This window comes from Wyeomyia smithii, chromosome 1, assembly GCF_029784165.1.
Source record: "Wyeomyia smithii strain HCP4-BCI-WySm-NY-G18 chromosome 1, ASM2978416v1, whole genome shotgun sequence".
Classification (NCBI taxonomy): Eukaryota; Metazoa; Arthropoda; class Insecta; order Diptera; family Culicidae; genus Wyeomyia; species Wyeomyia smithii.
In genome coordinates, this window is record NC_073694.1 from 123,649,244 (window position 1) to 123,721,332 (window position 72,089).

Here is a 72,089-nt window from a genome sequence, read left to right on the forward strand (position 1 = left end):
ACAGCTCTTTTTAAGGCGAAGTAGAGCTATACATTTCAACAGATTTCGTCTTGCCGAATCGCATCGCGCCGTTATTTGGCGTTCTGCATGACCGTAGCCAAACACTAAGCGACGCAAACACGTAATAATAGTCAGAGTATGCATGAAGAAGAAGATAATTAACTTTGGATTATAGCGCAAAACGAGAAAATATTAACTCTTCAAATATTAATTTGTGTTCTTCAAATTTCAGTTGTTCAATTTAATATCCGATGAAATGTCTGTTTATTATCTGATGAAACTCTTATATAGGCCAAATGATGCATTCCCAATTTACTAGGTCCATAACTCTGCCGACCGTGCTTGGGAATGCGACCAATCAGAGGTCGAATTTTGTGTTTTGACAAGGCTCAAGAATTTTCAATAGTACAATAGTTCGAATGATAAAATTGCAATTTCATGCATTTGGTTGGAATCTTAGAAGATTTTCTAATCGATTACTGCAAAAACGAAGGAAATCCATCGAAAACTAACCGATTTATTAGCATTTGAAATTTTTCTCACTTTTTTCAGTTTTAGATTTTCATTTCACATCCCTATGTAGCCGAACTTCCTGAGAGAAGTATTCTACTTCAAAATTAAATCTTCATTAATTCATTTGTTGTCCTTATAAAGGACAATTGTTCAATTTATCATAGGATGTAGTGCTTGCTGATATTCAGAGGAATGCATGAAGAAGAAAAAGTATCTCGAAAGCGTGTGTGCAAAAGACTTGAAAAGCGTATTATATGTCTCGTCCTCAAGCAGAAAGGAGGAGAATGGTTTTGCGCTTCGCTCGCTTTGCAATGCTGCTTGATACCAGTTGAAACTGTTTAGTTGTAGTAGTTGTAGTTTCGCACCATCCAACTTTTGCGTGCATATTTGGTTGTTTTTGGGTCATTTTCGGCAGTTTTCCAGTCACCAAAAGTTGCCATTTTACAACTCAAAATGTTGTCTGAGGTCGATTAGTGGTTTCAATGCATCATCACGATTTCGGAAATACCCATATTGGGTGGTATTTGGTCATATCTCGCTGTTTTTCAGAAACCGGAAATCACCATCCTGGATTTCAAAATGGTATTCAGAGACAATTTCTGGCCTCTGAGCGTCATTCTGGTTAAAGAAACACCCATATTAGGTGGTATTCGGTCATTTTCGTCTTATCCAGTCACCGGAAGTCGCCATCTCACAATTTAAAATGTTGTCTGAGGTCGTGGGTGTTTAGAAAGTTTACTTCCCTCTTTTAGGGGGAGTAATCAATCTACATTAAAACTCAAAAATGAAATGTAATATTCAATAATATTTTTAATCAATTAATATTTTAAGCAAGCTCTCCGATAATGAAGATAACGTGAGCAAAATATCATACCTTCAAGCTTAATCCCACACGAAAATGTTTTTTACTACGTAGGGGTGTTTAAAAGCTGATTTCTCACTTTTAGGGGTATAAATCACACAACGAATACTATCAGAATATAGGGATTGATATTCTAAGCATTTTCTCCGAAGATACTATGAGCAAAAAATCACGCTTTCAAGCTTAATTCTACGCGAAACTGTTTCTCATCACGTTGTTGAGTTTGCAACAGCAGCATGCTGCAGCAGTGTTGCTGGAAAAATTCAATGTTGAGCCGTTCGTCAGACATTCGATCAGTCTAAGGTGAATAACTTTTTCTACAAATTTTGTAGCGCCTTACAGTCTTCAGAAGAATTATTCCCAGGAAAATTTCCTACAAATATCATGTATTGGTATATTTTAAGGAGCCAACTGGAAATTTCTAGAGGATTAGTTTTGAAAAAGTGGATTTTCCCATATAAAATCGTATGGAAACTTTAAAAATCGGGCGCAAATCAGGGGTTCCACCGATCGATCTGAAAAGTTACACAGTTGTTACAGGACCCATAAGGAACACGAAAAGTGCATTGGAGCTAGTACTTATTTTTTGTCCCACCCTAATGCACATGTGCCGGTAATATAATGATCATGATCTAAGCAGTACTAAGCCTCTGATTACTCGGGTAGTAATATCAAGTATCTAGGTCGTCAGCCTTAGTTCATCAAGCGACACCTCAAACGACTTGGAACTAAAACTACTTCACTGGTGAAAATATCTATGAAAAAAGTCATGAGAACCGTTGATTTTTTGCATAGTTCAATCTTGGCAACTAGAAAATTTGTCTGAAAATTTGGTCTGTGTTTTGATTATATATTTGCAGCACTCTATTTTAGAAGAAAAAATATTCTCTTCATAATTGATGAATACCTTTCATTCTAATACAGTCAATTTTCTTCAATACGCGTAAACGCAAGCTTCTATACAGACCTAAACTGAGTACGATTTAGTAGAAATCAAACAACATTTATTTGTCTTGTGAACGATGGCTCACTCTCCGATCACCAAGCGGCAAATATGTCACATGATAAAATTTTCTTGCAGTTACAAGTTCGTGAAAAAAAGTTAAAGGGTACGTGCTCGAGTGCACAAACGTAAGCTTGCCATGGGACTATGGTGGGTGTCAAGATTTATTTTTGCCATAGCCATAGTATATACATAACACACACCAAACGAACAAATACCATACACAGTAATCCATGAACATTTTACAAAAAACCACAGACTCTTGTCATAAACCACAGCATACAAATACCAATACCCACATGAACTGTCCATAAATGCATAACAGTCCCATGTATTTTTTTTCTTCGTCTATGCACAGTCCCATGTAATTTCTCATCACTTTTTGCTTAAACCTTTAAAACTTCTTCACATAACCAGTGCTCTCAAAAAATCGCGAGAAACAGCTTTTTGTTGCTAAATTGATTACAAAAACATGAATTTTGGTCAGTCTCATGTTACAAATAAACGCAAAACAAGCTCAGTGCTGAAAATAACTAGCATAAAATTATGGTCACTATCATAGAAATACCAACTGAAGTACTAATAGGAAAAATAATTAACTTGTTGCCTGTACAAATATTCTGTCATAAATATATTTACCTCGTATAAATGCATTTTTGCATTTATACGTATGTGTGTATGCACAATGCATACACACATACACGTAATAAACACACACGCGCTATACACACTCACGCACACACACTACTCACACACACACACTACTCACACACATACTACTCACACACACACACTACTCACACGCACCACTATTAACACACACACGCTACTCAAACTCACACACACACACAAACACACACTACTCACACACACACACTATCCACACACACACTACCCACACACACATTACTCACACACACACTACTCACACATACACTACTCTAACACACACACACACACACACACACACACACTACTCTAACACACACACTACTCACACGCACCACTATTCACACGCACACGCTACTCAAACACACACACACACACAAACACACACTACTCACACACACTACTCACACACACACACTACCCACACACACACTACTCACACACACACACATACACTACTCTAACACACACACACACACTACTCTAGCACACACACACTACTCTAACACACACACACACACACTACTCTAACACACACACTACTCACACGCACACACTACTCACACGCACACACTGCTCACACGCACACGCTACTCAAACAGATCCACGCTACTTACACACACACATACAAACACACACACACATACAAACACACACACAGACACACACATAAACACACACACACACACAAACACACACAGATATACACACAAACACACACAGACACACACACGCAAACACACACACACAAACACACACACACAAACATAAACCAACACACACACAAACAAACACACACATACACAGACAGACACACAAACACAGACACACACACAAACAAAGACACACACACAAACACAGACACAAACACAAACACAGACACACACACATACACACCCACACACTACTCAGACACACACGCTTGATATACGACACACTATACCCACACTATCGGCAGCACCCAAACGGCTTCCAAGCCGTCCAATGGTCCCCAGTGATGTTCACGTCCAATTTCGGGCTGTATTCCAACAACGATATCTGAATTAGATTACCACTGGTGGAGTCCAACTCAGATCGAAGGGAAGCCGAACTGTTCGCCTTGACGGTCAACCAGGGAATGATCTTCTCTCAACACGGAATTTCCTTTTATAACATCACTCAGTGTGGGGAACTTGGGTGATTGGGGGAAGAACCAATCACGTGGAAGCAGCTCTGCTTTCTTTCTTCATCGCTTACGTTGGGTGATGAATGTGATGCCAGTTGGCTGGAATTGCTAGCCAACGACTGAATGCGTGAAATCATTTCGTCTATGTTTTTGAAGTCTGCGTTAGGGAAATATATGAATCGTATGAAAAATGTATGTGGATATTCGACCTTCAAACTTTTCCGCAATTTTTACGGAGTAATAAGAAAATGGTAACTAAAATTATCATGTTATACAAATCTTGTACATTTTAGCTTTCCAACGGTATATTAACTATTGAAATCGGAACAGTTGTTTGAGCGCTACTAGCATCTAAAATCTTCCATTCCGCCAACCAAAAACGTTACATGTTTAATCCAGTTTCCACAGATGGTACCTTAGTATAGTGAAGAAAGACGTAGTCCCACGTCAAAATAACTACAAAGAATTATAGTTTTTGAACAAAAATGTATATTCACAGAAAATTTAAAATGGACATTAAAAAAATGTAGAGTTCAAAAATAAACAACGCATTTTATCTGTACAATGAACCTAATTTATATACCCTGCTATCTGCCTCGACCGACACGTAAAGAATTTTGTTGTCCCCGGTGGCGCAGTGTATTTTGCGGCACCCGAATAATCATATTGAATTCTGATATTTGCTACTATACGAAACAAGAAGAAGAAGAAGACAATTCAAACGGCAATTCGATTGAAATCCAGATCGCAAAACGATACCTACGCGTTAACCCAACACGCCCCACTGTGCGTCGACAGCGGCAATGTAGTCTTTACTTGGCTTCGCTGCACACAAATGAGTATCGAGTTCTCCTGCACTGATAGACGACGAGTATCGAGTTCTCCTGCACTGATAGACGACGAGTATTCATACATTGCTCGGTGCAGTACTGTTGCCAGCATATTTTCCTTCAAGACATCAGTTTTAATAACATTCTAACCGCAGAACGTAAAACTGTCTGATATTGGAGGTGGTTACGAACATTCAGAAAAAGCTTCACCTTCAAGACATCAAAATAGTCTAGGCTCATGGAAGCGAACATTAGTTGACCTCGAGGGGTAAGACAGGTTTTCCGAGTTTTTCTGAGAAAACCTGAAAAATAAAGAGCAAATCTGAGTAACTCTCGTGTCTCTGAATATCCATCCTTAATTTTTTTTCCTACCGCAAATATACACATGAATGTTGCTCGGTCCCACCGCTCATATATATTTCTTGCTCTCAAGGTAATCAAAGATGTGAATCATCTGAGAATTTCGGAGTAATATTGAGTAAATTAGAGTAACTCCCGTGTAAGAGAGTAATTCAGATAAAAGTGAGAAACTTTGAGTTTTTCTGAGAAAACGTGAAAAATAAAGAGCAAATCTGAGTAACTCTCGTGTCTCTGAAAACCCATCTTTTCCCCACCGCAAATATAAATATGAATGTTACTCGGTCTCACCGCTCATATATTTTTCTTGTTCTCAAGGATTTCGGAGTAATATTGAGTAAAATAGAGTTACTCCCAAGCATAAGAGTAACTCAGATAAAAGCTGTCTCGCCCCTCGGTTGACCTATTGGGACGGGGAGACTCTGTCAATTTTTTTTTGCCACTGCTGCACAGGATATCAAAGCAGGCAGTTGGTGTCTACTCATGAAGTCTGTGCTAGGCGTGCTCGCATGTGATTGGTTCATTGTTCGTGAAAATTCGACCTTGAAACTATTGTGAAATTTTCACTGTTTAACAATGAAATGATAATGATAACTGAGGAATCTCAAAATTGTCCATCATTTTATCAATCCAACGACATATTGATTATTGTATTACCGTTTGAAATCTTTCATTCCAACGTTACACCTTGGTTTTAGTTTCCGCAGAATGTATCTCGATATAGTGCGATTAGACGTAGTCCTACGTCAAAAATGACAAAGTTGCCAAAAAGTTGGAGTGAATAATATTTTGCAGTGCTGCAAGAACGTAAATTTCCAAACTCAACATTTATGCAAGGTGAAAGAAATATTCAACATTCATGCATTTTCAACTTTTCAAAAAATAATAATAAATTTAATACTCATAGAAAAATATTGATTATAGCGCTATTAATCTTTGAATGTAAAGTACTTCGAGGAAAAAGTATAAAAATAGGGGGTAAGGTCCGACGGGAAACGTCTATTGAGAATGCTCCAAAGTTGCTTCATCATAGTGATTTTAACTGGTGATTCACAAACTCTTTGTATGGTCTACAAAATAATGATGAAAGTATTGCCCCTTGCATGACTAATTAGACTTCTGTGATAATCATTCATTGCCCAATTTCTTATTACGCTCTACCAAATTGACACCTCAGTAGCGCAGTGGCAGTTTTTTTGGGTTCATTGTTTGTTTTGTTTTTCATTTGCAACATTAAGTATATATTTTTGAGCAGCTTTAGTTAAAAATTAGGTTGAATATCAAAACAAAACTAAGTGTTACATGATTGATTGGGTGATACTGAGTATCGATACTTTCTCAATTGTCATTGTATCGATACCAGACTTCATGGTTTCAAGTATACTTTATTAATATATTATGCATTAGGTTGAAAATTGGAGTTGTCGACTAGCGACATTCGATTTTACTCTCATACCGTACATCATACTTAACTTCGGAAGTAGTGCGCTGTATAGCGCATCTGATTTGCTATACAGCGCATTACTTCCGACGTTAGGTATAATGTACGGTATGAGAGAAAAATCGAATGTCGCTAGTCGACAACTCCAATTTTCAACTTAATGCATAATATATAGGTATCAAGCACTGACCATTGCTGTAGTGGTTTCTTATTGACCTACCAAGGTAGCAGTCATGATAGAGTGTCTTTGTCTATATAATAAAATATTTCTGTCAAGCGTTTCGATATCGCTAGTATCGATACCCATCACCCATAACTGCGAAATCGTATGCGAGATTCGACTGTGATAATCGTGTATTTCGGGGTAGTCCAATTTGGCGTAAAAGTCGCAATATATAAAATTAAACATTGACATAAAACTCAAAACCTTCACGGTTTTTGTGATGCACTTTATTATTCCCCAGGACTTCCACTGTCACCATTTGTTATACGAGTCGAATAAAAAAGATAGTCAACATTGCGCTTGGAGAAGAGATCTGACACCTCTGATGTGCCCGAAAAAAATTCACGATGTATTTTGCGGTGAGAACAGTAAACGGACAATGTTTTTTATTGTAACCATAAAAAACACGGTATTTTTACTGTAAGCTTGTAAACGATTGCTGTCATTACCATGTTTTAACAACGTTTTTTGTTGTTGAATCTACCACTGACAATAATTTTACCATGAAAAACATTGTCAGTGACTTCTAAATGTATGGGAAAAATGCCTGACAAAATGCTGTTGAGATACATAACGACCCCCTTGTTCATGGTAAAAATGGTAAAAACGATGTTTTTTATTGTTCTGAACAATGATATTCAATGTGAAATTGATGTATTTACAATGTGCTAAGAGCTATAACATCGAGCCACAACATAGAAACGTCAAATTCAATGTTTTTGCTTTTTTCTGTTATCTTGTTCGTGTTTACTGTAGATACGAAAATCTCGCCGTTCCTTTTATTATCGAACGGACAGTTAATATATGAATTATAAAGAGTTTTTCACTTAAATTTCATCATTTTATTGGATTATAACCAGATCCACTGTGTCTACCGCGGCAACCTAAGAAACGCAAGGGCTGAGCCCCAACCGAAACAGCAAAACAATGAAATCAACTCTACCGACATTGACGTTTTCGTATCAGGTTTGACGTTTTTGTATCAACGATGTTATACTCTGTCAAATGTACAGCGAGGGATAGGAAAATTCCTCGGAAAAACATAGTTAAATTATGGTATAACCACAGAGAACAGACTAACAGGCGACGAACAAACGGTCTGAAAAAAGTGTGTAAAATTTTGCATGTGTGCCACGAATTATCCTCCGAATAAAACCCCTCGTTATGCTGAATGGCAAAGTAAAGTGTGATGTCGCTGCCGTCGCTAAACAGCCTGTATTTTCATCAGTGTATGTACTTTTCACCAGGGATACCAAATGTGCAGATTTGTCTGCAAAACGCAGATTTTTTGAGTCCGTGTGCAGATATTTATTGATTTGCAGAACTTTGCCTGCACGAGCGAAATTTTTTTCGGATCATGGGTAACTTTTTTCAGATTTCGGGCACATTTTTCCGCTTTTCGAGTAGTTACAGACATTTTTCAAAAACATCTGGCATCTCTGCTTTTCACTCCCGTTGGTATTGACATTAAAATATATTGGCTATGCCGTTCGCTCCACGCCGACGATAGCGTCATCACACCTTAAGCCTGTAGTACACTCTTTGTCTAATGGTCAAATATTTGACCTTCTGACATAATGGTCAAATTTATTTGACATCATGGTTGTTGTTTGCCCGTGTTTGCCCCATGTTAAAATTGGAGAGTGACAAATAATTATCTTTGACCAAATTTTTATCTGTCAAAAAGTGACAAATATTTGGCGCTCGGCCAAAGAGTGTACTACAGGCTTTAGTTTACCACTTAGCATGACGAGGGGTGTAATTCGGAGAGTATATTTTTGCACGCACAATCCGTTTTACACACTTTTTATTGTGAGATTCACTGAAACTTATGCGTCGCGCTATGAATCGCAACTCTGAAACCAAATGCCCTCCTTGGTTGCCGAGTCGGTTTTATATTCTTCGGGACACTGTAAGCAACAGCCAAAATTAAATCTACCTGCTATGGCAACCTTTTCCACACCCACACTGAAGGCGACGTCAGGGGTGTCAGGTTCACAGATTAATCTAATATAGGTGGATTTCATAACGCTCAAAACAGAAACCACAAAGTGAGTATGTGATCCGATAGATTTTCCTCTGGTGATTAGTAATCTTTTTTAGTTTCCACTATCGCCAGCAGTGATTTCTTCAAAAATTTTCCCGATACTTTAACAATGAAGGTTGATGCAAATAAAAACAGCATACATCTGGCAACTCAGCGCGGCCTTTGATTCAAGTGCGGTGTTTGGATTAGACCGCGTTCAGTTTTGGGAAAATCTCTTAATATCGTTTGCTTGTTAGTCTTCTGTGGTATAACTATGTTCTCGGTGGTATAACTATGTACAATTACAGCAACTTTTATGGTTTTTTAATGTTATTTTTTTCGGGTGTGAAACCCGACAAATACGGGTGTAAGTGTAAGAGATCCGACTTAGATCATCACTTATATCAATTACCAAAAGATCTAAAAGTGCGCAAGGAGTTAAAATGGTTTTGCGTAAAACATAAGAACAGCATACCGCTGCTCAATGTCGGAAGTAAATAGTGTAGTGTAAGATTATTTCTACTTTTGAATCCGTTCTGGATTAAGTTTGAAATATACCTGTTGAGGTATATTGCTTGTGCGGAGAGTACAATGCAGTTGGGTCAATGAATGAATCATAATCATTGATGGATGACACCTTGGATTTTAAGTATTTTTAAAGATGCAGATTCTCCGGTACTCCTCAGACGGTGAAACTGACGCCTGCAGGAGGAACTGTGCATAATGGTGATAAAAAGCATTAAAAACATTCAAGTTTTTTTTTCCGAGTGAAGGGCATCACTTACGAAAAATACAACAGGGATCATCGAGGTGGATGAGAAAGAAGAGTAAGAAGCCAGATGTCACCCCTTATACCTCGTTCACACTACACCGCATATCACCTGATATCAGGCGATTCGAGCTATCGAGGCCATATCACCACCCATATTACCTGATATCCCATACAATCGAGCTGTCAACGGATATCACCTCGGCTACATGCTATCGCGGATATCATGTAAGAAAACCAATAATAACCACATTTCAAGCAGTTGGCAACACGACCAACAGACATTTGACCACACGCTCGTGAAAAGTAACACAGCGAATGAATTAGTTTTAATTCAATTTCATAAGTTGCATGGAAACGTCAAAAAATGAATACCGCATTTGGTGATTCTGTGTAATTTTTACACTGATTTTAGATTAATCTAGAATAACTCATTTTTGAATTTACCACTATGACTCAATTTTGAGTAGCAAGCATGAAAAAACGACACCATTATTTGACACGAGTGAAAAGGCGGCACCATGATTCAACATTTGTGCGCCATTATTTAGCCTTTGCGGCCGTGTTATCTATTCTTGTGGCTATTTGAGTGATTCCAAAATATGAGAAAATCGCTGGGAAGGTGGTCACGGACATTTTAAAAAGCTTTAAGGTACACATATAAACTTTTTTCATTATTCATTCTAAAGAACCAAAAGTTTTCAGGTTGTTCGTGTCATCAGGAAAATTGTGGGAGAGTAAAATATCAAGTGATTATGCATCACAAAAAAAGAGCAAAATATACTTAAAAAATAAATATAATTAGACACCGTTCAGATTTTGTTTGTTTTGTTCTGACTGTTACCGGCACAAACCTCCCTCTCTACGCTAACATCGCATTTCAAACTGAGTGGTTTTCAATTCTTAAACTGAGTACTTTTAAATTCTGAAAATGGTTAGTTTTAAATTCAAAAATAAATATTTCTATATCAAAAATTTGATAGTTTTTTCGAGTTTGTGTTTTTTATTTCAATTTGCCGTTGTATAAAAATTTTTCAGAGTTTTGAGTTCGACCGTAGTGAAGTATGTTCGAAATTGTAACCAAAGCCTTAAATACAGAGAAGCCCAAGTTTACTAATCGAAGTAAGCTAGCATGATTATTACTTAAAGCTTATGAAATTTATTATTTTACGTAAAAACAAACCAAAATATTTCGTGAAACGACAATGAATGCAAAAACTGTTAGCGATGAATATTTTTTCGAGCAACTGCAAGGTATCAGTTATAACAATACTCATCGCAAAAAAATGCTTTTTTTCCTTGATTCAAATTGACAGTCGATGACAGCTCATTCTGGTTCATTTTGACACTTACACAGCTTCGTATCCGTTTCTCCCTCCCAGGTGCGAGCCAACTCGCGGACATCACTATCCTAATCCCATTGTTCATGTTGTCTTGTTTTAGCTTTGACTTGTTTTTGTTTTCTTCTCTTTTCAATTACCAAAGCAAATGTCAAATCATATCAGCTCACTCTAATGAGAACGCTCGAGGTGATATCCGATATTATCTGGCGATATCAGGTGATATCCGGCGTAGTCTGAACCAGATTCTATGTGTATATAGAGTCGCGCGAAGAGAAAATGTATCGTTTCGGCAACACAGTTTTTGTGCCGTTTGTTGCCAAGAACAACAGATACAGTTCTGTTTTTCACCATGCATAAGCGAATATCATATTTGGAAATTCTTCACAAGGTACACAGTTTCGAAAGATTACACCGGTGATGTTTTGTTAAATTTATGCTAAAGTTTAAAATGTGTAAGTAAAACTTCGGAAAAACACATATTCTTTATTACGCTCAATTACAACACTTTTCATCCACTCCTAACAATATCACCTTGTTTATTTACATTGCTCGATTGGTACCTTCGTTCGACACTGATTTGGTTCCTCTGGTTTCATCTTTGCGGGACTCTTATTATAAACATAGACTCTGGTCTGAACACACGCTCACTCTGGGCTACTCAGCGACTGAGTTGAAATTTAATCATATTTTTCAGTTGTTCGAAGACGTCAAAAAATGAGTAGAATTAAATTGATCATGGCGGCAAATTTCCTCAAAATTGGGTAACTGGTAATTGCGTGTTGTTTTTGTATTTTTTTTGCAATTAAAAGCAAACAGCAAACCAAGCAAACCGTCTGAAAAAAGAAAGAAATAGAAATGTTTGAAGTTAGTTGTTATCGGTAGGTAATTCATAATTTGAAATAATTGACCAACTAATGCCAATTTTTCTTTTTCACCAGGACTCGTTGGTTGGATATACGGCGAATCAATTCCAAGATCTCCCGTGTCCCGGCGAAGTAAGGTAAATTTCTTGAAATAAGCCTTTTTTAAAATAAAATTCATTAAAAAGGAAAAATATAATAATATCGAGTCAATAATGATAATTTTTCCGAAATTCCCTCATTGAAGCTTAAAGCACTCATTTTTGAGTCGAAAATGAGTAACTTTTACGCATCGCGCATCAGGTATAATATGGGTAATATTTACTCAATTTTTATAACATTCGGTGGTACTCAAAAATGAGTAAAACAACTTCTACTCAATTTTGGGTACATACGGTTTTAGCGAAACTGATTATGTTTTGACTCAGTTTTGGGTTATCCAGAGTGAGCGTGCAAGGCATTAGTCTCTGAGCAGAGTCTATGTTTATAATAAGAGTCCCGCAAAAATGAAACCAAAGGAACCAAATCAGTGTCAAACGAGGGTACCAATCGAGCAATGTAAATAAACAAGGTGATAATGTTAGAACTGAGTGGATGAAAAGTGTTGTAATTGAGAGTAATAAAGAATATGTGTTTTTCCGAAGTTTTACTTACACATTTCAATCCAACATTAACCTGTACACTGGTTCACTCAAATTTAATAAAACATCACCGGTGTAATCTTTCAAAACTGTGTACCTTGTGAAGAATTTCAAAATATGACATTCGCCTATGCAAGGTGAAAAACAGAACTGTATAGTTCTTGGCAACAAACGGCACAAAAACTGTGTTGCCGAAACGATAGATTTTCTCTTCGCGCGACTCTATATACACATAGACTCTGCCACGCTCACTCTGGGCTACTCAGCGGCTGAGTTGAATTTTAATCATTTTGTTCAGTTGTTCGAAGACGTCAAAAAATGAGTAGAATTAAATCGATCATGGCGGCAAATTTACTCAAAATCGGGTAACTGGTGCTTGCGTGTTGTTTTTGTTATTTATTTTTTTTTTTGCAATTAAAAGCAAGCAGCAAACCAAGCAAACCGTCTGAAAAAAGGAGGAAATAGAAGTGTTTGAAATTAGTTGTTATCGATAGGTAATTCATAATTTGAAATAATTGACTGCAACTAATGCCAATTTTTCTTTTTCACCAGGACTCGTTGGTTGGATATACGGCGAATAAATTCAAAGATCTCCCGTGTCCCGGCGAACAAAGGTAAATTTCTTGAAATAAGCCTTTTTAAAATAAAATTTAACTAAAATGCAAAATATAATAATATCGAGTCAATAATGATAATTTTTCCGAAATTCCCTCATTGAAGCTTAAAGTATTCATTTTTGAGTCGAAAATGAGTAACTTTTACGCATCGCGCATCAGGTATAATATGGGTAATATTTACTCAATTTTTATAACATTTGGTGGTACTCAAAAAGGAGTAAAACAACTTCTACTCAATTTTGAGTACATACGGTTTTAGCGAAACTGATTAGGTTTTGACTCAGTTTTGGGTTATCCAGAGTGAGCGTGTGTCTCTGAGTATATCTCTATAGTATGAGCATTTTTTTTTTCAGTGTAGTTAGCATTGGCCAAATATTGCGGAAGTATCGATACTCGAGTATCGATAATTTTTCCTGGCGGTGTCGATGCCAGGCTGATAATTCGGGTTATTCGCGTTGAAAGAGATTTTGAAGGCTGTTCGCACCTATGTGAACTCTCATATGCAATTGTCAAAATGTGCGTGATGACAAAAGCAAAAATATTTCCTTCCTTCTTTTTCGCATGCAAAAACCAAACAAATATCAGCAACACCGTCAACGCGAATGAGGGCGAAGCATCGATACCAGCTGTATCGATACCCTGCCTGCTACTTGAAACCTAAGACAAGACGTGACAGCTGGCTTCTTATTTTTCTTTTCGTAACGGCCGTCATCCCCATCGAAATTTTTTGGAACGTTCCATACCGTTGATGCCAGAATGATTATTTTTAACAACTACTGCAGGTCAATGAAAATAAAACAAATTAAAATTGCAATATATAGGCGAATAATACTCAATTCTTATTTTTTATTTTATGTTCAATAAATCATACTTCTATTGTCAAATTTTTTCTTCCTAAGTTTCTTGGTACCCAATTTTTTTCTTTCTAAGTTTCTTGGACTTCAACCGAAATAGTAATAAACGATTAATCAATGCATTTTTAAAGTTATAACAGTGAAATACATTACTCGGTAATATCATGAACCTTGCATACTTTTGCATCATTATTTATGAACAATTATAATAGCTAAATTATGACTCTCCAGCATCACTGCTTTACAGTTAAAAGTAACCTCGTTGTATTTTCTACGTGACGATTGCGTTATCGAATTCAGCCAATCAGCAGCCGGTTCAAATTGGTTGAATGTAACGGTGACCAGCTGTCACGTCTTGTCTTAGCTTGAAACAGGTCTATGAAAAGCTACCATTTTTTCTTGATCTTTAATACAAAATATCAGAGATGCCAGGTGGTTTTGGAAAATGTAAGCAACTATTCGAAAAACCGACAAAATCTGCTTAAAGTCTGAAAAAAATTTGAAAAAATTGCGTTCGCGCAGGCAAAAATCTGAAAAAATTTTTACAGATGTTGAGAAAGTCTGCGCGAATATAAAGAAACTCTGAAAAAATCTGCAGTGACTCTGGAAAAAAAATATCAGCGAATCAATGAAAATCTGCACACCGACTCTAAAAATCTGCGTTTTGAAGACAAATCTGCATATTTTGTATCCCTGCGGTCAATAGTCCTAATGGGACCAGAATGGAACAGTGGTGACAGAATTATATGTCACACACAATTCCATGCAATAGCATACGCGCGTCTACGGCCTTATTTGAATAAAGGGCAGCACGATAATCCTGGTTTCTTATTCTTTATTGCCTGCCTTTTTGCAAAAACTCGGCGCTTACGATTTTGCTCTGCACAGACAGTATTATCAAACGCGGGAGCATTTTCCTGCAAGAGGCATGAAAAATCACCGGGAATCTTCAGCGGTGGTCTATTTTTGGAACAATTTTATACTAGATTTACACCAGCGAAACCTGAATAGAACTAGCAAATATAGACCAATTCCGCGTTTCCCGCACCGGTGCTGTAAATTTTGTTGTTTCAAACCACTGACATATGTCACCTTGTTAAAGATTCAATACCCAATGCTATCAATTAACGGTGAGACTTGTTTTGATATTAAGCACTTAATATACAACCAAAGGTAACTCGATGTTTTGTACAAAAGTTGTACGTGCACTAAATGATTATTTTGGCAACGCACTCACCATCCAAACTTGGTTTTATGGATTTGACAGTCTAAGCCAAACATCAGTGACTTATTCATATTTGTAGTAGCATTGGGCGATACGACGGAGAGTATCGATACTTCAGTATCGATACCCGAAGAACCAAAAGTACCAAAAGGTTTCAGTTAAAGTCGACAGCGGCTTCGCAGCAAGATCTGCGTCAAATAAAATCAGGCTTGATCAGGTGGATAAATTTACTGTTCCGTAACATATATTGTCAGATTTTAAAGAAGTCAAAAAGTTATCAGCGTCGCGGGAGGCGTATCGAAACTTCTTGTGAATAGTGTTCGACATCGCATCGGGGAGAATCCGGTCAAAAGTCAAATAGGACCGGAAATTTCGAGTCTCGATTTTATTTCGAACCGGACCGGAACGGAGCTACCCTGTTTGTACTTCCCGATTTTTGGTATGATTTTAACCACAAGCAGCAAAAAGCAGCAAAAAAATTTTTTTCATTCTGTGTTGGACCTTTTGACTACTTAATTTTGTTGGGGAAAGACGCCACCTTGAAGTGCTATTTGTTAAAGATTTCTCAGATTTTTTCTATATCAAAAACAAACAGTAGCTAAATTATTTTTTTTTTTAAATTGTTTATTCAGAGTGTCAGTTGAATTTATTTTACGGACCATGACAAAATTTCTTATACATTACATTGACCCCAGCTCGAAAATTTTAAAGTCCCAGGATCGAAGTTTTTCGAAAAAAAAATTGTTTTGAAATAACAGATCTCAACGTTTCATGCATTTTGAAAAATGCATCTAGACAGTTTCATGTGCATTTTTTTCATTGGTCACTCTGAGGCTCTTCTTCCCAAAGTCCGCTTGAAGTTTTGCCTGAGGACATTTTTCTAGAAGACAAAAACTCTATGCCCCAACTCTTGAATTTATCCCACGCATTTCATTGGCATCCTGATACAGAAGCACTGCAAGCTCGAGAGAAAGATGCAGAAGGAAGCAAAAAAGCGCGAGAAGGCAAAGATTGTCAACGATTTGGAGATAAAGAGGGCGAAAATTGTGCAGCAGATCACCATGAAGGTACTTGCTAAAGTCGACAAACAGCTAAACACGATGAAGGAGGAATGTTTTTCATAGTTTTGTAACACTATTTTTGCAAGGCACAAATAAGCATGTGAAAATTGATTTTTTTCTCATATGTTTTAAAAATAAAACACCGGGAAATTTCACTAAATATCATCGGGAAAACCGGGAAATTGAAAATTGATATTGAGTGGTTCGCGGATTCAGTGATTCGTGAAAATACAGCGAAACTATTTGCTGAACAGAAAACAGTAAATGAATGGTTGCTGGAATCCAGCAAAAGAATTGATATGTCAAAAAATTTACGTCAAGCTGTCATTATTAAAACGCGCCAAATCGCTGTGCAGCTGGTACGGGATCATCGCTAAGCTCCTGATAGCGAATATGGGACCATAGCTAAGTCCTTGTTGGGCTAGATGAACTTAAAAGTTGAACTGATAATCATACATCTCTAGTTCAACAGTAATTTGCCTATGATCCGATGGGCGGATGGAATCTGGTGCCTGACGGAAACATGGTTCCCTTGAATTAACTGGTTAACCAGCAAATTGATTTATGCTTTGCTGAATGAACAGCAAATTGTCATAGCTGACAACCAGCAAGTTGTATTTTATTTTACCGAACATGCAGCAAGCGACCTGTCACTTTTATGCAATTGAACATTACTGAATAATTAGCAAATTTCATTTTGCTGAACAGATTGCTGGAAGCACAGCACACCAAAAATCAGCAAAATTTTGGTGGTTTCCAGCAATGAAAATTTGATGTGCCGACTTTTTGTTTTTAAGTTTAGTAAAGCGGGCAATGTATGTAGTTTCGCGGGAATGCGAAGATGAATGGGAATAGAAGGTGTGACTAGAATTAGAAAAAAATTTCCCTCGTCCAGACGGGACGAGGGATGTATAATGACACATAGTGTGCGTAAAGAGACCACTCTCTCAGTTGACAGAAATAAACTTCCACAGGGCAGTGTGTGCAGTTTCATCGCGGTGTGCTGAGATGCGGGAACACAATAGTAGAGGGTGATTCGACATTGCATTGGTCTTAGCAAGAGTTACCCTTACCCAGTAGTTTGATTGGCCAAAACACCTTGCCGGAGACAACGGAGATTGCGGGTTCGTGTCCCGTCTGGACGAGGGAAAATTTTTTCTAATTCTAGTCACACCTTCTATTCCCGTTCATCTTCGCATTCCCGCGAAACTACATACATTGCCCGCTTTACTAAACTTAAAATGAAAGTCAATATCACAAAAAATGAAATTAGTTCGTAAAGCGACTTTTTGTTGTTTTTCTGGTATCTATCCGCATTCTCTAGAGCAGCATGAATCAAATGGCTTCACAAACAAATACATACAGGTAATGCAGAAATTCTGAGCTTTGGCAAACAAATGAATAAAACAACTTATATCTTCAAGATTTGTATTCACTGGCCCAATGGGCTGTGAAGCTCCCGTCTTATTTGTATAAATTATTGACATACTTCCATATTTATTGATGAGGAAGTTGATGACATAAAAAAGTTAGATATGTCAGCGAAAATAAGATAGTGAAGTCTACCGCTGATTTTTTCTAACTAAGAAATATTGCAATTTTTTTTTTCACTTGTACTCTAACTTGTGTCGACGGAAAGCATGAGTTAGTTTCCGCTTGCAAATATTCGATCTGAACAGTATAACCAGAAAACTTATATGTGTTTTTAAAATACATTCAAATTTCGCTCGTTGGACTATGTTTAGTTGGGCTACGTTTTAGTTGGGCTCCCGCTCGTTGGGTTATAGCCCAACTAAATCGAAGCCAAACATCATTTCTGATAACGTTGAATTTCGTTTGAGGGGTTTGTGGATGCATTTTAACGCAGAAAGTAGAATTAATTGAAATAAAAACAAATTAAGCTGAGTATAAATGTAAACAAACAATATTTTAATCAATTGTCAGAGAAACAATATAAGTTTTGTGCCTTAATAATGCAACGTAGAGCTATGCCTATTTTTTGAAAGTATTTGAGAACACGTTATTATTGAGCACTCCTTTTTGGCTTTAAATGTGTGGCTTAAGTAAAACAAATTTCGAATTTGGCCCTATGCTGCGTTTGGCTCAGATTTTGACAGTTCGTTTGGCTCACAACATTCTCTCTATCTATTTCTCCATCTAAAGCCTGTAGTACACTCTTTGTCTAATGGTCAAATTTTTGACGTTCTGACATAATGGTCAAATTTATTTGACATCATGGTTGTTGTTTGCCCGTGTTTGCCTCATGTTAAAATTGAAGAGTGATAAATAATTATCTTCGACCAAATTTTTATCTGTCAAAAAGTGCCAAATATTTGACGCTTGGTCAAAGAGTGTAATACAGGCTTAAGTTTTGCTAGTGCAAATAGACTTGTGCGATACTTATACTGACAGTGGCAGCTTTTCAGTGGTTCCAGCTCGTATCAACTAGCTGGCATCTCCATCCGATTTGCTTTGCTTTATCGCAGCCAACATCGCAGCGGTTCTACGATGTGTGGGCTCCACTGACGCTGACAGACAGCATAACATAGCGTATCAAAAGTGGCGGTGATCTCGTGTACACATTGAGATGTTAGCCCTTGTAACATGTCAGCTAGCTGGTCCGTATGCATAAAAGAATATCGATACAAATAACGCGGTTTTCAGTATCGATGCGGTCGAGTATCGGACGCTTGTGTATCGATCCAAAAAATCGAAATATCGTCTCAAAAGTATCGATATTTCCGATACCGATACAATATCGCCCATTGCTAATTTGTAGAATAGGATGGATTGGTATGATCACATAGTTCATGCTGCAAGTAGCGCTTCGGATGATGGTGAAAAATGGTTGCTATTTCGGTTGACTGAAGGTGAGTGTTATTTTATGCAGTTTATGGTTATAACGATTCAGATAATTCTAACATGTATATTGATAGTGAAAAGACAAATGCCGAAACGGAGCGGCTCACGTCCTGGGAGACGACCCAACGTCAATCGCAATTTCCGTTTCGGTCATGAGAAACTATTGCAGGACTACTTTAGCGAGACACCTACGTACGACGACAATCATTTTTTACGGCGTTTTCGCATACCGAGAGCGATGTTCCTCGATATCATGCAGGAACTAGAGTCGAGTGATGACTATTTCCAACTTCGGTGCGATGCAACTGGAAAAGTCGGTCTTAGCTCGTTGCAAAAATGTACAGCAGCTTTACGGATGTTGGCGTACGGTGCCTCCGCTAGTTCTCTCGATGAAAATTTAAGAATTGGAGAGTCGACCAGCCTGCTTACCCTGAGGAATTTTTGCAAAGCAGTCCTCAATATTTACGGCCCGGAGTATTTGCGTGCCCCTGCACCTGAAGAAGTAAACAAACTTATGCATCAAAATGCAGTACGTGGCTTCCCTGGTATGGTGGGATCCGTAGATTGTATGCATTGGGTTTGGAAAAATTGCCCTGTGACTTTCAAAGGGCAATACCAGGGAAAGGAAGGAAAGTCAACGATAGTACTTGAAGCCGTTGCGTCGCGGGATTTATATATTTGGCATGCATTTTTTGGTTGCCCATGAAGTTGCAACGATATTAACATATTGGACCGCTCTCCGCTTCTGAATGATGTGTTGCAGGTACGGTAGATTTGTTTATTTGGCACCCCTTTCAGTACAATTTTTAAATAAAAATCTAAGCATCGTTCATAACAATATTATCTATTAAAAACATGGAAAAATGCTGTTTATAACTTAATTCTTAGCTACCGTTAAACGGGAAGAAGTTATTAACTAGGGACGAAGTTAATTGTTTCTATTTTGGTCATAGAGACACCAGACTGTCATCTGTGTGATGGATACAAATATGATTATGATCAAGTTTGTTCCTAGTTTACGATGTTTTATAATCTTTGTTTTTTCTTGTATTTGCACTTTGTACCTTAGTAAACTTTGAAAGTGCGGGTATGGAAAAAGTGCGATTAGCTTTCTAAATTCTAGCGACTGAACCTTGACGTGGTCATGCAAAGTGGGTTTAAGTGGGTATATACATAAATGTTCTGCATTTTCAAATGGAAGAGCGGGTAAAATCTCTTCAGGCGATTTTTGCGTTGCTTAGAAAGTGTCATTTCAGTCAATAGTAAAGCGTGGTAAAGCCATTATATTGTTGTGTGATATTGTTTGAAATAGTGTCTCAATTTATCTTGATCCAATAATCGAAAATAAATAATTGTATTTTCTTTTCATTTTCACCTCTAGAGTAATATGCTTGGTGGAACATGGGGTGTCCAGGATAAAACATTCAACCAGGGATATCTTCTTGCAGATGGTATATACCCAGACTGGCCAATATTTCTAAAAACAATCAGTAATCCCCAGACTGCCAGGGAGGAACATTTCGCCAAATGCCAGGAATCGGCTCGTAAAGATGTCGAGAGATGTTTTGGTATCCTTCAAAGTTGCTGGCATATCTTAGTACATTCTTGTAAAATCTGGGATGAAGAAACAATCCGCAATATTATGTTGACGTGCATTATATTGCATAATATGCGAATCAAATACAAAACTTATGCGATCGACGATGCAGAATTTACGAGCAACCTGAGCGGAGGTGAACCTGATGCTGAATTTATTCGTGTTACCGGTCCATCTCGATTATTTTATCAAATACGCCAAGAAAGATCTGATTTACGCAACTCGAATAAATATTACGAGTTAAGAAACATTATTATGGAACATTTGTGGGCTATTAAAGGGGAATCAATGTAATTTGATTTGATTCGTTCCTCATTCTAGATGAAAGTTTTAAGTTGCATACACTCGAGAGCGTATTTATTCAAATAAAAACATGAGTCACACCACTGCAGCTTGAAACAAAACATTTTAAATTATTTCATTTGAAGATTTGTATTTTAAACCGGAACATCAGTATCTTTTTCGGGTTCCGGCTCTCCAATACAACCTGACTCGAAATCGACACAATTCGACGAGGAGGCTCTATCATCGAGAAAATCTTCAGTCCTATTCGAATTAAATTTGACCACCAGCTCTGCCTTCAGTTGAAGTAGAAGGCTTTTTGACATTTCGTCCAGTCCTTCGATTGGAGTAGTGATTATTTTTATGTCTGAAGCACGTCGAATCTCATTTGATTGCCGTTCAAGTATTTCATTCTTTCTTTTTATTTCCTGTAATACTTTGTCCCACGAAGCCTCAGACGTTGTGTCTTTGTTTTGCTGTAGCATTTTTGCTTTTTTCTGTCCAACCGGTCGTGCTGTACGGATAGTATTCGATGTTGAGGGTTGGGTATCATCATCACTAGGTAAAGCAACAGGTGCATCTTCTTCTGCAATTAAAAACTTCGATTTTCAAATAATCATCAATCATATTGTAAACTAACCGATCGCGGAGATATTCGCCTTCCGTTTCCGCTTTATCAAATTCTTCGAATCTTGCAGCTCTTTGAATTTAGGCTCGTCCTTAAGGATATCATAGCATGCCTGTATTTTGAATGTTTTCAGTCCAGTGTCTTCCAGGAACATTTTTCTGGCCTCTTGATACTGATCGTCCTTGGTAGTCCCACTACAATTGAGGCGGTTGACGAAGGCTGAACAGCCAACGTATTTGGCTACCTGATGGCTGATGGTTACAAACCGTTAACGTATACCATCCGTCGGTCGATTTGCAAAGGACGATAGTTGAATCTGAGCGTGGTCCTTTACGGCCTTCCAGAATTCTCCCTTCTGCTGGTCGGTTCCTTTGATAGGGTCTTTAGTTACTTTCACCCAAGAACGACAGGGCTGTTCGTTTTCTTCTTCGGACCAGTTTTTCCCTCGTTTGTTGTCCGATTGCGACTGGCACTGAGACTGAGACATGCTGCAGGAGAAATTTTTTCGATTTACATTTGTGCAACAGATATTCTCAACTTACCTTAAAAAAACAAAAGCCACAAACAGGATGCATCAAGTAGCAAAATAAGTTTCATAAAGTGTTTCGAATTAATTGTGATTAATCTATGCATTGTTCATTTGTTTAACACCCGCACAACGCTAATGTGAAACTACCTAAAAATGAGTTGTTTCAGTAAAATTTTGCATCTAACCCACTAATTGGTATTATTGGGTAGCGTGCAAATTGTTTTTGGAACGATCTATTTCTTGTTACAAAAAGGGACAAAAATAGATCGAAACGTATACCAGTTTTAAAATTTTCCAGTTTAGATCTGGTATAAAATAAAATTTACACCACCGGTGCAGCAGTGAATTTGGGTTTGTTCCAAAAAAATAGAACAAAACAGCGATTTGAACCACCGCTGAAGATGCCCTTAGAAATGAGCGGGTATATTCAATTCTGTTGATGTCTTTCACAAAAAGAGCACAAATCAGATTTCTGCACTGTTTGTAGAAGACTTTAACGCGATGGGTCATATCCGCGCACTTCTACAAGGCTTTTCCGTTAGACAATTTGTAGCAATCAACAATATTTTCTGATTTTATAGTTTTCCTTCAGTATCGAAAAAATATCGGGGCGAAAGTATCGAAGTCGCTTGCATCGATAAAAAAGGGCGATATTTGGGGCCTAAGGTATCGATGCCGTAAGTATCGATACGATATCGGCCAATGCTAGTGTAGTTCAGCACTTCGGGTCAGCGATGCTAGATTGTGTAGACAAAATGAAGACATTGGAAAATGTGTGATTATGACCCGCACTTTGCAGAGGTGACGACCTTTTTTCGCTCGTCAGTTTGCAATTCGGGTTATTCGTGTTGAAAGAGATTTTGAAGGCTCTTCGCACCTACGTGAACACTCATATGTAATTGTCAAAATCTGCGTGATGACAAAAGCAAAAATATTTCCTTCCTTCTTTTTCGCATGCAAAAACCAAAAAAATATCAGCAACACCGTCAACGCGAATTTGCCAGTTTTCATTTGGGCCTCGAGCGGGAAGACACGTGAAGACATATTTTCGCTGATCGTGAAGACTCTCGTACTCTCGTGGAGATTTTTTAAAAAAAAAGACCTGACATCCCTGCTCCGGGTATCGATTTCGAAAGTATACGGTATCGACCAATGCTAATCTCAAATCGAGCGAGTTGTTCGTCACCCTTCGTGCTGTGAACATCAGTGTTGTGTAGCTCTTCGTTTAAGGAAAATTAAATTAAAAAAAATTATTAATTCATACTATTTTTCATATCACTTAAACTGATTTAAGTGCGATTCAATCTAATCTAGGTGAAAAAATGACTGACGTGGAAATGAAACCTGCTGGTAAGCACTTGCATATACATACCCATAAAGTACTATATTATAAGTTATGTCGTTGGAATTGCCAATTGCAGAAAAAAATACCGAAAATGAGACAGAAGCACCAAAACCCGACAATGGTAAGTAAAATTTTATATTCAATAGGTATTGAGATCTTGCGTAGTCAAAAATGGCGACGTTACCCCAATGCATAGTACTATCGCCAACCAAATGATTAAAACAAAATGGCGCCGCTTCTATTTCCGAATTTTCCATACTCAACTTTCGTTATTTCGCTAAGTATTGTTTTTTTTATCAACTGTACATATCGACGGCGTTGCGAAGATCCGCTCCATGTGAAAATCTAACTTGTGTCAATATATCAATTATCTTTCAGAACATCAACGTAAATTGAACGTAGGTAATTTGCCTTGGGATGTGACTGAGCAACAGCTCCGTGACCATTTTAGTGATTTTGATATCGAAAATGTGGAAATCTTCCATTATCGTAAGTACACGCTAGCTATGCTCCTTTTCAAGGATAAGGAGGTAGCTACCAAGGCTCTTGCTGAAAAAGAAGGGTCATTTCTGCGTGAACGGCGTCTTCGCATGCATCTAGAATATATCACTATCCGTCACATTCGGCGTGATACCTTTGTTATTGTTGTCGATGACGAAAATGCAACGGAGGAGCAACTTTGGGATAAGGTTAAAGAAGCGGGCGTTGAACCTACTTCGATTTTGCTGTTTTATCCCCTTTGTTACATTTGCCCGGAAAAGGATTCGGACAAGGCAGCCATCTTGGAAACGCTGAAAGCAGCTGGCTTCAATGCGCATGATGTTAATCAACGAGACCAAAATCAGCACCTTGATATTTGGCGTGCGGCAAAGCTTTTCTTCCGTAACCGTAACCGCGTTCAATTACTTAACATACCAAACAAGTGGATTGAAGATAAAGAAGAGATGAAGAAACAATGTGCTGAAGGTGGTACCATAACCGAAGCTGTTTCAAATAATATGAGCCAGAACGCCTCAAATTATGCTCGTATTTTTTACGAAACTGAAGAGCAGGCAGTCAAAGCTGCTGAAGCTTTGAATGGACGCGTTTTTGAAGATAAACGAATTCATGCTTTACATCTCGGATCGGCATTGATTCCAAATTATAAAACATCTGTTTATGTAACATCTCTGGACAAAACTACTACCGAAGAGCAAGTGTATGATCACTTCAAACAGTTTGGTGATATCGATTTTGTCAATCGCCGTAATTGTATTGACGCAGCTATAGTTTGTTTTAAGTCTGCTGATTCCGTTGAAAAAGCACTTGCTTGCACCACTTTTCCTGCTGCGACAGAGGAAAATAAGGAAGCTACTAAAGAAGTTACGGTGAAAAAATATGATGGACCGCTGGTGCTTCGCCCACAAGCACAAAAACGTAAATTGAAAACTAACGAGGATGGTAAACCAGTTGAACCTGAAGAAAAAACTAAGGAACAGTTAGCCGTACTCAAGAAATTGGAAGCCTTTTATCCCGTTTTTGTCGGAAACGTACCTTTCAACTGTCCGCCACTGGATTTGAAACGTTATTTCGCACAACATGGACCAATCAAGTTTATGTTTTCACCTCAAATTCTTCCCTATCGAACCAGTGCACCACACCCAGTAAAGACATTCATTATTTATTACACTTTCGCTGACAGCGCTGATAACGCGTGCCAGTTTTTGGATCATAAATTTTTTGGCGGACACCGTTTGCATGTACTACCATTGAGAGGAGAAGAGTTTTTCAATGAGGAGAAAACATTAAAACTAACAAAAATTCCTTATCGTAAGTAATCTAGTTGCTAATGCTCATTATGTCTTAAACGGCAAGTTATAAACAACGGAAGCCTAATTTCGGCAAGGGGAAATGATTTGTAAAGGGTTTTACACATTTCTGCCGCAGAATGCAATAACTTCTGTTGTTTATAGAAAAATCAAAGTTTTAATTGGCAAACATAGCCGAACTGAACATTACTTCATTGCATTTTTGAATAAGTTGCAAAAAAAATACATTCAACCTGTGTTTCTCTTTTGGTCTAGTGTCGGAGGATGCATTATTCAAAAAAATCAAGCCTTTCGTTGGTAAGATTAATCGCATTGTTAAGAAATCGCGATTAGTTGCTTACATTGAGCTCAATGATCCGGCCGATGCTGAGAAATTGTTGAACGTGGAAACCCCAAACCATCCTTTTCCTAAAGGTAGAGTAGAAAGGATTGATGAACCAGTCAATATGCGTCTCTATGATGAAGATGATACTCGTGTGCTAAACGGCATCGCCAAGATTATTTCTCAAAATCCAGACATGCTTAAGAAGACTCCAATGAATCAAGGAGGCCCCATGAACAAACGTCCACGCCTCAATGGACCTGGTAAGATATCGGATACTTTTTTTTCTTTGCTTTTATGTTTCAGATCCTTATGGATATCCCTCTAGAGCAACATTAAGTATATACGTCAATGGTTTTATACAATCATCACAATCCCGCTGTTCCTTTCATCATTCCTCTATTACCTGCCAGAGTTTTTATCCTAAACATACAGTTCAGCATGAACTGCATTTTTAGTTCACTTCAAAGTTTATAATCTTATTGTGGATGAATTATTCGACTAATTTGAGCATCATTAATGTCTCGTGTTTATTATAAACTATGAAGTTTATACTGAAATGTGTAGCATCTTACAACCTTGTCTTCACTCAAATTGCAATGTAATTCAAACGACGTCTCATTTTACAGGTTTTAATCAAGGCCCTGGTGGCTTCAATCCCAATAACAATCTGAACAATCCCCAAGCTATTCAAGACTTGTTGCGTCTCGCGTTCATGTCTGGCAAGAACGTTGGCGAGAGTCTGGCTTCTAACCAGAACTCGTTCAACGATCCCGATCCACCAATCGCAAATTCAAACAACTTTGGCGACGGTGGTTTCGGCAATCGTAATCGTAATAACCAAGGCGGTCCAGGAAATTTCCGTGGCCAAGGAAGAAACATGAACCAGAATCAAAATCAGAATCGTGGCAATGCCAACAATAGCTTTGGTAACAATAACGCTGGTGGTAACTTCCAAAATGCCCCCGGGCTGAATCAAAACCGTGGTGGTCAAAATATGGCTAACCGTGCCAATCAACCAATCAACCAGAATCGTGGTGCTAATGTTGACGGTGGTAACGTAAATCAGAACCGTACAAACCAAAACCCAAATCAGGGAAACCGCGTTCAACAAAGTAACCTTGGAGTTGGTAGCATCGTGAATCAGAATAGGAACCAAGGTGGCGGAAATTTTAACCGCAACCCGAATCAAAATCGTAATCAAAATAATCGCAACAATAACTTCGACAATGACACCTTTGGAGGTGGTAACAACTTTGGCAATAATCGTAACAATTTTGCCAGCGATAATTTTAGCGACAACTTTAGTAATAATCGTAGCAACGATAACTTCTCAAGCGGCAACAACCGTAACTTCGGCGGTAACCGCAACCAGAACGATAATTTTAACTCGTTCGGTGGCGGAAATAATAGCGGCAGTAGTGGCAATAACCGATTTGGCGGTAGCAATCAGTTCAGTGGTAACTTTAATAATCGAAACCAGAATAGTAATTTCGATGATGATAATAGCAACGGAAACTTTGGTGGCAACAAGGGAAATAACTTCAACCAAAATCGTCCGAATAAACCATTTAATACTGGCAACCAGGGAGGTGGTATGTCCTTTGGTGAATTTAATACGAATACTGGCCGAAATTTTGGCGGTGGTAATTCTAATAACAGTGGCGGTTTCAACTCCGGTAATGCTGGTAATAAATGGAATAATTCTAATTCCCAAAATTCAAATACGGGCAGCCGCCTCGCTGGTAGCATTTTTAGCCGCCGTTTTTAAAATGGTGTGCATGCAGAAAAAAATGTGAAGAAATTAAGTATTTACAAGAAATTATAATCTTGTATGTGTCAGGACAGCTCCCTTCCTTTTTCCCTCTTCATAGTTGGGAATATCTTTAATAAGGAAGTGGATTTTTAGGCATAGAGAAATTAATGTATGATACTCTTCAGCGTATTTGCAACTTCTACTCTACAAGTTACGAAATATCAAGAGATAAGAATCATTTGATGCTTTTATTTTAGAAAACGTTGACTAGTACGGTCGAATTACGTAAATTTAAATCTCAAACTATTATCGGCATTGAAGCTGTATATGCAAACACTTGAAGTAAATAACGAAATAAAACAAACAACCGGTCAGTTAGGTTCCGGTAAAACAGAAGTATTTATTTATTTTAAACAATGTTTAGGATTGTAAGCTGAAAAACATGTTTTGATTGTAATTGAGTAAATCGATTTGTAACGATAATAATTAGATCAGTTTTAAAACTTTATTTGGAATCAACCTTCAATAAATACATATATCCAGAAAATAATAGAGTAATCTTTTCATCTAATTCAGTTTGTTGGATAAGTGAATTATCTAGCAACAACAATTAGACAGTACTATTTCATGAACAATATGCTGACAAATTGATATTGATAAAGAACTATATGCTTCATTCAAAAATGTATGAATATTATTAGCATCACATTTGCATGTGATGGATACATCTATAGTAAACACTTCAAATGAAATAATTTTAGTGTGAATCTGAAATAAAATGTGAAACACTGAAAAAACAATTGCTTTGTTTTCATTAAGCTATTCAATTATAATTAGTAGTCGTATATTTGCGATTGCTAGTTTCGTGTAGAATAATTAGTAGCACGTGAAAATGATAGAAAAAATCCTAAATATTTCAAGGTAGAAAAAGTGCTGCTACAAATTTAATCAATAGTGGAGTGCATGTCAAATTCGCGAAAAAAAATTGTTTTTTTTTCGCAATTGAGCAACTGTTACCAATTTAGACCCAAATGATTATCCGAAATAAAAAACCGTTTTAGCAAATTTTATTGGTCGTATGTCACCGGCTTCTTTGAGATGGTCGGCATTACCATTTGTAATAGTGAAAACTGGTTGCTTTTTGCGGTGATGTTAGTTGATAATTTAAATACCGCATAACAAGAATTCTGTTGGGTTTTAATTTACTTGCATTTACTTGTTATTGAAATAATATTAAAATTTTATTCTGCTTCAAATGGCTGAAAACAATGCGTACGCGTTTGCAACGACAAAGTTTATCAATATATGCTCGTTTTGTTTGTGGTTGTTCTACTGTATTTCCGTTAGTTAAAATGATGTTGCCTGTTTAATGTTTGGTTATTTTCATTTCATTCCAATATATCGTAGTCATGTTGATCTCATGGATATGAAACCTTAAAGATAAAGTCATTACGCTCATTGTTATACACGATTACTTACGTTATTTGATTTCACTTATTCACGTACGAAAGTATCGAAGATTTGGATTCCCGTTTTTGTTCGAATCGATTTGAACGTTCGAACACTGCCTCTTCATTTAACTTATTCAATCATGGAAATAGCGTTTTTCAAATCGTTCGATTCTGTTTTTTTCAGCTAACCAGTTTAAATTCATCTTGGTTCGAAAATTTAACTAAACATGTTAGTATTTAAATTAGAATGATGATTTTTTTTCCATAAAGGAAACTATCATGAAACTCGTCGAATCGAGTTCATGGGGTTTGTTCAATATTAAGATTGGGAGTGGAATTATTCTATATTAGTTGCAAGTTTATGACGACATCCTAGTCGCACATTAGCACATTAAAGATATTTACAGTGAAAGATTTTTTTTATCAAAATAAAATTTTTAAATGTCAGCGATCAGCAGCACCTTCTTTTTCCTTGACTTATGTTGACTATGATACATTGTTAAAATTTCCTTTTTGCACTTTATCAATCTTACAATTTATTAACTATTTTTTCTGTACATTGATTTTTTTATTCTTAGATTTTTGATACCCTGATGAGTTTTTTTAAATTTCTTTTGCTAATGTTTTAAGTTATAAAGTAGGCAATGTATGTGATTTTTTCGAGGATGCTAATAATGCTCGTCCAGACGGGACACGAACCCGCAATCTCCGATCCATTGCTAATGTTTTTGTAACCAGTTTCATGTTATTGTTGACAACTACTTTCCAATTCACCCATTTGTTGTGTTCAATAGTGAATGATATAACGAACTTTTTTGTAATAATTTGTGTACACATATTCACACGTTTCAATGTGTAGTGTGCAGGGATAGTATTTGAAACAATGTTTTAGGACTCGTAAGTAATGTACGTCGAAAAATGTATTCTGCGTTTTCACCAGTCGAAAACCTCGTGTATGGCGAAAATTTCAAAACACTTGAAAATTGATAAGCATGCAGGGGTGGCATTGCGCAGCTCGATTCGAACGATTTTCGAGTAGGTCACATACTGCCAGGTATGCTTTAAGCTTAAAAGGTGCTGTCATTGTCATTTGCCCTGCGGCTCATCTAACCCGCAAAGTCGAAAAAAATACGAAAACCGAAACATAACGCCCCCAGGGATCATTTAGTTTTGTTCGAGTTGCTCGAAACGAAATGCGCAATGTCACCCCAGTTGTTACGTTAAGATAAAAATTATATTTTAATAGGGTATCGGCTCTATTATCGTCAAGGGGGTAAATGATGTCCAAGATCGTTAATTTCTTGCATGATGGTTCTTCATAATGCAGAATACCTCTCTGCAGAATATTAGTTAGTATACCTAAATTTGGTTTATCCAGGGCTAGTTGGGCGTAGAGTTACATAGGAATTGCTGTTCAACTTTGCCTCACGGTACTTGTTCGCTATCGGTCTCGTGGTGATATTAAGCTTTAGAAGGAGTTTAGCTCCCACTTGGTGCTGCACTATCAAGCAACACGACTCCAAAGAAAACTTTGCTACCATCAGCGCCGTTATACGGGACTATCACCCTCTGTGGGAGTAAAAGCCACATTCTAGTTGAACTTGAATCTGGACCCGCTGATTATGGTAGATGACAAAATTTCCAGTACACGGAACCAGGCAGTCACCGCACCGGGCGTCGCTTCTACGCGCTAAGCTCCTCCCGTTTCGCTCGCAGGTACTCGAGGAATCCTTGTTAGTTTATTTTCCTCTCCTTATTAATATGCTTGAATTTAGGGGGTAGTCATACAGAGAGAGAGAGAGAGAGAGATAGACGATGAAAAAAACCAACTTGGCAACTGGGTTTCACATATCAAAAATACCAGATCTCTTCTCAAAGCGCAATGTCGCCTAACGTTTTCACTCGACTTGCATAATCGGTGGTGACGATGGAAGTCCTGGGGAATACTAATATGCATCGCAAAAACCGTGAAGGTGTTAAGTTCTATGTTTTTGTTTAATTTTATACACTTTAACTACAATTGATCATTATTTTGTTAGCCTTACAGGAGGTTCGTGAACCTTCGATTTTTTTTCTCTATATAAAGTCATCACCGCGACTAGAGACATTCGACGTCGCTTCTACGCGCTAAGCTCCTCCCGTTTCGCTCGCAGGTACTCGAGGAATCCTTGTTAGTTTATTTTCCTCTCCTTATTAATATGCTTGAATTTAGGGGGTAGTCATACAGAGAGAGAGAGAGAGAGAGATAGACGATGAAAAAAACCAACTTGGCAACTGGGTTTCACATATCAAAAATACCAGATCTCTTCTCAAAGCGCAATGTCGCCTAACGTTTTCACTCGACTCGCATAATCGGTGGTGACGATGGAAGTCCTGGGGAATACTAATATGCATCGCAAAAACCGTGAAGGTGTTAAGTTCTATGTTTTTGTTTAATTTTATACACTTTAACTACAATTGATCATTATTTTGTTAGCCTTACAGGAGGTTCGTGAACCTTCGCTTTTTTTTCTCTATATAAAGTCATCACCGCGACTAGAGACATTTGATCTATTGTGATATTGCCCAGGTGTTTTCTGTACTCCGCACTTCATATAATTGACAGCATCACTATTGAAGTAAAAATGATACGCTTGTTATTCATATCCGTGCTTGTGAGTACTTATTATTACCCTTTCCGTTTCAAGCTTACTGCTCTACTATACCGAGCCTGGCCAGGTGACTTCTAAGAGGGACTTTATTATGTCAAGAGGAAGGAGTCTTATCGAAACCTCGTTCCCCGTGCCAATATCGCCAATTACAATTCCCTGGAGAGAATAAAAATATTCTTGAGATCAGTTTTATCATAAGAAGGAGTTATTTTGTCAAGAGGAAGGAGAGTCTTATCGAAACCTCGCTCCTCCAGCCAAGGCCGCGCCATAATTACAATTCCCTGAAGAGAACTATTATACGTTACTCAAACTAGTTTTCTTATAAGAGGGACTTATTTTTGTTAGGATGAAAGTCATCAGGGGTACTATACAATTCAGCTTGAAGGAAAGGTATATGGAGTGGGGAGCCTGAGAGTAAACCCATGTTAAAGTCCTTTGACAACCAAGTGGCCTGACCCTATTAAGATTCGAACTCCTGACCACCCGCTTATCCACGCGGATTCTGTAACCTTGCGGCTATGAAGTTCCCCGGTCCTCCGCTTGAAAATCACTAATAATACAATTTTTAAGCTCTCTTAATTCATTGTTTGGCAATAGAACAAAAAAAAAACGTATGCAAATAAACACGTCCTATATTGTACCCAAGGAGATGGCAGTCCTATCTAGTAGCGAACCTATACATTAGAGAAATGACAAGACACTCACCGTTAAGGCAACTGTCAACATCAAAACGGGTAACGGCAATGCAAATTTATACAGCTCGCCCGTTTTGATGTTGACAGTTGCCTTAACGGTGAGTGTCTTGTCATTTCTCTAATGTATAGGTTCGCTACTATCTAGAGATCCTCAGAGGGAGAGATAAGCGATAAAAATAATCGCTGATTTGGCAACTAGGTTTCACATATCAGAGGTGCCATATCTCTTCTCAAAGCGCAATGTTCACTAACTTTTTTATTCGGCTCGTATAACTGATGGTGAGAGTGGAAGTCCTGGGGAATAATAAAGTGCATCACAAAAACCGTGAAGGTGTTAAATTTTATGTTTATGATTAATTTTATATACTTTCATCATTATTCTGTAGACCATACAAAGGGTTTGTGAACAACCAGTTAAAAAATGACTGTGATGAAGCAACTTCGGAGCATTCTCAATTCATGTTTTAGCAATAAAACATGAAAAACGTGTAAAAATAGATATATTCTTTATTGAACCTTATTGCAATACCTTTCAATGTGTTGAAAGGTTCATGTTCGTTTGGCTCGAATTTTGACTTGTTCGTTTGGCTCACAACTCTCTCTTCGCATATCTCTCCCTCTGAGTATTGCTAGTCCTATCAAAATGCTACACGTTTGACAGTAGGCAACATATCTGGGCTTTAGTTAAAAATAAAGCCCCGAGGCAGGCGCCCAGTAAATGTTCCAAATACTTTTCACTTTAATCGGGAAGACTCTTCACTCATTCAACATAGAAAGAGATAGCATGTTGCCATCCCCCTGATTGTACCTGATTGCAATACCTCTCAATGTGTTGTTATCTTTCTTGTTCGTTTGGTTTTGATTTTGACAGTTCGTTTGCTTCACAACATTCTTTCCGCCTATCTCTCTCTGAGTACTGTTAGTAGCGTCAGGGATTTGTCACTATTTCAAAGTTACTTTTATCATCTATCGCAAACTAAAATTAAAAATAAATTTTGAGTTATTAAAAGTTACTATGTCGGTCAAAAGACGCTAAAGTAGACTTGTGGGCCGATATTATCGGCGGCGGCGCGTATCGGCGTGCTATTCGCACCACTTCTAAATTATTGCGTATAATGTGTGCGTTTGTACTTTTATATACAGATACAATCAGAATTAACAAAACATGTCAGGATGGAGAGCAAAAACGTCTTTGTAAGCTTGACAGAATGCTAACAATGGAAAATTATAAAAAATCTGCAAACAACATTGAATGCTGAATGCCCGGAAAATCGTTCAGATTGTAGTTAAAAGATAGTTTAAATGCTTTGTTACGTATTCCTTCTTTGCCTTTTCGACATTTATATTAGGGGTCTTCACATCGAGCTCGTATACGAATACCCAGCCGTAAACTGCGTATCTTCCATTACTCGCCAATGGAGGTGAGTATTTTTACGGCTGGGTATTTGTTTACGAGCTCGACATGAATACCCATATTATCTTACTATAATATACAATAAAAGAAAATTCGATAGTTCATCGAAGTTATAGAACATAAGGATGAGTTCTGTGAAGATGAAATATGGCTATTTTTGATTTCTATTAGATTTTCATTTTTTTTATTCAGAATCTGGTAAGATTAGTCTAGAAAAAGATCATTAGATACTCAAAAAATTTACATCAAAGTTGAAGGTGCTTGAATGTTCTTATAGAAAAAAATTTCATCTTTCCTTTTTTCGACAATTCAAATGTTCAAAAATTAAGATAGCTTACACTCATCGGCTGTGATTCGCGGTATCTCTAGAATTAGGAAAAAATCTCGCACACACAATCATCGGTGCGCAAAAAAAAAATCCTCCACGGCGCACAGATCTACATTTAAGTTACTATTTTACGACAAAATTAGCACTAAAGTCACTATTTTAGTTCTAAATAACTATTGGTGTATTAAAACATATCGTCGGTTTCGTGCAACACTGGCACAACTCAAAAATCATAGTTTCGAGAAAACGCACTTGAAAATTAACGTCGAGAATTTATTTTTCAATTTTCAAGAAAACTTTAAAGTTTACGATTTCCAAACCTTATCTACCACTTTGAAGTCTCTTATGCACATATTATGAGCACGTTGTACAAGGTAAAACCTTACTTTTACTAACTTTATATCGAAATTTTGATTTGTGCAGCAAAGGCACTTCTTCTCATAACTCTGTGTTCAGGTTAGGCATAAAATTCTAAACAATTGCTTAGAATTCAGCAGTGAACGCACTCTGCGTTGAGGCCCATTTTTGTGTAGACTACACCTTGCACACACACTGGTAGGAATTGGGCAATATTTATAGAGTGGTTCCGCTGGCAGTAGTTGAGTTGCAATAAAATTGTCGGATTAAGTGGATCGCCTGAAATAAAGGTCAAAGTTAATAAATTTGAATTGAAAGTTGAGTGAGTCTAAAACTACTCACCGGTGTAATCACTTACCCGAAGAAAGTGCCCCTCTGGATCATCTGCTGCGGCTTGCTGGTTGCTGTTAGTTGCTGTTCTGCTGTCTGCTGCTGGCCTTGCTTGTTGGTGCACCGATCGACGGAGTCTCGATCAACCGCACATTCATTGGATAGTTTGGCAGGTATTTTTGAGCTGCGATCTGGACGTTAATCGCAACACTCTGTTTTTTTTTGGGAATTTTAAAACGTAGTTTCGTTGGATGAAACCTAACAATATTTGGCCTCGTTTGCCATCAAAAACTCAAAAGTGAAAAAATTTGAGTTGTTCCAGTGTTGCACGGGACCGACGAAATATTGGAATAGTGCTTTTCATTTATCGAATGTTTAGACAGTTCGATTAGGCCTTTCGTTGACCTTATTTTTTTTGCCATGATATATATTTCCGATTCTCCCATTGGAGTGTCATAAATCGACTTTACTCTCCTATTTCACTTGATTGAAGAGGAGTGAAAAAATGCGATGTTATATTCTGCATCGTCGTGCTTGGGTCTCCATAGGATGCTGTGCAAGTGAGAGTTCCACATCTGTAAATAAATCAAATAAATGCATTTAAAATCCGTACATAATTACAACCATTTCAATGTGAAATAATGGTAAAGAATTTACTTCGAGAATCCGTCATTTTGCATCCTATGTTTTATACACATGTTTCAAAAAAAAGTTACACACAAAATTTCAAGCCACTTTTTATTGAAAAAAGTCGCTGAAGTCATTATTATTTTACTCCGAGCTTGCTACTAGCTCTGTTTATTATTCATGTTATTCAACAAAGTCATCTTTTGGAGGTTTTCGACTCGTTCACGCAGAGGTAGAATACTCGTTTATGATTAGTTTTGAGTAGTTAATACCGAACCGCCGAAAACATGTCGCTATTCGACATGGATTTTTAGACACGCCATTCCTGGTAGTGTGCGTCTTATTCAGAGCTCGTTTAGTTATATACTTGGCAACCTTAAAGAACCGGAAATGATATGTGTACAGAATGAAAGCTTATGATTTTGTTGTTAATGAATATAAGATTTTCGAATTGTTTGAAGCTTATCATTTCCGACACACACACACACACAGAGCCAATGTTTTTCTTAACCCTTGTTTAGATTAACCTGAACTTTAATTTAAAGCATTTGAATTTATCACCATTTCGACAGTACACCCAGAACATTTTTTTTTTGTAATACTTAAAAAGGTTTTTTTTGCATTAAATAACGGTCAATAAAGATTTTTTATATATTTTTTTAAGGATACTTTCTGATTAATTGTTCACATACTCAAATTTTGATCTGCTTTTAGCACCACGAGAAGCGACATAGGTATTGCAACGTAGTTATGGTAAAGTATTTGTTATCGTAAGATAGGTTAATTATATTGTAAGCGTTGATTCAATTCGACGCCTTTTGAGAATCCACCGTTACGCTTTAATTACGTTGTATTCTATAGTAAAACCGACTACCGAAATATAGCGTTAAGTGTCGTTAGTAGTAGATCCGACTGTCGATATAAGTACAGATGTCTTCAAATAATGCATCCTACCTGAATCAATTGTTTGGCTTGGTGTAAATGATAAATGGATTTTGTCGTGAACGTTTTCTTATAGTTAATCCTTTTTTCTATTGTGCTATTGGCAAACTATTCGAAATTAAAACAGATACTTTCGATGATGAACGATATTATCAGTCGATCACACCTACGCCAGCTCTTCCAGTGCCTGTCACAATACAGGCCGTAGCTCCGGCAACTGCCGCTACAACTGTCATTACAAGCGACAATACCTTCCAATCCGAGTACATCCCAGTTCCAAGAGACGAACGATACGAATTTCCGGGTTTGATGCCACGTGACACTCGCATGTACGAAACAAGTTTGGTAGCAGCAACAGATAATATCTCTAACCCTGTTCCATTGTATCGGGATGAACGACACTATTATCCGGTTAGCACTATTACTAGCTCCTACATCTTGGATAATCGACAATACGAGCAAGCGATCAATTCACCTCCTATGATGCATGATCGACTTTATCAACCAACAACGCACACTATTACTAGTGGTATGCTTTACAATGAACGACATTACGAAGCAGCTACTAATTCGATCGGTAGCTTGTCAAGTCTTGCAAACACTAATGATTGTCATGGAGTTGAAATGATGATGCGACAAGATGCAACCGTTACTGCTGCCGCAATTGAACATGGTGCCTCTGAAGTTTCCTGGGGACGTGCGGAAATGGAACGTCAGGATGAAATCGACCGCCAATATTTGGTACTTTTACCCCGAGAGGATAAAATTGAGCCACAGGATGAACTTTGAACATTTAGTAATATTGAGTGTTACTATAACTACTACTATTATTACTACTACTACTGCTACTACTACTACTGCTACTATTACTACTACAACTACTACTATTACTCCCTATTATCGTTAATAATACCAATATTGAAACACCTACTACGACGAATAATACTATCGGTTGATAAATGCCTTATATGGAAACAAACACACACACACACTCGTTACAGTGATGGCTTCAAAGCAACAATGAAACGAAATTTCAGAGCTAGTTTTGTAAAGCGACTCGTTTATAGAGCTAGAATGTTTTTATATTTGGAGAAAGACAACATACAATTGCTAGTAAACAGGCAATACTTACGCGCATTAACATTATTCTAAAATGATAAATAGAAATAAGAATGGAAAATACTATAAAGATTTGTACGTTGATTCTTTTTTAGGATTTTTTTTTATTTTTAAGAAATGGATTAGGGACAATAATTATAAATAAATTACTATGAAAAAGGAAACATACATTACCAACTTAGGGCGTTCTTAGTAGAGGGTTTAAATAAAAAAAAATCTCAGTTCACTTCTGTCACGGCAAAAACTATTAACGAACATAAAAAACAAACAAAAAGTTACTCCTGTTACAGTAGCGATACTAAATCGAATATTTCTAAAATAGAATTATACATAAGAATTTATATTGGAAACAATAACTGGCCTTAAACATATTTATTATATTTACACCAAATAACATTTAACTATTTAATAAACTGTAAAAGATGCGGTGCAAATTTTTTGTGAGTAAATGCTCCCAAATACTCAGCAGTGTGCGATGCAGGACATGTTGGTGAAGGGACATTTGTAAACTTGAAAGTATCAATTTTATTGATATAATACCAGCTAATACAATTTGAATGGTAATTTATTTCGAACGTCACATGAGTTTATGTAAATGTGGATAATTTTTAATTATCAATAAGATCGATATCTAGACAGTTGCAAGAAAAAAAGCAAACAAAAACAATCTTGTTTCTGTAATAATTCTAGTTCTGCTCTATACGAATCCTTTTGAAAGATGGAAACACAGACATCCTGATGTAAGCAAAGAATTCTGTTCAAAAGTTACAGGCGAGACACGGCAATAAGCTATTGAATGATCTTTCTAGTAATAATTCCAATATATGTTATTTTTATTACAAATAGAAAAACTAGTTGAAAGTAATATAAATTAAATGCTTTAGTTCTCATCAATTGTAAGGGAAGGTGGGGCAGAATGGTATGCTATAAACAAAATCTGAATTTATTGAGCCACGAATGATGAAGATTATTTGGCTACAGTAATAATTATAGATTGCTTTTAACACAGGTCATTTTCTTGGCTGCTCAATGATACTTCTTCCGCATTACAGTTCTCAAATTAGAATGAACACTTGCCACATATTTAATAGATTTTGTATATTTGCTTTTACATTTCCCACTTTGTATTGTATAGAAAAACAACCACCAGAAAAATAATTTCACCCCATTTATCCATTAGTTTTCGCAAAGAATTTATCCCAGCATGTTCCACAAATTTTTATTTGGAATATAGCGGGAAACAGTTTTTAATAAATTGCCAGTTTTCATGGTGGAAGCTCCATTTTGCGAAAAAATCGTTTTGCCTCACCATGTACCACACACCCATTAGTTTTGTGACACGTATGTAACGCAACCGTAGTCATAGGGTCTTATTACAGAAGTCGACAAGACGACTCGACCATCTGCTCGTCGAAGAGTCTGTAATTAGGCCCATAGGATAACCATCGCCAAAATTAAGTAGTATGTTATCGAAAATGTAGTGATATTTAGAGATTATTGATATACATTTTGATATATACCAATGACAGGCTATCACCAATGATAGAAACTAATACGCCTTCCAATATTCTATAAGCAGCTAAAGTTTTTTGATAGAACATAGATTATTATTCATAATTCTTCAGCAGTAGTTTTGGATAGTGTTGAACGTGAGGATTACTCATTAAACATTTTATAAATAATATGCGAACAATTCGAATATACAACGATAACATACGCCAGTCATTTTATAATTTTGTTGAATAAATTAGACAATATAGGTTCTATAGAAAATCTCCTAAAAAAACTTATATTTAAACTCAGTAACTTACTGAACAACTTCTATGAAAAGGATCTTTAAGTATTGTAATGTACAAACTGTAATTGGCCAAAGTAATCTTAATTTAAAATGATCGAAGAATCAACAGTGACGTAATGATATGTAACACAAAAGTCATATTGTAGAAATATGTCGAAAATTTGTATATGTAATATTTAGTTCAGTTGTAGCAATGACGCGGTTACTAGTGTACAATATAATTAAAACACATGTCACTTTTACGTGATGTGGCACTGTGATTTTGTGTTGTTCGGATATTTTTTTTTCAGAGAACATTGAAATCCTTTTATGGGGGGTGGGGTGAAGGTTAAAGCTCCGGCTTTCTTTTTACTATAATGCTATAAAGAGCCAGGTGAATACCCAATGGAGTATAGAAAGGTACGGAGATGGTTTGAGTCTCAGATTTAAAGGGTCCTCAACATTGATGCCTTAGAAAAAACAATGTCCAAAAATCAATGTTGGGTACATTTTATCACAAGTTATGAAAGTTTACGGCTGACAAAGCGTTCCTGTACCAATAAACAATGCGGAATACCACATCAACCCTTTATAAGGCAGTGGCAACTATATTGCCACCAACAACTTTTGTTTTTTTCTGCTTCATAATTACGAGCTATGATCAGTGATCAGAAATAAACAATAAATTTTAATCACATTTTTTCGGCCGCCCGTTAAAGGGTTAAATGGCATTTGCTTGTTTTTAGAGATCTTCGTCACAACCCAAAAGCACGTGGTTTTTGCCTGTTTTTCACTATTAATACAGACAAGTGGTCAATGGTGAACTCCCACCGATCTTCCCAATCTAACTTTTTAGCTTTTTCCAGTAATAAATCAATATGACGTAGATCTCGGTCGACGAGCAAATGCTTTTTGAAACGGTATTCCGCAGTGATGGCACGACAGGGCATTTTCAGTTCAAATCTTGTGAAAAATAAAAAAGTCTGCCGAACATTGTTTTTTCCGTAATGTTTTTGGAGTTATACGTCATCACAGTTAACAAAGAAAAGCCCTTTAAACCCTAGACTCAAACCATCCCCGTACCATTGGTAATCAATTACCCACCCTTTCGATCAAAGATGGCCAATGGCCCTGACGACCCTGTTGATATTGGTTTGGTTTTTACTTTCGAAAGTGAAGGAAGGAAATATTTTTGCTTTTGTTTTCACACATAAATTGACAATTGCATATGAGAATTCGCGTAGGTGCGATTCGTAGGAATATAGAAAGGTGCGGAGATGGGTTGAGTCTCGGGTTTAAAGGGCTTCTTTTTTGTTAACAGTGATGACGTAGATGTCAAAAAACAATGCCCAAAAATCAATGTTCGGTACATTTTTTTCAAGAAATTTTCTCAAGTTATGACAGTTTACGGTTGAAAATGTCTACCTGCGTCGTTAAACAGTGCGGAACACAATTCCAGATGGCTTTTTCTTGTTTTTGGAGATCTACGTCACAACCCCAACGCGTGCTTCTATTTACCTTTTTTTATATCTCATTGGGTGCGAACAACCATAAAAAATTTTAATCTTTTTTACTCGTGTCAGGGCCAATATACAGGGGTGGAAGAAGAAGACATATGAGTCAACACGGAAAACAAAATCTATCAGATGATACAAACTACCTGAAATGATATAAACCTTATAAAACTTACGTGTTGGGTAGTTTTGCAATGCTATCGCTGAGTCATTTCAACTTAATTTATTTTGGACATGCTTTTACTCAAATTACTCAATGGTGTTTTGACAAAAAGTCAACATTGAATAGTTTGAAACCAATATTGGATGAAAAATCAAACTGGTTGAAAATTCATAACCCGCGCGATGAAATTGATTTCGCGAAAGTGGCAGAGATTTCTTTGATATTGGTAGTTTTGGTTTTAAATTGGTGATAAGTGAAGAACGTGCTGCTGTGCTTCTGTTTTTAAATAATAGCCGCAAATTAAGAAGAAGATTAAAATTGCATTGTGAGAATGGACCCGGTCAACATTGTTACGTAACATTATATAGATTGTTCCGAAAAACTTCCGAAAAAGAATCAATAGCAGTGCTATTTCCCTGTAGATCGAGCTAAATATCAAGGAAAAATATAAACATGTTAGGCCTAATCAGTAAACCTATAGTACCTCATTGAATTAAGTAAACTTTTCGGGCGGTCTAAATAAGGGATTTGAAAATGAAAAACTTCTCTGAAAAATCCGCGTGAATTCCGAAAATCGCGCAAATTCCAGAATCCGCGTAAAAGTAAAAAAAAATCGTGTAAAAAGACCGTGAATTTTCTTTACACTACACTATATGTTCCCTTGTATATTTTAATTGTTCCTGCGGCCTTGTTTCACTGCCGACTGGCAAAGAACAGAACATCCATGGCGAGAGGGACAGATCTAAAACATAAAGCCTGTAGTACACTCTTTGTATAATGGTCAAATATTTGACCTTCTGACATAATGGTCAAATTTATTTGACATCATGGTTGTTGTTTGTCCGTGTTTGCCCCATGTTAAAATCGGAGAGTGACAAATAATTATCTTTGACCAAATTTTTATCTGTCAAAAAGAGACAAATATTTGACGCTCGGTCAAAGAGTGTACTAAAGGCTTAAGAGTATTACACACGATTTCAATTAGCTGCTCAGTTTGATTCGTTTAGGGTGAAGTCCCGGTTAGTAAAAGTTGGCACTCGAGGTGCACCATCAGAACTATCTTGCGACTATTTGCATGTCGCATCACCAGCAGCGACTGAAGCCACGTTGGTAATGGGCGTAAGCGGAATGAAGAATGCACTATGCTTGGGATGGGAATACCATCAGTAACTACTTATAGTTATCAGTAAGGAAAACTATCATTACCTATTAGTAAAGTTTTTCTTTTGCTGATATTGTTTGCACTTTTTTTCGTAGGAGAGATACTCTACAGTCATATAGTTTTCACATAGGCGCAACTAAGAAAAATCTTAGGGGAGCTCTATTCTTCTTAATTTTTTATTGAAAAATATCCAAAGCGGTTAACGCTTATTTTTTTTTAATTGTGTAGTATAGTATCGTAACAAAAAAAAAAAAAAAACAAATACAACTAAAAAGATCACTTCAAGCGAGATTGACTCTCCGAACTAATGTGTTGAAAATCTCAACCACAGCCTCAACGCAAACCTCTTTCAGCAAAGCAAAACAAAATGTTTTTAGTCCATTGCTGTATTGCTCATTTTAATAACATTAAATCATCGCCAAAAATTGTTTTTTTTCCGCTTTCGAATACAAGAGCTTTCAAATGTCACAAAGAGCGCTCCCATTTCACACAAGTTTTTTTAGCCTCCAAGAATTTTCCACAGAATGGTTGTATTCAATATACCGTATTGCATCAAGTTTTGAGCAAATAAGCTATAATGTTGCTTCTTGCACTTGCCAAAGTCGGCGCCTATGGTTACACATCATTGGGTAAAGAACATTAAAGGAACAAATTGGTATATAATAATCATATTTTTGATTACACAAACTTTAATAATTCGATTTTTATTACATTTCAAACATCTTTCCAAGGTGCGGAAAGGAGCTTTCCAGCATTTTTTTAAATTTTTTCTAATGAATTTTTTAAAAGTAAAAAAATATACAAGCAAACAATATTGAGGAGAGCTAGACATGAAAATTGATCCTGCGTGCTGACCTTACAGAGCTCCGTTTTCAATGAGAAGCTTCTCTCCGCCCCTTGAAAGATGTTTGAAATGGATATATATTTAGGGTTACCATTTGGTCGGGGTTAAAAATCAGGACAACTTTTTCCGGTACAAATTTGATATGGTGTTCTTTTTTTTTAAGGTATCAATGAATAAAACACGTAATTTGAGATTTACACTTAAAAATACGCCACTCGTTCATTTATTTAAAGTATTTCTCGGACGATACAATTTTGCAACTTTGAATCATTAGGCATTAGTAGATACCTAAAAAATGCAGCACACGTGAACTGTTAAAAACTGTTTAAAATTACACGGTTTTCTGATTTCCATATATCAGTTGAAAGAGTGCAATTTTCTGAACAAAACGTGATTTTTAAAAATGTTTATCGTTATCCTTCGAGTTTCAAATGAAGAATAACAAACCGCTCGAAATACCTCAAATGACAATTCTCCCATATACTGTAAGTACGCGAAATGTCATTTAAGACATTTCGAGCAATTTTTTATTCTTCATTTAAAAATATAAGGAAAACGAGAAACATTTTTTAAAAATCACGTTTTGCTCAAAAAACGCGGCTTTTTCCAATGATATATAAAAACAGGTATCCAGCTTTTTACGCACCATAATGGCGGACGCAAAAATGCAAAATTAAGTATAAAATCATCCACCCTTTTGACAACTTTGCTCATGTTAATTTGAAGTCTTCACGTATTTGATCAAAAGAGAAATAAATCTGGCAACACTTGTGTTGCCAATTCCTCAGAAATGCCAAAACTGACGTAAGCAGAGAGGTTCGCATATCACGAACACGCATTATAGCAACCGCCATTATGGTGCGAAAAAAACTGGATAGCTTTAGGACCCAAAAGTCAGATAGTTGAGGGTTGCAAGAACTAGACAATTTCTCTCGACAAAATTCAACCAAAGAAAAAAAATCGTTCAAAATGAGGCCATTTCATTCCGGAGTCAAAATATAAGTACTGAACAATCTTCAACATTTCTGAACATCCGGCATCATTCAGAAAAATCAGGACAAATGCTAAAATATGTAAAATAAATCAGGACGCTCCAAACGGATCTCAAAATCAGGACATGTCCTGCTAAATCAGGACGGATGGTATCCCTATATATATTACGGTAATCTGTAGCGTCAAACCTCTTCCGGTTTGTCGTTTATACGTTCACATTTCAAAATCTCAGACCATGAGAAAAATTGCTCATAATTTAAAGTGACCAGAAGTCCCTCGTTTCGCGAAACAGTTCCGCGTTTGAACAAATTGTCCCGCCTAGAAATGTTCTACGTTTATCAAGAGTCCCGCACGCTTTTTAAATTTCCCGCGGTTTCAACAAAATAAAACTAACGAATGTTACATTTTTTCGTAGCAGTCTACTCATTATTGTGTCTCTTTAAGTATATAACCGCCAAATAAAATGTCTGTATGGTAAGGAATCCAGCGGTATTCGGCAGCTTCGAATGTTTTCATTATACAGTCAGGTTTTTTACGCGGTTGCTTTCTTCAAAAACTCAAAAATGGTACAACATATCGACTTCGTTTCAATCACGTTTTCCGTTTTAGGACAAAGATTTCAATAATAAAATCACAATTTTTGGTTTGAATACTGAATATCCCTGACTGACCACCAACATACTCAATCAAAGTTCGCACGTTTTGGGACGGTTTTCCACGTTATTTTTTTAACTCAATTTATTCTTTTTTACGCGGTTCCATACAAATTTGGAACGTATCCCCGCGTAAAGAAACCTGACTGTGTTTACTATACTTTAAATTTCAAATACAATTTTGATGCGCTTGAAATGGAACACCAACTTTACAATATTACTATTAATTTAGATAAATGTTACGTCACATTTTGATAACCTTGAAATGTGCATAATTAATAACAATCGCAACGTAACAATTACATTACCAAGAGGATATTTCGTTACATTACAAGTAAAGCATTTTTGTTACATTGCAGTTACGTTAAATACTGTTACATAACAATGTTACCATTTTTCTAGTAACAGTTATGTTGCAATTTGATAACTTTCTAACGTAACAATGTTACTTCTGTGTTACAGAACAGCAACATTGTGTTACATTCAATGTTGACCGGGGAGCTATGAACGGAGGCACTTAAAAGGCAAATTAATGAAGCCAGTTACACAAAATTAGAAGGTACGTGAGCTGGTTTAAGATAGATTTTATACATTTTTTTCAATGGTCCGCTTTTTTCAACTAATATTAATCAATCGAATGAAATGAACTGAAAACTACCCAAGGCATAGTTTAAAAGATTGAACTAAACGTTGGGTATTTTTGACGTATTATTACTCTTTGTACTACACTGTAATTACCGTAACATTTTTCTGTGTGTGCGCATGAAATGTACACTGAAAGAAATCGACACGACATTATAAAGTGTTTCGCACTTGAATTCGCCCTACTGGTCCAAACATATGGAATTCACATGCGAAACACTTTAGAACTATTTACCGTGCAACACCTCATTTTCAAAAGGAAAACACTTTCAATTCATGTGTTATGATATATAGATACAAAGTGTTTGGATATCGAATCCTTAATGAATGTTTACAGAACTTCTAATGATTTTCTTCCTATATTAAAATGAAAATAGCTCAACATGCAAATATAACCTTTCTTTTATTAAGATGAAGTGACAAATTATAATAATATATAATTATATTATACAATTTAATTAATTCATACCTTATGCCTCCGCTGACCTGTTTCACTTGAGCACATGATATAAAAATTACCGGCGTTTACGCAGTCGCTGTTGCATCTTTGGGGGAAAATAATGTCCTGGTGTATGACCTCAACAGGCTATAAATCAAGACGTTAGTGTATCCAAATATTTGTTAGCAGAAACCATTTACCTTGATAACAAAAACCTTCCTGCCGCATAAGTGTTATGAAATCGTATTTTTCCAGCAACTGCAAAATAGCTGTACTATTGTAGGGTATATCCTACCAGGGACTTCCTCTTTTAGGTACCCCTGTACGCGCAATTGGCGCGGAATTAAAACACCAGATAGAGCTGATGATAATTAACTTTTATTTTGTACATCACTGCTTAAATATATCCTGCAGGTAACTCAGAGCGAAAGGCTTTTCCCCTTCGATCCGGTTACCACATACCTAGCTGTTCTATACTAGCCTATGGCATTTCTTGGCCTGTCTCTTTCTTGTGCTTAACATATAGTACATTTTAAGCATTCTGATTAAGAGCGCCATAACATGTGTTTCCAAACACGTGCGCTAGCGTGAGCGCTAAGAGCCCGCGCGTGAGCATGGGCGACGCTGAGCGACGCTACCGTTTGTCGAGTTCTTTATTTTTGTTTATTCAATGCCTCGGTGGCTTTGGTGACTATTCATCGGGGAAGGCAAAGTGCTATCGCCAACGCTTGCATATCAGAACCGTTCGCGGTCTTTCTTCAAGATCTTTCCTGCTTTCTTTACAAATAATCTTGTTTTGGGGGACAACGGCAGGCGGCCGTGTCCCGGTTCTACACTCTACCTGTTTTTCATTTCTTTCAAAAGAAGGCTTACTTTCTTTCGGACTAAGCTAAAACTGTACCGTATGACAAAATCCTACGTGACGGAGCATAAGGTATTTCTGCGCGGGGTGTGACGTCACATCTGCCACCCCGCCTAGTTGGCCATTATCTAGAAGCGATAATGGTCACACGGTCCGTTCTGACGGCCGATAGGGGTGTTTTTCATAACAATTATTTTTCGCGTTTTTATGCTACTATATACATATTCGTTTTTTTTTATATTCCTTCTTTCCTTTGCACGTAAAATTCAATTAATTACAATGGCGCTACATATCATTTCTACATAAATTAACGTTTTCAGACATGGATTTTCTTCATAACAAATTGACAAATGTTCGTTCGCCTGGTGCGCTGCGCCTTGTAGATATCCGCTGCTTGGCTGTCGTATTCAAGCTACGGGTTACAGGAGGTTTGAAACGGGAGGGTGCGTCTGGCAGTAGAGGTTCTCATCGGTTGGTTGTGGTGTCATCCTCGCGAACTCATCTTTAAGGCTTCATCGGGTTATAGTTCAATGGTTACCATTGCACCAAATATCTTAAAATAACAATATAGTTCACTCTCGAATTTCCCATATATTCCCGTGAAGACAGACAGGGAACACCCCCTCTTGTGGTGAAAAAGGTAACTAAACTCATTGCACAGTGGTACAGTAAGGCAATTTAGGCGGACATAGGCTTTTCGTTGCGATTTTGGTTTGCGGTTTAAAGCCATAGTTTTTGTAAAAAGTTGTTTCTTATACATAGTCCTCGTTTCATGTACGAATTAAAATTAGGGTGGTCCTAAAATCAACGAAATAAAACATTCTTTGGCAAACTTGTAGACCAACTAATTCTAAGTAACTTTGTAAAAAAACTTTTTTGTAGACATGAAATTTGGTTTCCAAAAACAGTCTTTTCGCTCTATTTTTTCAATTCAAATTTAAAAACAAAGTTTTCTTCGGTAACTTTAATCAAAAATACGCCAATTTTGACGAAAAAACATTGTCGATATATTATACAGATGAAGAGTTTTCACTATTTCTATTTTAAAAATAGGCCCTTTTGATATATTGATGTCTCCGTTTAGAGCAAACATAAATAATATTTTTTGGTATCATTTGAAAGAACAAATATTGTATGAATATTGTGAAGAAATACCGAAAGTTGCTTAAAATTAGTTGATCCCTAATTTTCATTTGCACATAAAAAATAGACTAAATATAAGAAACAAGTTCTTAGAAAAAAAATTTACTCTAAAACCACAAAATCGCATCGAAAAACTCGTGTCCGCCTATATTGCCTTACTGTACCACTGTGCGTTGTTGTTGAATTTCTGTGAGCGTGTGACATTCTCACACACGAAACTGAATTTACTCAATTTTAGATTAAGTTGACTCAATTTCATACTTTCACAGAAAAAAATATGTTGCAGATTTCGTGCGTATATTGTTTGTATGTAAAACTAACGCCATTCCGGGAGTTAAATATTGATAATATAATAGATGTAGCTTATCGAGGCACGAAGAAGAAATATTCAAATAATCAGGCCACGACGTGTAAATGGTAAACTAATCCCAAGTTGCTATATACGTGGTTCCCTGTGTAACTTCACTAGCTCAGATCCATCACGGGAAGCAACTACGAAATGTGCGGCCGTCAAGCTCAAGCTCAATAATCAGGCCACGAAGTGTACAAATAAATGAATATTTCAATTACCTCGTGAAAAAGATAAAAGGAGAAACCGCACAATGGTTGTCAATAGTCGTATATGGTTGTTGTGCAACTTTAAGCTTAGATAACACTTGAATGTTCTATCAATTTAACAATTTAAGTATGGATACATATCATGTTGTAATTGGTTTGAAAGCTTTATTATATTATATATAAAAGATATTCAACAAAACAAACATAATTAGTGATAACAACTGTTATGCAAAAACTATTATTTAATGTTTAGTTTTCTTCGTTTTGAAAGTATTTTTTTCGTTTTTTTATCCCTCCGAATTTTTTGCTCTCGAGTTCTAATCTTCGTATTCATCACTTGCAGCTTTGCTTTAACCAGCATATTTATGTATTTACTAGCTGACCCGGCAAACTTGGAAGTCGCCATATTGGATTTCAAAATGGCATTTGGAGACAATTTCTGGCCTCAGCATCATTCTGGTTAAAGAAACACCCATATTTCCAGTCACCAAAAGTCGCCATTTTACTACTCAAAATGTTGTCTGAGGTCGATTTGTGGTTTCAGTGCATCATCACGATTTCGGAAATACCCATATTGGATGGTATTTGGTCATATCTCGCTGTTTCTCTGAAACCGGAAGTCGCCATCTTGGATTTCAAAATGGTATTCAGAGACAATTTCTGGCCTCTGAGCGTCATTCTAGTTAAAGAAACATCCATATTGGTGGTATTTGGTCATTTTCCTCTTTTTTTCCAATCACTGGAAGTCGCCATCTTACAATTCAAAATTTTGTCTGATTTTTAAAAAACCGGAAGTCGCCATCTTGGATTTCAAACTGGCATTTCGAGACAATTTCTGGCCTCTGAGCGTCATTCTGGTTAAAAAAACACCCATATTAGGTGGTATTCGGTCATTTTCGGCAGTTTTCCAGTCACCGGAAGTCGCCATTTTACAACTCAAAATATTGTCGGAGGTCGACAAACGTACAAACCGTGGAGCACCACCCATGGATTGCCTTATGCATAGGTGAGCTTTATTATTATAAAATATTCGGCCGAGTTCACTTCACAATAAAATGTGAATTTTTTTCAGTGTACCCATTAGGGTAATATTATTGTCAAAAGTTACTCTATTTCGCATGTCGTGTAGAACAAAATCAGAAGTGGCGCACCTAGCGGTCGAAAAGGTGACTAACGCTTCTGTCATTTTCAATTTGTCTTCATAATTTCACGTAAGTGAACTATATTGGTATTTAATATATTTGTTTGCACTTTAATTTAAGGCTGCAGTTCAGCTGGTTGTTTTACGATTGTTCAGAGTGTGTTGTTGAACTTTAATGTTGGGTTAGCCGTGTCCTTTTGACATAGATCGGCTGTATTTTTGTTTGGCTTATAGTATTGTTACGCGCCGTGTGGTGAAAAAATTTGCGATTGGCACCGGCTCTATTGCATAATGCAGTCACTTGGTTTAGCATCCTTAACCGCCTGCGCGGGGTGTCCAATTACCCGCTAACATATGTGCGCACATTTTCGAATCGTAGTGCGGAACGAACATTGTTGATTAAACAAGAGCAAAATTTTATAGCGTCATTTTGCTTGTTTGGCTTTGATCTCGAAACCTCGAATTTGTAGAAGTCAATAACTCTCAATGAGTAATATATATGTGGAGCAAATCATTACTCCCTTCGCTGTGTAGTTTGATGTATTCCTCTTCGCGCTGAAGTTTCGATTTTGGCTCGACCATGAGCCGCATTGATTGAGTTCGGTGCACATCTGGCCTCTTCAGGGGTCGAAAACTGGATACTGCGCGTCTCCTCTTGGTAATATCTTTTGGCTTCACCTCCATCAACCATAGACACCCGCCGTTCAACTCCCCTCGCAACTGTCTGCTTCCCTTTTCGCGTCATACTGGGCATTATGGTATGCCCCATCTCAGTCTCCGTTGTGGTCATCTCTTTGTCTTGTAGATCTGGAACTCGTACTCGTTGTCAATTTTTAGATACTAGCTGCCCTACTTAGCAAATGGTGCATTATTTTTTTGCCATTATTTCATCAATTTTTTTTTTTTGGGTTCGTTACTTTTCCCACTTGCTGTTTAAAATTACTGTTCACTCGCGTACGGGCTTCTTACATTCTATTATCTACCCTACGCTTCTACTTACAATCTAGGCCCGTATTTTTCTTCTTTTCGGATGACATAATTCGGTTTCTTTTCCCCTACTAAGTGAACATCATTTTTGGTATTTGATTTTACAAACATAACATTTCAAATTTGCATTGTTTACTAATTTTTTTCATCATACATTCTCTAACTTTGGTATTCGATGTTTATTTTTGTTTTGCATTAAGAATCATTTCGACACATATCAATCCATTTATCTGTATTTTAGGCTTTTCTTTCCGCATTAAAATATCAGTTTGACTTGTCCTGTGGCCCATTATCAACTTTTTTCCATCAAATGTTCTTCAAATAATTTTTTTCAATTTTATTAAGAAGCTTAAATGCTCTGCTTTGGATGCATATTTTTTTCATCTCATTGCTTTTTCTCGTTAAATATCTCCTTTCACTCTCTTAAAACTTTTTCGATTTACATAAAATGAGTCTGTTTCGACATAATAGATTATTCTTTCATCTCTTTATCTTTTTTTTTCATGTTTTCATCGAACATACTGCGTCGGTTAAATCTTTTTTTCTCTTTTATCTTTCACTTCATAAATAAATCTTTTCGTTGTGAACAAGCGCGTCGTTTTTTTTTTGCTTCATAAATAAATCTTTTCGTTGTAAAAACCGCGTTGATTAAATATTCATCGTTTTCTTCTGTCTTTATATACAATGTTCGTCTAATACCTAGCGTCTTCTTAACACCTCATATCATTTTTTTATTTGCACTAAAAATGTCTCGTCACTTTCTCGTCTGTTTTATTCTTTAATCTTTTGAATCTCTTTTTAATATGTAACCTTTCAATTTTTGAATCGTCTCTTATTCTGTGTCATACTTACACACTACTTACTCGTCTCTTAGTATGCAGTTGCCTGCATAATCCTCTCCCCTTTCCGTCCGAAGGTGCGACTACCCGCTCTAGTGATTCCTGAAAGATAAGAAGGTTAGGAAATAAAAGAAAAATCTCGCACGACTCATTCTGGGTTAATTACTCCCTTGTTTACTCTTTCAGTCAGCATTCACCTCAACCATTCCGGGTTAATTACTCCCGATGTATACACTCACACAACCTTAACTAATGAAATAATAGTTGGTATCCCTTAAAGTCAGTAGTCTTTTCGTCTGGAAAGTTCAGCCCTCTTTTCAAATGTCTTTCCTATTTCTATCGTTGTTCGTCATTTAAGTCATCTCCATTGCAAAAAAAAATTTCCAATACAGCATCCATCGATTTTCTTCTTCGTTTTCTTTTTAAGCCAACAGCTATTAAACCTCGTTTTCATGAGGTCTTTTGTTCACTATAATTTCTTTCCCATATTACCATTTGCATTTTACAAAAGAAAACAAATGCTGTTCTAAATTCTTTTAACTCTTTTTTTCCATTACAACCATCCAGATCACTCTAGTAATTTGAATTCCCCAAGCTTTTTGTTTATTTAACTTTTATCGGCGGGGTTCCTCGTCCCTCACGCCTTCATTCGTATTTTAATTTTTCCGACTGTGTTATGCCATTTGACCGCTATCCTTAAAGGCTGTATATCTCTCTCGGCGACTTATTCCATTATCTTCACGCCATTTTCTTCTTTAAACCCTATCACGCCTTTAGATTCTTGTCATTGAAAGGCTTTTGATATTTTCGGCGACTATTTTTATTTCTTCACTCCTTTACTTCAGTATACTTTTTTCCGTTTGGTTCTGCCTATTTACTCCCGTCAATAAAATCATTCATCTTCTTCGGCGACTTTTCGTATTTCTTCACGCCTATATTTTACTTCCTCCTTACATTTTCATACAGCTAAGTGCTTGCTATTATAACTTATGCCATTCAATATCGTATTCCATTAAATATATTCTCACTACACTTGAATATATTCTGTCCGTTAACCTTGAGAGCATAGTTTAAGTTCATATAATCAGTCATAATAACGCTTAAGCCGGATGTTATGAACTTTTCCTAATCGATTGCCATTTCTAATTACTGTTGTCATTTCGCTTGGAATGTCCACTACTTCATATGGTCCCCTCCATATGTTCTGAAGCTTTTGGCCCGCACTAGTCGCTACGGCCTTCACTAATACTTGTTCATCCCACATGGGTTTGTAATCATTAGATGATCTGTCGTAAATTTGTTTGCGGTGCTCTTTACTCATTTTCAGGTTGGCTTGTGCGTTTGCATGTAAATCGTAAAATATTTTCTTCATTTCATGTGTCATCTTTTCCACTCCGTTCCGCTTATAGATTGAAATTGGGATGCGAGCTATCCGCCCGTACAATAATTCGAATGGCGTATATCCTGTGGATGAGTTTACTAATGTATTGTATTCGAACGTGAAAAACGGTAATAACTCATCCCACGTGTGGGGCTTCCCCCAATAAATTGTCTCAAATACGTTTTTAACTCGCGGTTCGATCTCTCTACTAAGTTAGCCTGTGGATGATACGGGCTAGTCGTAATTTTCTTTATCTTTAAAATTTTGCACACCTCTTTCATTAGCGAGCTTACAAAATTTGCGCCGTTGTCTGTCACTAGTTCCAACGGGGCACCGAATTTACAAATATAATTTTCTACGAAGGTCTTGGCTACCGTCTGGCTTTCTTGATTCTCCATTGGAGCGACAATTAGGTATCTTGTCAAGTCATCTTGCATGACTAGACCATAACGGTTTCCCATATCGGACTCGGGTAACACCACGATATCCATGTATAATTTCTCAAATGGCTCCGATGCGGTCGTGGTGATCCGCATCGGTATCTTGTTTGATCTTCCAATTTTGTTCTTTTGGCAGGAATCACACTGCCGAACGTAGTTATCGATATCCCGTTTGATCGTAGCCCACGTAAAAAGTGTGCCAATTCTCTGGCGCATTCGTCGTGCTCCTACGTGCCCTCCTAAGGGTGCATCGTGAAATTCCCTTAAAATTGTTTCCACTTGATCTGGCGCAATTACTGTACGCTCGCTTTTAGCATTATATAGTATTATTTGTTTTTCTAGCTTACCCGCTAGGAACAGAATCATTTGCAGAACCTCCTGCTGCTTGATTTTTCTGAATGATATTAGATGAATGACCCCGGCTGCCTTTACTGCCGCGGGGTTCTTATTGAAGCTATCCAAAAAATGTTAAAAAAAATTCCGGCAACCGATTAACGAACTTTCGCTGCCGTCGATTATGAAACCGCCTACTTTCTTGTCTTTAAATTTGAGAACACCATCCTCGACGTATTTCTTCAGACCTTGTGACAGCTGATACAGTGTCTGAAGTTCTCTGTATGCTGTCCGACTGTTTAAAATGACAAGACGAGCTTCGAGATTTCTCTCGTCCAATATTCTCTTCGAGACTTCCACCGTCTCGCTTGGTATCAGGTCATTTGATAATGCCTGTGAAAAGTCATATGAAATGTTGACGAGTTGTTGCTCATCCTCGTCCTCAGCGATGTCCGCAATATCTATGGCACTCAAATCTTGTATTGTGCCGTTCTAATCATCTGAAGCGTTCTTCTGCTGCTCTAGCAGGCGTTTCTGCTAGCGCGTAATCATGGCTATCTGCCTGTGGGGTGAACTTTCTTGCCCCTGACACGTCCAATATGACAAACGTGACAAAAAATCGGCGACTATATTTTCGCTACCTTGTTTATACCTGATGCTGCATTCCTAAAACTATAATATCATCGAGGTAGACAAATGCTTTCACGTCGCCTATCTCAAAAAGAACAGTATTCATAAGCTTTTGGAATGTTGAAGGACTGTTCTTTAACCCCATCGGCATTCGTGTAAACTCGAAGTGGCCTTTGGGAGTGGAAAACGCCGTTTTAGCCGCATCTCGGCGGTCGATCGAGACTTGAAAAAAACCCGATTTTAAATCAATTGAGGAGAAATATTTTGCTTTTCCAACATTATCCAATATCTCATTTATAAGAGGTATTGGGTATACAAACGGCTTGGTAACTTCGTTCAATGATCTAAAGTCCACCACAATTCTGTATCTTTTATTACCGTCAGCATCCGGTTTCTTTGGTACACATAACCCCGGTGCATTCCAGGGACTAGTGCTGGGTCTAATAATACCCTGCGCCCTCATTTCATCGATTTCCTTATTAATGTGCCGTTTCGTGGCCTCCGGAAATTTATATTGCCGTTGCCGTTGATAGGCACCTCCGATGAAGTTTCTATCGTGTGTCAGTAGTGGTTAACCTGTCGCCTTCGCAAAAGAAAATATCTGCATAGCTTTCAACCATATTCTTTACTGTCTTGAATTCCTTCTCAGGCAAGTGCGCCAAATTTAACACTTGCCGTAGTTTTTCAATTCTTGCAATACCTTTTGACTCTGGTGTCAGCTTGTGCTCCAACAGGTCATAGTCAAGCCTCGAGTCTAGGTCTAACTCGGGCATTATAGTATTCTTCGAGTCAAGAAAATTGTTCTTCGGCTCTTCATCCCGATATGTTTGGTGCTCTCTATTTATTTCGTTTTTGTCTACGTCGGCCTCATTGCGGGCTGTGTTGCTAGTATCTCGCAACTCGTTCTGCACCTTAACTCTATTCCGGCTGCCACATAAACATGACGACTAAGGACTTCCTCTTTGGGCATACTCCACGGACTCAAGTCGTCCGGACTTCTGTTTCCGTGTTTCTTGAACACTTTATAATCAAAATTATTTCCTATTTGAAGCGTATGCTTCTTTATGAATTCTGCTCCGATTAATCCGTCGCTTGGCAAATTTTTTAATATATGAAATTGCGTCGGGATCAAAAAGTCTCCGACTATTAAATCCAACGTAATTGTACCTGAGGTTCGCACAATGTTTCGGCCGATACCTCCAAAAGTGGTTACATCCTGTGTATTTACCGGTACATTCAAAAGGTTTACAATGCGTGCATTAATTATATTCGCACATGCACCTGTATCTAAGATCAGGTTCAACGTAAATTTGACATTCTGCCTAGCCAGTAGGGTTAACATTAAGTACCCTCTGACATTGTAATATACTCGCTTAGCCACACAAGCACTGTTGTCTCTTATGTGATTGCATGCGGTCCTCCAATCGGCTATTTCTATGTTGCTGGGCTCATCGGTACATCTCCGCCAGTCAACATCTTCGAAAATTTCTGCTAAATACTCGTTAAAATACTCCTGTGCAACAGGATCCAAAATACCTTCTTTTTGAAAATTACTACTTCTTTCATTAATGTTGGCTACCATAAGCATTTTCTGAGGCATCCGGGTATACGAACTCCTGTACCTCCTATCAGTTGGTCCATTTTGCCCATTATAATTATATTTCCAACCATGGGCGTAGTTCCCTTGGCTCCGCCAGTATGAACGCGCTGTGCGATAATTGTATTTGGATCGATTACCGTCGCTAGATCCACATATATTGTTATAATTGTTTTGCTTGTAAATTATTCTATCCTTATTTTTGTAATTATAATATTCATTTCTTCCAAGACGGCTGTTGCTATAATCAGCGTCTTTGTGATTAATTGTAAAAATATTTCTGCTACTATTAAATTGTCTAAGCGCATCGCGCTGTCTTTCGACCAATTCTAGGCTCTGTATTCTATTTTCTATTTCCGAGATGTGATTACGCTCATGGTAGTAATCCTCTAAGTCGTCTAGCAGTTCTTCTAACTTCAATGCTCGTTTAGCTTGAGCAGCTTCTTTCAATGCGGTGTCACACAAACCCGCCTTAAAATGTAATCGAAGACTAACATGCATGACTTCGTACAATTAGTTTCGTAGGAGTCGATTTGCTCCTTAATTTTCAATATCCTCTTTTTATAATCAGGAAAGGTCTCATTCGCTTCCTGTTTCAATGTTTCTACTTGATTTATAACTGCCTTGATGTGTATAATATCCCCAAATTCCTTTAATAAATTCTGCTTGACCTGTGGCCAAGCGTTTGCGTTAATTCTATGTATTGCGGCAGCAGCTCTGCCTTTTAGTTTTAATAGAATAATATAAACCAATGGAGCGTGTGATACTCCTTCTGGTATCTTCCGAGCAAAATGCTCGATATGATAAACGAACGCTTCTAGTTCGTCTAGCGATCCATCAAACTCTGGGATGCACTGCATGGCATCTGCTTTTGGACACGTGTACTCCATCATGAATATTAAATTTTATATATATTTCTTAAAAAACAATAAAAGGTACTGCGGAATAAATACTATATGACTATAAAAGGCTTATGTAGCCTTCTTCCTCTTTTTCCTAGGTATCACTAACGATTCTGTTGACCAGATGTGATAACGTAGCGTGACCGACTCTAATTTCTTCGTTGCGCCATAAAAAATCTGGACACCAAGGCTCGAACCATTTGGTGTCAAAGCTTCAACGTTTATCTCTATTAATTAAACTACTATTATTATTAAGTTTTTTTCCTGATATTTCTGAGCTAAAATAATCATTTTCGTATAGTGTAATTGAACCAATTTTACAACTAATCAAAAATTGTAAATGTTCAAATTAGATGGCGTAAGGTGCCCTTCTTATCCATAATATGGTAACTTCTGTCTCCTCACGACACATAACATATCTTTGCAGTCTGTTAACATTCTACCACCCCCCCCCCCCCGGCGGAATATGGTAACTTCTGTCTCCTCACGACAACATCACATATCTTTGCAGTCTGTTAACACTCTGCCACCCCCCCCCCCCCCCCCGGCGGATATTTAAATTTGTTGCTCCGCGCGTTGCGCTTATTGATCCACTTTATTCTTTGACCAACTTAACATTTCATCGCTACTGGATTCGTTTTGCTTATTTTGGCAGAACGTTCTACCATCGGCCATTAAAATATATGCTTACAAAATACGACCTTGGCCGTGGCTGGCACAGCTGATCGCAATAACACTGCAAAATTCATCAACAGAGACAGTGTACCCGAAAATTATTACAACTGACTAGCTTTTGTATGCAACGTGTGAGCGCGCATTTCGTAGTTACCGCTCTCACGCTCTTTGTTCGACATTTATAAAACGCGACCTTACCCCTTTATATCTGCTAACGATAACGTAGCCACCAACTTGCATACTTGCGGTGTGGCCACCCGTGTACTAAAATTCTCACTTAGAATAACTATGAGAGTTCCATGTGCGCAACTCTGCGAGTGTCTGTTTGCGTTCTATAATTCGTTTTGCCGGCGGTGTTGTCGCAGGCACTCTTTCTTCGATTTAATTAGTCCGGTCGCGCTAATGTCCGTTAGTTTGCTCCCCGCTTTGCCGCTTCAATTGTTTTATCGGCCAAGTAAAAATCTGCTTGCGCGCACTTTGGTGTCCTGAGAGCTTTACTGCTTGCCGTTATTGGAATAAAATCACACGTGTAGCAGCAGCGCGATATGATTGTTTATGTAAATTGGTGTTTCGACCCATGTAAACTCGATAACCTGTAGGTCGTAATAAATTATGAACCACTGAAGAATTGTTACGATTGCAGTTCGCCTAATGTAGTCTCCAAGGTCACTTATGTCTCCTAATGTGTGTCTCTCCGTTGCTCCCTTTGATCGTCAATAGCTTCTGAATGGCTAATATTTAATTGATTTTTTTTTCCTTTTATTTCGATTACTGCTCATTCGTAAATTTTACTGTGTCGAACGATTATTCAATTATTCCTCAGACAGTTACTCAATTCGACTATTGCACGTCACGTACAAAAAAAAGTAGATATTCTTCCGTTAAAATTTCAGCTGCTTCTTTCCTAGTAAGTGCTTCTGGAGGAAATTACACCCGCTTTTAAAATAAACCTTTACTCCAGCTCTTGTAACGTGCTGGGTATCAATAACTAAAAAAAAAATAGGAGCAGAGTCACTCACCCGAGTATCCTTGTAACAGAGCCGGTCATCGTCGTTGACATCTCACCTTTAATTCCCACCATATAACTTCGGCACCTTCTTAACACGGTAGTTCACAGTTGCTTGGCCGATCGTTCCAATTTGATTGTTGATAAGTCACTTACTGCCTGTGTTTATATTTTTTCCTCGTGTTCTTTTTTTCAATTGCACAACTTTAAAAGTGTCTTCTAATGTACGATCTCACTCACTTCACAGCTGTTTAGCTAATTAATATTAAATCGCAAATTGCGGGTTCTTTCTTCTTTTTAATTTTTCCACACCTCCGTGATCCTTTTCGAGGGGTCACGTGACACTACGACGGTTTATAAGTTCTGTAAATTCACTTAACTTTGAGTTCTACTTTTTTTCCTTTTTTCTTTAACTTTTTACTGTATACAAACTTTCACTCATTTTTACCACTGGCCTACCAAACTAAATGGCATAAGTTCTTTTTTACGCTGTCACCAAATAATGTACTTGCAGGGTTCTTTTCCTGAACCGCCTGTCACCAAATAATGTAGAGTCTATCCTACCAGGGACTTCCTCTTTTAGGTATCCCTGTACGCGCAATTGGCGCGGAATTAAAACACCAGATAGAGCTGATGATAATTAACTTTTATTTTGTACATCACTGCTTAAATATATCCTGCAGGTAACTCAGAGCGAAAGGCTTTTCCCCTTCGATCCGGTTACCACATACCTAGCTGTTCTATACTAGCCTATGGCATTTCTTGGCCTGTCTCTTTCATGTGCTTAACATATAGTACATTTTAAGCATTCTGATTGAGAGCGCCATAACATGTGTTTCCAAACACGTGCACTAGCGTGAGCGCTAAGAACCCGCGCGCGAGCATGGGCGACGCTGAGCGACGCTACCGTTTGTCGAGTTCTTAATTTTTGTTTATTCAATGCCTCGGTGGCTTTGGTGACTATTCATCGGGGAAGGCAAAGTGCTATCGCCAACGCTTGCATATCAGAACCGTTCGCGGTCTTTCTTCAAGATCTTTCCTGCTTTCTTTACAAATAATCTTGTTTTGGGGGACAACGGCAGGCGGCCGTGTCCCGGTTCTACACTCTACCTGTTTTTCATTTCTTTCAACAGAAGGCTTACTTTCTTTTGGATTAAGCTAAAACTGTACCGTATGACAAAATCCTACGTGACGGAGCATAAGGTATTTCTGCGCGGGGTGTGACGTCACACTATCGCTTGGGTCATCTTGGGAATCTACAATGAACAAAAATAAGACTAGAGTTCGATTATTTTACGGAATATAAACCACTTACCTTGCTCAAATTTACGGATGTAGTCTGGAAAATCGTCGAACTCTAAAGCCGTATGGCACTCGCTGATAACCGTTGCCATTTTTCTACTTTCCAGCACAAACGGCACGTCATTTGACACACAAGAACAAAACAAATCAATTTAAAGTGTTTCACACATGAAAATCACTGTGATGAAACAGTGGGGCAGATTCAAGTGCAATTCACTTGAAAGGGATGTTCGAAAAATACGTTAATAAAGTGCGATTCAAAGATGTAAGTTAATGTGCGCGACAACTTAAAACAAAAGTGAAATTTGATTGAATTTGATAAAAAAAATCTCTTAAATAACAATGCAGAGTCATTTTCATATCCATTTGACTAAACACTTGGATGGAGCGTGCGCAGTTTTTTCAGTGTAGTTCACCCCTACCCAACCGCTATCATACTCGGAGGGGCACCACATTTTTGTTGCCCGTATTGTTGGTTGAGTTGGATATCTATGTTTCAATAATCTAAGGTATTAGTGAGCGTTATGAACTTTTTCAAATTTTTTTATGAAATTTCAAATGATTATGCATTTTAAACTAAACTAATAAAACATACTTTCCTGAAAAGTTATAGAAATGATGTTGAAACATGTTTTATCTGTGATAAATACATAAACATGCTGGGGTTTACGTAAAACATGCTGTTTTTCATCATTTTTCCGGTAACTATTTTGCACTTTTCGTTTTTTTCTTGTACTCTAATAGCGCTTCTAAATAGAGTCGCTTATGTTTCATACAGTAACAAAAATCATGAGCTACGACAATGACTAAGATTATGCTCCAACTATTAGAAATAAAGCATTTTTATATACTTTATTTCGACATATTGTCGCAATTTTTCACATTAAATCTAAATTAATATCGATTTCTAGTATGTTTTAACTGGAGATTTAATTTCAACCCAAAAAAAATCAAATATAAAACAACATAAAATGAGAAATTTCCAAAAATGTTCCGAATTCCATACAAAACGCGAAAATTTTCATAACGAGATTTGTTTGTGTGCGTGGATAGACAAAAATGTAGCATACCTTGTAGAACTGTCATCTATACTTGGATCGCCCAAAGCTAATGTCGTTTTCGTTTTTGCGGTGTAGCTGCCCCGCGGACTACACTTTGTCCTATCACTGTTTTTTTTTACATTTTCCGGACTTCCCTTTTTCTGTCCCGGACAGTCCGCGCAAGAAATAGAGTGCAGTTTTGAAGACACCAACACATTCACACGTATGTGTCAAAATCAAATAAAAAAATGTGTCAAAATCGGTTTGCTTTGATTATCGTTCTTTGCGTGTCAAACATCAGGTTGAATTTTATTTATTTTATTTTGTTATTTTGTCATTTTTCAGTAAATTGGCAAATTTTTCGTACAGTAGCACAAATGCGATAAAAGACAATGGCGATAATGACCAAAACAAAAGTGACAGTTACCTCTGGTATTACGCACACCATTGCAACTGCTCGGAAAGTGCTTTTTTTTCAGCTGCAAAGCGTAGTCCGGGACGGGATAGTCCTGTCGTAAAAACGAATTCGACATAAGTTAGACTTCATTCTGTGCCGAACACGCATCAGTATCGGAGATCGCTCCGATAGAATATAAAACAAAAGACGTGTGAACAAGTGTTGGCATTGTTTGCCTGGTCGAGTGAAATAAATCCGGGTTCAAGGTCGCGCCTTTGTGCAACTGTTTCGCATCGTGACTACTAGCTGGTGCGTAAGCCGATTTGGCTGCTGGCTGAATTGTGCTACAGCAGTGGACGAGACACAAAAGAGGAAAAAAAAGAAGCCATCAGTTGACAGTGAGTTGTATCGCTGTGTGGAGTGATCTCACACCTGGCTCGCTGCTGGTGGCTGTTTGGTGCTGCTGTATTGGTGCTGCTGGCTGTAACGGCTGCAACTTCGAACGATCGGACAACCAACCTTACTGGAAGGGAGAAGTAAAAAGGTACGTGCTCTTGTCGGCGCTAGTGCGCTAGACTTAGCGGGATGGATGTAGATCCCTCGCCTCCAGCGCCACCATCCCCGAACCCCTCTGACCCTGACCCTTCTGTTACCCCCTCCCCTGTTCATTCTTCAGTCCCCCCTCGCCCCAGGCTTTACCCAGACGGAGCCCAGGGCAGCTATACTGTCTATTTTCGGCCAAAGGCGGGACCGAAATCGAAACAGTTGAACCTCTTGCAGAGATCTAAAGACCTGACGAAGGAGTACAAGGGCGTGACCGAAATTTCCAAGGTCCGGCCTAACAAGCTCCGTGTCGTGGTCAGTAACCTGAAAGAGGCCAACGATATAGCTTGCTCTGAGCTCTTCACACGCGAGTATCGCGTTTACATACCCGCACGAGACGTGGAGATCGACGGTGTCATAACCGATTCGAGTCTGTCCGTCGAGTGTATACTGAAAAGTGCCAAAGGGTGCTTTAAGAACAAAACCTGTCCCGATGTAAAGGTGCTCGACTGCAAGCAATTGCGGTCAGCATCGATCATCGGTGGCAAAACAGTGAACACTCCGTCAGACTCGTTTCGAGTTACGTTCGCCGGGTCAGCGCTACCAAGCCACGTCTCGATCCACCGGGTTCGTCTCCCTGTGCGATTATATGTGCCTCGCGTCATGAACTGCCTGAATTGTAAGCAGTTAGGCCACACCGCCGCCTACTGCTGCAATAAGGCACGTTGTGGCAAGTGTGGGGAGAATCATGCGGATGATTCCTGCAGTAAAAATGCTGAAAAATGCATTCACTGTGGGGAGAGTCAGCATGAGCTCTCGACATGTGCGGTGTACATGAAGCGCAGGGATAAAATAAAGAGGTCTCTCAAAGAGCGTTCGAAGCGTTCTTACGCTGAGATGCTGAAGAAGACCGTTACCACTTCTCCCATTACATCAAACCCTTATGATCTGTTGTCCTCTGATGAAACCGATTCTGACGATTCACCAGCGGGAACATCTTACGCCAATCCTGGGGAGTCTAGAAAGAGGAAAAATATTTCCTCTCCTAAACTTCCCAGAAAAGGTCCTAAGATTTCTGAAAGTGAAATGAAAGTTACAAGCAAACCAAACAGTGCTGCGGGAAAACCGAAGCAAACTCCTCCTGGGCTTGCAAATTTAAAGTCCCAGAAGGAGTTCCCAGCACTGCCAGGAACATCTAAAACCCCAGTTGTTCCTTTTGCACATCCAGTTGATGAAACAAACTCTGGATTAGTGGAATTTTCTGACATTGTGGACTGGATTTTTGAAACTTTCAATGTACCCGATCCAATTAAAAATTTTCTTACAGCATTTCTCCCAACAGTTAGATCATTTTTGAAGCAGTTGACTGCCCAATGGCCCCTCCTTGCAGCGATTGTATCCTTCGATGCCTGATTCAACTGCGTATATAAAGGATTCTATCTCTGTCTTACAGTGGAATTGTAGAAGTATTTTACCAAAAATTGATTCGTTTAAAGTTTTGATAAATAAAAACAAATGCGATGCATTTTCCCTTTGTGAAACTTGGCTTACTTCAAATATTGATCTCAACTTCCATGATTTTAATATTATTCGCCTTGATCGAGACACCCCATATGGAGGAGTACTTTTAGGGATTAAAAAGTGCTATTCTTTCTATCGTATTAACCTCCCCTCGGTTCCAGGCATCGAAGTTGTCGCATGTCAAATGACAATACAAGGCAAAGAGCTTTGTATTGCCTCAATATATATTCCTCCCAGAGCACAGGTTGGGCAACGGCTGCTCTTTGATTTAATAGAACTTCTTCCTTCGCCACGTTTGATTTTGGGAGACTTCAACTCTCATGGCGTGGCTTGGGGTTCCCCTTACAATGATAACCGCTCCTCTTTAATCTATAACCTTTGCGATGACTTCGACATGACTATTTTAAACAACGGCGAAATGACACGTATCCCGAAACCTCCAGCGCGCCCAAGCGCTTTGGATCTATCCTTATGTTCGACGTCGCTACGGTTGGATTGCACATGGAAGGTAATCCTCGATCCTCACGGTAGCGACCATTTGCCTATTCTTATTTCAATTAATAACGGGTCAACTCGCATGCGACCAGTTGACATTCCGTATGACCTCACACGGAATGTCGATTGGAAGTTATACGAGGAAATGATTTCAAAAGCGGTCGATTCGATTCAACATCATCCACCACTTGAAGAATACAACCTCCTCGCGGGCTTGATTCTCGACGCCGCGTTGCAAGCCCAAACGAAGAAATATCCCGGCGTAACGATTAAAGAACGGCCTCCCACTCCGTGGTGGGACCAAAAGTGCTCCGATGTCTACACGCAAAGATCCGACGCGTTTTTGGCCTACCAGAAGGGAGGTATACCTGGCGACTATTTACGGTATTCGGAGCTTGATACCAAGCTTAAAAGCTTGGCTAAAGCAAAGAAACGCGGATATTGGCGTCGGTTCGTGAACGAGACGTCGATGAGCACTCTTTGGAACACAGCCCGAAGAATGCGGAATCGCGTAACGGTCAACGAAAGCGAGGAGTCTTCAAGTAGGTGGATATTTGATTTTGCCAGGGAAGTATGTCCGGACTCTGTTCCTGAGCAAAATATTGTTCGCGATGCGTCTCCGGGCCACGACGCGATAGAATCACCTTTTACGATGGCAGAATTTTCAGTTGCCCTCCTGTCCTGTAACAATAACGCACCTGGGTTAGATAGAATCAAATTCAACTTGTTGAAGAATCTACCCGGCAATGCCAAGAGGCGCTTGTTGAACTTGTTCAATAAGTTCCTGGAGCAAAACATTGTACCGCAGGATTGGAGGCAAGTGAAGGTGATCGCCATCCAAAAACCAGGGAAACCAGCTTCTGATCACAACTCTTATAGGCCGATTGCAATGCTATCCTGTATCCGGAAATTGATGGAAAAAATGATACTCCGTCGTTTAGACCATTGGGTCGAATCAAATGGCCTACTATCGGATACTCAATTTGGCTTCCGCCGTGCCAAAGGGACGAATGATTGTCTTGCGCTGCTTTCAACAGATATTCAGCTGGCGTATGCTCGCAAAGAACAAATGGCGTCTGCGTTCTTGGACATTAAAGGGGCTTTTGATTCCGTTTCTATTGACATTCTTTCGGGCAAACTTCACCGACAAGGATTTTCTCCAATTCTAAACAATTTTTTGCACAATTTGTTGTCCGAAAAGCACATGCATTTTACGCACGGCGATTTGGCAACTTTTCGCATTAGCTACATGGGTCTTCCCCAGGGCTCATGTTTAAGTCCCCTTCTTTACAACTTTTATGTAAATGACATCGACGAATGTCTGGCAAATTCATGCACGATAAGACAACTTGCAGACGACAGTGTAATCTCTGTTACAGGAGCCAAAGCTGCCGATTTGCAAGGACCATTGCAAGATACCTTGGACAATTTGTCTGCTTGGGCTTTACAGCTAGGTATCGAATTCTCTCCGGAGAAGACTGAGATAGTAGTTTTTTCTAGGAAGCATGAACCTGCTCAGCTTCAAACACAATTAATGGGTAAAACGATTTCTCAGGTTTTGGTACACAAATATCTTGGTATTTGGTTCGACTCTAAAGGCACCTGGGGTTGTCACGTGAGGTATCTGATGAAAAAATGTCAACAAAAAGTGAATTTTCTCCGTACAATAACCGGACAATGGTGGGGAGCCCATCCAGGAGACCTTAAAAGGCTTTACCAAACAACGATATTGTCTGTTATTGAATACGGGTGTTTCTGCTTCCGCTCCGCAGCAAACACACATTTGATCAAACTGGAGCGAATACAATATCGTTGTTTGCGTATCGCCTTAGGTTGCATGCAGTCGACCCATTTGATGAGTTTGGAGGTCTTAGCTGGAGTACTACCATTGAAAAACCGCTTCTGGAGCCTGTCTTCTCGTATTCTTATCAAATGTGAGGTCTTGAACCGTCCTGTGATTGAAAATTTTGAAAGGTTAATCGAACTTAATTCTCAAACCCGTTTTATGACATTGTATTTCAATCACATATCCCAAAATATTAACCCTTCTTCGAATAATCCAAATCGTGTCGACTTATCAAATACTTCTGGTTCTACTGTGTTTTTCGATACATCCATGATAGAAGAAACTCGTGGAATCCCGGATCATTTACGCGTGCAGCAGATCCCCAAAATTTTTTCCAATAAATATCGAAACATCAACTGCAACAATATGTTCTACACTGACGGATCACTTCTTGATGGGTCCACTGGCTTCGGTATTTTCAATAACAATTTAACCGTCTCCCATAAGCTCGATAATCCTGCTTCTGTTTACGTCGCAGAATTGGCTGCAATTAAGTACACCCTAGGGATTATCGAAAAAATGCCCACGGACCATTATTTCATCTTCACGGACAGTCTCAGTTCCATTGAGGCTCTCCGATCGATGAAATATGTTAAGCACTCTCCGTATTTCCTGGGGAAAATACGGGAACATCTGAGTGCTTTATCCGAAAAATCGTTTCAGATTACCTTAGCGTGGGTCCCTTCTCACTGCTCGATACCGGGCAATGGGAAAGCGGACTCTTTGGCTAAGGTGGGCGCAACAAACGGTGATATTTATGAAAGACCAATTGCTTTTAATGAATTTTTCGCACTTGTACGTCAGAATACGATCATCAGTTGGCAAAATGCTTGAACCAGAGGGGAATTGGGAAGGTGGTTACATTCCATAATCCCCAAAGTATCGACGAACCCGTGGTTCAAGGGGTTGGATGTAGGTCGGGATTTCATTTGCGTGATGTCCCGGCTTATGTCCAATCACTATAGATTTGACGCGCATCTCCGTCGTGTTGGGCTCGGGGAAAGTGGTATCTGTGCCTGTGGTGAGGGTTATCACGACATAGAGCATGTGGTTTGGTCATGCCCTGTACACCGTGACGCCAGGTCTAAATTAATAGCTTCCCTGCAGGCCGAAAGTAGGCAGCCGGCTGTTCCTGTTCGTGATGTCTTGGCGAGCCGTGACCTATCCTACATGTCCCTTATATACGTTTTCCTGAAATCCATCCACGCCCCAGTTTAATCCTATTCCCTTCCGCCTACATCCAACCAAACGACAAGAACACGTTAAGACCCCGGATCCGGAAACAGCAACTAGACCCGCACGATACTCTCAGGTCCCGAGGGAGACAACCCAATATGCCAGTCCGTAATATCTTGGCCCAGCAGCGGAACATATTCAATATGCTGCTTACCTATGGCGATGGAAAACAATCAAACAACAAATCAGTGCCTTTAATGCAAAACATTCTAACTTTAAGTTAGATTTAGTTTCAGCTCGTAGTCGGCAGCGAGGATAAAAAATTTGCTTTTAGTTATTAAGATACTTTAGAAAGTAAGCTAACAGATATAATTGGCGCCGTTAAACATTAAATTGTATTTGTGCCGTGTCAAATAAATTATAGATGAAGAAAAAAAAAAAAGTTAGACTAGGATTGGGCGATCTGCAAAGAAAGATCGATCTTCAGGATCGCTTCAAATGAGCGGTCCCAGGAACGATCCATCTGAAAAATTATAGCTGCATGATCGATCTCTGTTGAATCGATCTTTTAAAGCACTGTGTTTAAAGCCGCAAGCGCTGTAAAATTCGCCAAACCGAGCGCCATTTGTTTCCTTAAATTGAGTTAGGTATTAACACCAGTGTACGTGAGAATGAATAATCTATCATTTATGAAAAAACATTTAAATAGTTCATAATGATATTATGGGGCCTATTATTTACAGAAGAGACGAGGCGAGCAACTCGCCCCGCCTTCAGAGATGCCAGATGTTTTTCAAAAATGTCTGCAACTGCTCGGAAAACCGGGAAAATTTGCTCGAAATCTGAAAAAAATCTCCGTGATTCGAAAAATTTTCGATCGCGCAGGCAAAAATCTGTCCACGTTTCAAGAAAATCTGCGCAAATATAAGGAGACTCGAACAAAAATCTGCAGAAACTAAAGAAAAACTGCAAATATCTGCGAATCAATAAAAATCTGCACACGGACGCTAAAAATCTGCGTTTTGCAGACAAACCTTCACATTTGGTATCCCTGCCCGCCTGCAGTCACTGACGAGACAAGCCATATGTTGTATTAGAGAGGGCGGATGAAACTTAGCTGGTGACAGCTGAGTGAGTCGAACAGTTTCGCAGAGGAGCTACTTGTCCAAAATCTAGCCGACTCACCATCTTCAATATCAAAATTGGTCAGGCGAGAAACTCGCCGCTCGACAAAAAATCCTTAAAACATTGGACGCCGATTGCTCGAAATAATGTTTTTGGAGCTTGGTTCGATTTGGTTGCACTCCGATCATAAGATTATTTAGTCCCTTGTTAAGTTACTGGCGTCGCTGGATTTTTACAGGTTATGTATAGAGTTTTTTTTTTTTTTTGTTTGGAAAGGTATGGCTTGAGGGACTTTGCCTCATATTCGCCAGTGACTTTTGATGCGTTCGTGATGACTTGTCGTTATATTGATACGTGTGCCATATGTAGAAATTTGAGAATTTCCTTGAGTTTCATAATGTTTAGTTCTTTTGTTTTATTACTTAGTAGGTCTTGAATGTTTGTACAGTTTTCCCACTCGACGTGATTTCGAATGTGTGTGTATTTGATACACTCAGTAGAATATGCTCTGTTGTATTTTTTTCATCATTACAAAGTTCACATTCTTCAGAGTTTTCGATCTTCATTTTAGCGAGCCAGTAATGTGAGTAATCGTGCCCTGCAATGACTCTATTGAGTGTCCTGGTTTCTTCACCGTTGAACCAATACCATGTTTCACGGGGTAATGGTTAAAAAGACTTTTGAATTTTCGACCTTTGTGTTTTTCTAGTGAGAGATTGTTGTACCACTCATCTGTGGCATTATAAAGTTGTTGTTTTAATCGTCTGACCATGTCCTGCCAAATAATTTTATTTGTAATAATAGCCGCACTGTTAACACCTAGTTTTGCCAGAGAGTCTGCTTCCTCATTTCCCTTTAAACCTATGTGTCCAGGTATCCATTGGAGAACAGCACCGGTTTTTTGTAAGTGTTTGCATATTTCACCAGTTAATCGATCCCATTTTTCTTCGGCGTGATGGGACTGTAGTAGTCTACAAGCTGCTTGCGAGTCTGTTAGTATAACCGTTTCCTCTGTATTTAGTGTTTCTACTTCTTTAAGTGCCTCTCGTATAGCTATAGGTTCTGCAGTCATGATGCAGGAGTCCTGAGCTAATTTCATGCTAATCTGTATACCGTTATTTTGCTCGTAAATGCCTATTCCACATCCTGTTATTGTTCTGGAGGCATCGGTGAATATTTTTCTAAAATGTTCAAATTTTGTGTTTATGTATGCTTGACAAATAATCTTCATGGTTTCAACATTCATGTTTTTTTTGTTGATTGGATGGTCCTCTATTTGTGGTATGATTTTTATTTCTATTGGGTTTTCAATAAGCATTTTTTTATATACATTTTTTATTTCTTCACTGTTTTCTAAGTAGATTAATTCCATGTAGGAATACATTCTATCATCTTGCCTGTCTTGTCCGTCTAATTTCCTCAGTTGATGACTTTTTTTTTCTTCATCTATAATTTATTTGACACGGCACAAATACAATTTAATGTTTAACGGCGCCAATTATATCTGGTAGCTTACTTTCTAAAGTATCTTAATAGCTAAAAGCAAATTTTTTATCCTCGCTGCCGACTACGAGCTGAAACTAAATCTAACTTAAAGCTAGAATGTTTTGCATTGAAAGCACTGATTTGTTGTTTGATGGTTTTCCATCGCCATAGGTAAGCAGCATATTGAATATGTTCCGCTGCTGGGCCAAGATATTACGGACTGGCATATTGGGTTGTCTCCCTCGGGACCTGAGAGTATCGTGCGGGTCTAGTTGCTGTTTCCGGATCCGGGGTCTTAACGTGTTCTTGTCGTTTGGTTGGATGTAGGCGGAAGGGAATAGGATTAAACTGGGGCGTGGATGGATTTCAGGAAAACGTATATAAGGGACATGTAGGATAGGTCACGGCTCGCCAAGACATCACGAACAGGAACAGCCGGCTGCCTACTTTCGGCCTGCAGGGAAGCTATTAATTTAGACCTGGCGTCACGGTGTACAGGGCATGACCAAACCACATGCTCTATGTCGTGATAACCCTCACCACAGGCACAGATACCACTTTCCCCGAGCCCAACACGACGGAGATGCGTGTCAAATCTATAGTGATTAGACATAAGCCGGGACATCACGCAAATGAAATCCCGACCTACATCCAACCCCTTGAACCACGGGTTCGTCGATACTTTGGGGATTATGGAATGTAACCACCTTCCCAATTCCCCTCTGGTCCAAGAATTTTGCCAACTGATGATCGTATTCTGACGTACAAGTGCGAAAAATTCATTAAAAACAATTGGTCTTTCATAAATATCACCGTTTGTTGCGCCCACCTTAGCCAAAGAGTCCGCTTTCTCCGGTATCGAGCAGTGAGAAGGGACCCACGCTAAGGTAATCTGAAACGATTTTTCGGATAAAGCACTCAGATGTTCCCGTATTTTCCCCAGGAAATACGGAGAGTGCTTAACATATTTCATCGATCGGAGAGCCTCAATGGAACTGAGACTGTCCGTAAAGATGAAATAATGGTCCGTGGGCATTTTTTCGATAATCCCTAGGGTGTACTTAATTGCAGCCAATTCTGCGACGTAAACAGAAGCAGGATTATCGAGCTTATGGGAGACGGTTAAATTGTTATTGAAAATACCGAAGCCAGTGGACCCATCAAGAAGTGATCCGTCAGTGTAGAACATATTGTTGCAGTTGATGTTTCGATATTTATTGGAAAAAATTTTGGGGATCTGCTGCACGCGTAAATGATCCGGGTTTCCACGAGTTTCTTCTATCATGGATGTATCGAAAAACACAGTAGAATCAGAAGTATTTGATAAGTCGACACGATTTGGATTATTCGAAGAAGGGTTAATATTTTGGGACATGTGATGGAAATACAATGTCATAAAACGGGTTTGAGAATTAAGTTCGATTAACCTTTCAAAATTTTCAATCACGGGACGGTTCAAGACCTCAAATTTGATAAGAATACGAGAAGACAGGCTCCAAAAGCGGTTTTTCAATGGTAGTACTCCAGCTAAGACCTCCAAACTCATCGTATGGGTCGATTGCATGCAACCTAAGGCGATACGCAAACAACGATATTGTATTCGCTCCAGTTTGATCAGATGTGTGTTTGCTGCGGAGCGGAAGCAGAAACACCCGTATTCAATAACAGACAATATCGTTGTTTGGTAAAGCCTTAAAAGGTCTCCTGGATGGGCTCCCCACCATTGTCCGGTTATTGTACGAAGAAAATTCACTCTTTGTTGACATTTTTTCATCAGATACCTCACGTGACAACCCCAGGTGCCTTTAGAGTCGAACCAGATACCAAGATATTTGTGTACCAAAACCTGAGAAATCGTTTTACCCATTAATTGTGTTTGAAGCTGAGCAGGTTCATGCTTCCTAGAAAAAACTACTATCTCAGTCTTCTCCGGAGAGAATTCGATACCTAGCTGTAAAGCCCAAGCAGACAAATTGTCCAAGGTATCTTGCAATGGTCCTTGCAAATCGGCAGCTTTGGCTCCTGTAACAGAGATTACACTGTCGTCTGCAAGTTGTCTTATCGTGCATGAATTTGCCAGACATTCGTCGATGTCATTTACATAAAAGTTGTAAAGAAGGGGGCTTAAACATGAGCCCTGAGGAAGACCCATGTAGCTAATGCGAAAAGTTGCCAAATCGCCGTGCGTAAAATGCATGTGCTTTTCGGACAACAAATTGTGCAAAAAATTGTTTAGAATTGGAGAAAATCCTTGTCGGTAAAGTTTGCCCGAAAGAATGTCAATAGAAACGGAATCAAAAGCCCCCTTAATGTCCAAGAACGCAGACGCCATTTGTTCTTCGCGAGCATACGCCAGCTGAATATCAGTTGAAAGCAGCGCAAGACAATCATTCGTCCCTTTGGCACGGCGGAAGCCATATTGAGTATCCGATAGTAGGCCATTTGATTCGACCCAATGGTCTAAACGACGGAGTATAATTTTTTCCATCAAATTCCGGATACAGGATAGCATTGCAATCGGCCTATAAGAGTTGTGATCAGAAGCTGGTTTCCCTGGTTTTTGGATGGCGATCACCTTCACTTGCCTCCAATCCTGCGGTACAATGTTTTGCTCCAGGAACTTATTGAACAAGTTCAACAAGCGCCTCTTGGCATTGCCGGGTAGATTCTTCAACAAGTTGAATTTGATTCTATCTAACCCAGGCGCGTTATTGTTACAGGACAGGAGGGCAACTGAAAATTCTGCCATCGTAAAAGGTGATTCTATCGCGTCGTGGCCCGGAGACGCATCACGAACAATATTTTGCTCAGGAACAGAGTCCGGACATACTTTCCTGGCAAAATCAAATATCCACCTACTTGAAGACTCCTCGCTTTCGTTGACCGTTACGCGATTCCGCATTCTTCGGGCTGTGTTCCAAAGAGTGCTCATCGATGTCTCCCTCGACGTCTCGTTCACGAACCGACGCCAATATC

At 38.2% G+C, this 72,089-nt stretch overlaps 3 protein-coding genes across 3 annotated transcripts; 2 read left to right on the plus strand and 1 right to left on the minus strand.

Annotated features, from left to right (window-relative positions):
* The first annotated feature begins 19,240 nt into the window (after window positions 1-19,240).
* On the plus strand, window positions 19,241-21,298 carry LOC129718718 (uncharacterized). The gene is made up of 3 exons (XM_055669762.1): window positions 19,241-19,329; window positions 19,396-20,084; window positions 20,703-21,298. Exons 1-2 carry the CDS (start codon window positions 19,245-19,247, stop codon window positions 20,025-20,027), a joined length of 717 nt encoding a protein of 238 aa, XP_055525737.1. The 5' UTR covers window positions 19,241-19,244; the 3' UTR covers window positions 20,028-20,084; window positions 20,703-21,298.
* A 14-nt stretch (window positions 21,299-21,312) lies between these two features.
* LOC129718719 (uncharacterized) lies at window positions 21,313-22,953 on the minus strand. The gene is made up of 4 exons (XM_055669764.1): window positions 22,637-22,953; window positions 22,371-22,504; window positions 21,841-22,316; window positions 21,313-21,786 (listed from the first exon to the last, which is right to left on the minus strand). Exons 3-4 carry the CDS (start codon window positions 21,980-21,982, stop codon window positions 21,356-21,358), a joined length of 573 nt encoding a protein of 190 aa, XP_055525739.1. The 5' UTR covers window positions 21,983-22,316; window positions 22,371-22,504; window positions 22,637-22,953; the 3' UTR covers window positions 21,313-21,355.
* Window positions 22,954-23,515: 562 nt separating this feature from the next.
* On the plus strand, window positions 23,516-39,560 carry LOC129718717 (uncharacterized). The gene is made up of 5 exons (XM_055669761.1): window positions 23,516-23,707; window positions 23,779-23,823; window positions 24,081-25,511; window positions 25,766-26,095; window positions 26,462-39,560. The coding sequence occupies exons 1-5, from the start codon at window positions 23,680-23,682 to the stop codon at window positions 27,601-27,603; spliced, it is 2,976 nt and encodes a 991-aa protein (XP_055525736.1). The 5' UTR covers window positions 23,516-23,679; the 3' UTR covers window positions 27,604-39,560.
* The last annotated feature ends 32,529 nt before the right edge of the window (window positions 39,561-72,089 follow it).

Coding starts and splice junctions, on each gene's coding strand:
- LOC129718719 (XM_055669764.1), bottom strand. CDS start 21,982: ATGTTCCTGGAAGACACTGGACTGAAAACATTCAAAATACAGGCATGC. Junction 21,787..21,840: donor GGCGAATATCTCCGCGATCG/GTTAGTTTACAA, acceptor TTTTAATTGCAG/AAGAAGATGCACCTGTTGCT.
- LOC129718718 (XM_055669762.1), top strand. CDS start 19,245: ATGGATTGGTATGATCACATAGTTCATGCTGCAAGTAGCGCTTCGGAT. Junction 19,330..19,395: donor GCTATTTCGGTTGACTGAAG/GTGAGTGTTATT, acceptor GTATATTGATAG/TGAAAAGACAAATGCCGAAA.
- LOC129718717 (XM_055669761.1), top strand. CDS start 23,680: ATGACTGACGTGGAAATGAAACCTGCTG. Junction 23,708..23,778: donor CGTGGAAATGAAACCTGCTG/GTAAGCACTTGC, acceptor TGCCAATTGCAG/AAAAAAATACCGAAAATGAG. Junction 25,512..25,765: donor ACTAACAAAAATTCCTTATC/GTAAGTAATCTA, acceptor CTTTTGGTCTAG/TGTCGGAGGATGCATTATTC.